The sequence below is a fragment of the Mauremys mutica genome, chromosome 1 (assembly GCF_020497125.1).
Source record: "Mauremys mutica isolate MM-2020 ecotype Southern chromosome 1, ASM2049712v1, whole genome shotgun sequence".
Classification (NCBI taxonomy): Eukaryota; Metazoa; Chordata; order Testudines; family Geoemydidae; genus Mauremys; species Mauremys mutica.
In genome coordinates, this window is record NC_059072.1 from 94,819,155 (window position 1) to 94,881,678 (window position 62,524).

Here is a 62,524-nt window from a genome sequence, read left to right on the forward strand (position 1 = left end):
TCTAATGATCATGAGGCATCAGGGTGTTAATTCTGCTGCATCTCATCCAAAAGATTAGCACCTGTAAAGAGAGGGGCTTGCCTCACCTCGGAGAACTGTGCTGGGCCTGGGGCCTGTTTGATATGTTGTGGGCAGAGGTGTGGTGTCCTGGAGTAGGGATGCCAACCAGACCAGGTTGCATTGCATGCATGAGGGAGTTAAAAGAAGCCCACTAGTGGGGCTTGGTGGTGCAGGTTGAGCAAATTCTGTTTCCCTAAGAGTTGGGAAGGGATGTGGTTGTGACTCTTCTTGGGGCACGCAGGGCTGTTGCCAGCAGTAGCTTCCTATGTGGGGAGTCTTTGCCTGTGCCAGCTAGGTGTTAGTTCCCTAACACAACCAGCTGGGCAGCCACTCAGGCGCTCTCCTCTGGGCAGTATGGGCCCTGCCTTTGCCCTGCAGGTTGACTATAAAGGCACCCCAGCCTCTAGCCTTCAGAGTGTCCTCCTGTGGTGTCCAGCCCCTTATCACTGGATACCCCCAGAAATCCCAGGCTCTCCGTACCCAAGGGAAGAGTGTACCCCAGTTTAGCAGTTTTACCTTAGCTCACTGCTCCCCTATCACACAGCGCTTGTGTTCAATTATAGTAAAACAAGGACATTTATTTAAGAACAAATAGAGATTCAATAGAAACAAGTTTGTGATGGAAACAAGTGGCTCCATACAAAACAAAATCCTTCAGGCATTTGCTGCCCCCAAAGAGCTAGGATCCTGTCTTTCACGAAGCACCCCCGCTCATCAAGGTACCTCCTCAGTGAATGGGTGCAGAGTGTCTCTCTCCACCCTGTGATATCCTCAATCAGTCTTTTGTCCTTATTCACAGACAGGGCGATTCCCTGGCTGTCCTGCCATCCTTTCCACTGCCAATGCCAAGTGGTTTCAGTGTTTATACGTCGCTGGTTTTTCATTGACTTTTCTGGGTTGGTGCAAAGGGAGACAACTGAGCGATACAGGGTGACAACTTCCTCCCACTTGAATGGGCCATCACTGAGACACATTATTTCCTGGTGATTCACTTTCACTCCAAGGCCAAAAGGGCGTGATTTTCAATATAGCTACATTATTCCTTAAACGTCCCTAGTACACACATCTCACAATGATTATGAGTATTGATAAGTTACAAGCTTTCAGTGGAGACCTCACATGCTAATGACCATGAAAGCGGTGTTTTGGGTGTAGTGAGTTTGTAAGGTCTGAGACAGGAGGTGGTTGTAAAGAACAATGAACTCTTTCCCCATTGGCACCAATTGGCATCTGCGTCACAGTGGTGAGGCACGATGAAGATGGCTGGACCAGCACATGATAGTATTGGGTGGGGGGGTGAGCTGTATACCGAAACCTGCAATAAATAAATAAATAAAGGAGAAGGTCACATGACCCTCATGGCTGTCACAGGGTTCCTCTCTCCTTGGTGTCTGGTTACATTCAAGGATCAAGTTCTAGCATACTGACTGGTGAATTATTAAACCTCCTTGTGGCGTTCTCATCCCTTCACACTGGACATGTTTCTTCCTGGTGTCCTGCTGTGCCAGGTAGAGAGTGTCTCAACCCATCTAGGACCTTGCAATTGGATTCTCAGGAGAGTTTTGAGGACAACTCGTCCTCTCCCTGCCAACTTCTTGATCTCTGGGAACCCCTCTCCTCCCCGCAAAAGGCTGGTGAGATGGAGCAGTCCTACAGATCCACAATCTCCATCTACAAGGTGAGCTGTTACCTCCCTGCAGGCTGTGGAGTGAAAGGCCTGTTCCCACTTGGCGAGACGCATGGGGTTGGGGGATCCTTAATAAAGGATTTAAAAGCACAAGAGAAATGGAGTGTTCTAGGGGGGAGATTAAATTAAGATGAATTAATTGATTTAATTTGCTTTGAAAATCTGTGGGCCATATCCTCAGCTGCTGTAAAGTGGTGTAGTTCCAAGGCTGTATGAATCCTGCTCTGGTGTGAGAACAGGCTGATGGCCGAAGGGGTGCGTGGTGTAATTCAACGCAGAACCCAGCAGTGCTGGGGCTAACCTCTGGGGATTCTGGGGCATTAAGGCAGAGCAACTTTCCCAGTGGATCCCTGCTATGGGAGAGCTAGAGAGGCTCATCTAGGGGGGCTGTCCCAGAAAGGACAGAGGGAGTGAGCCAAGAGGGTAAAGCAGGAAAGAAACAGGCTGAAACTGAGCAGCATTTTGACAGATCTTAGGAATCCTTTCAGACAGTGAGGATCTACTGGCCTGTGGAATATTCTCCCAGGGAAATGGTGGAAGCCCCATTGCTTGGAACCTGTAAAACTAGACTGATCAAAGCCCTGGAGAATACACTGTGGGGAGTAATTCTGCCTTGGTAATGGAGGGGTGAAGTATGTGTTACCTAATAGGAAAGGCCCATCTCTTAACACCTATATTCTGGGGATGAAGAGGGAACCTGTATTGAAGATGTCCAGGGGAGGCATGTGAGAGCTCCCCTTTGTGTGCTCTGCATGACTGGTGTGAAAATCTGTGTATGTCTGAAGAGACACCAAGGATTAGTGAGTGCCACTATGTGTCCAGGCCAATTACCGGGTCTCTCCATGAATGCAAGTTGTTACAGGTGTTTTTCTAGTTACAGGTGTACATCTGCCTGTGCACACACAGCATGAGACCTGCTTATAATTAGCATCTTATAGTGAATTTTGGGGGAAGAAAAAAAAAACCCTTTCAACAGCAGACAGTTCCAGTGAATGTAGACAAGTGTTAAAACTCTCAGGCGAATCAAACATGCCCAGACACTAGTTTCTCTCGCAAGTTGAGGGTAGATTAGCGGCTGTGCAGCTCCTTGTCCAAGTGACCAGACCGATCTCTCTGGTCTCTGATGTACAGATCAAATTATACAATGCACCTTTTTGGTAAAGACGCTGCCCGGATTGGAGCTCTTTCTAAAAGAATCCTGCGCACAACCATGCCCAGCTGGGCTGGAGTGTGCAAGTGAGGGCACTTCCTTTCTGTGGTGGGCCCATCTCCTTACTTTGGTGCAGTGCTTAGATCCCACGTCCGAATTTCCAGACTGCTGCCCCTGCGTGGCGTGTAATAAGGGGTGCTGTGCACACTGCCCACCTTCGGTTAATACAGTAAATAGACGTATGAGGCTAAGTTAAGACTGTGCCATAACTTGACTCTATCAACCTATGGGGGCCCTGATGCTCATGACATGGTTGCCAGGAAGTGATGCCGACCCCTGAGGGCGGAAAGACCTACTAGGTTCTGGGTGAGGGTAGTAGCTACTTGGGGAAGTTCAGAGGGAAGGGTGATCTCCTGATCACCTCACCCCAATGTTTGCTTTCTGCTGGAAGAGAAGATGCAAGAACTGGACTTCCCCAATGAGAAGGGTGCCTGAGCCTGAAACCAGAGACTGGTGGGATGGGTAGGCCGCAGCTCTGTCAGATGAATCACATAAGGAGGGCACAGGTCTTATCCCAGGCCCCATGGCATGGAGGAGGATCACATTAACCTGTTATGTTCTTTCACCTCTCTCCCCAACTTGGATGGATGACAGAGCATCTTGGAGCAGTTTAACCCTGCCCTCGAGAACCTGGTCTACCTGGGCAATAACTACTTACGCGCTTTCCATGGTGAGTGCTGTCTCGACTCCGCCTGTGCTTAATGGGGGGACAGCTTGGATTGTGTCCGTGGACATCGCCCTTGACTGGCAGGTGGAGGGCGTCAGTCTGTGCTCCTGGGGCTGTTCTGAGCTTGTGGGTAGGCAGGAGAATAGGTGATGAGGATGGGAGGTGGCAAAGAAGGGAAGAGTTGAAGAAAAAGGGGGCAGAGGACAAGGATGGAGCAGGGTCATTTAGGGAAGCTTTAATCCAGCTGCCCTCTCTCCTTGTATTTCTGCAGCACTGTCTGAGGCGGCTGAAGTCTATTTTAAGGCAATACAGAAGATTGGGGAGCAAGCCCTGCAGAGCTCCACCTCGCAAATGCTGGGTAAGTTTCTCCTACTGACTGTCTCTGGGAGGTGGGTCAATTTGAAATGTTGACCTCCTCTCCAGCCCAGCCCAGCCCTTCCCCGCCCCAGTGCTCCCATCGCACCAAGAGGCATGAGGAACGAAGGACTGCACTGGGAAAGGAGCCTGAGTCTCCTGCATGACAACGCCTGTCGCTAACCCCCAGATGCGCTAGGCCTGGTCTGTGCAGCACTCCCAGCCCCCACTGATCCCAAGGCCTGAAAGCCAGGCTTTGTACTTGGCTTTGCAGCCCACTAACCCCCACAGAGCACTAGGCTCAGCCTCCCCGTGTCCCACCCGCCTCAGAGACAGACGCCCAGGCCTCCTGCTGTACGGGGTAGAGCAGAGCACGGAGCCCAGGGGATCGCATAGCTAGGGGCTTTGCCATGGAATCCAGCCCTGGCTGCAGAATTCTGATCCAAGCGTCCCGGCTTTCATTTCACACAAACAATGTTCCGTGTCGTCACGGCAGTGAGGGAAACTCTGAACATATGAACCAACCGTAACGGATGCTGTGCTGCCTTCGTGAGTCTGCAGCCAGCCTAAATTGAGAACTCAGAGAGACGGGAGGCAGCCCCCATTCACCTACATAGGTTAGCTCTGAAACCTAAAGATGGCAATTTAACTATTTCACTGCTGATCATGTTAGCAAAAAGATCCAGCTAACGTGCTTATCTCCCCAACTGCCTCCCAGGCCTTCCTCAGATCCCCAGTTGCTTCCTACTCAGCAGCCCGTCACTCTAACTACCCCCATCCATCACAACGTATTCATACAAAAATCTGTGGCACATCTCAAACGGAAACATGGGAACAGTGTAAACTAAATGGAATGTAATATCACAATAAGCCACATAGGACGGGCACCTCTAAGTGCGCAGGATGATTTAATTCTGCATTCTTTACAAACAGGATATTTAATGTAGATAAAGCTGTCACCAAATTTTCGGCCTGCTGCCGCAGTGTCATGCAGAATCCAGGGTCCTTGGGGCAGACAGTCAATGTACACAATGGCTTGCCCTGGGGCATACATCCCAGCCTTCCAACCCCTTGCTAACTGCACTATGCAAGAGACTGGAAGACTGGGAGCTGGTACCACAGTTTCCCATGGTGTTCTAAGCTACTACCCCTCAGGTGTGGTTTATAACATGCATATTCAGATGATAATCAGTGAAACTATAGAAAGGGATTGAGCAGCTGTTATAGAACGAAGCAGATTGGCTGAAACCTTCTCCTCACACCTTGGACCCAGCTCCAGCAGACTGCTAATGCATAGCGATAGTAGTTGGACTTTTGCACCAAGATAACGCTGTGCCGGTCATGTAACAGTGGCGATTAGTGCTCATGGCCCCTTTGTTTTAACTCGCTGCAGGAGAATGATAAACGCAAGGAGGAAGGTCTGACTATGATACTTTGATCTCTTTTCTTGAAGGTCAAATTTTGATGCAGATGTCTGACACCCACAGGCATATGAACTCTGACCTGGAAGTAGTGGTGAGTATCTTGCCGTGGCCCATCTCTACTGGGAGCAGCCCGTAGCTGTATGCTGGACCTAATGGAGCTGCAGTGGCTAGATGCCATCTGTTGTCTCCATACCAAGAGTTTGGGGTGGGTGGCTCCCAGTTTGTGGTGAGCAGAACTGGGGGAGGGGTTAAGGTTGCCAACTTTCTACTTGCACAAAACTGAACACTCTTGCCTTGCCCCTCCTTTGAGGCCCTGCCCCTTTTCCGCCCCCTCCCCCCCATCACTCACTCTCCCCACCCTCACTTGCTTATTTTCACCGGGCTGGGGCAGGGGGTTGGGTGCGGGGCGGGGGTGTGAGGGCTCCGGCTGAGGGTGCGAGCTCTGGTGTGGGGTTGGGGTTGAGGGATTTGGGGTGCAGCAGGGTGCTCCAGATTGGGATTGAGGGGTTTGGAGGACGGGAGGGAGCTCCAGGGGGTTGGGGTGTGAGAGGGGGTGCAGGCTGCGGCTGGGAGTGTGGGCTCTGGGGTGGGGCTGTGGATGAGAGGTTTGGGGGGCAGGAGGAGGATCAGGGCTGGGGCAGGGGGTTGGGACACGGGAGGGGAACAGGGTGCAGGCTCTGGGTGGCACTTACCTCAAGCAGCTCCCAGAAGCAGCATCATGTCCCCTCTCCAGCTCCTATGTGGAGGTGCAGCCCAGTCTGCAAGTGCTGCTCCCATTGGCTGTGGTTCGCAGACAATGGGCGCTGCAGAGCCGACGCATAGGAGCTGGAGGGGAGACGTGCCACTGCTTCCAGGAGCCACGTGGAGCCACAGCAGGTAGGGAGCCTGCCTTAGCTCCCCTGCGCTGCCGACCAGACTTTTAACGGCCTGGTCAGCAGTGCTGACCGGAGCTGCCAGAGTCCCTTTTCGACTGGGCGTGCCGGTCGAAAACTGGACACCTGGCAACCCTAGGAGGGGTGTGTGATCTAAGCAGCATCCAGTTATGACGTGCCAATATTTCCATTCCCCACCCCCACGTAGTGCTGTTGGGAGTGGGGTAGAGAAGGGGAGGACTAGTGAAAAACAAGGATGTTAACCCTTTCCTGGCTGTGCGGTTGTTATTGATATGACAGCAGTGTCTAGAGGAGAAACAGCCTTTGCCCCAGAGAGCTTTCCGTCTGATTAGACAAGACAAAGGGTGGGAGGAAAAGCAGTATCGGCTCTGTCTGCAGATGCCTGGCCAAGCATGTCCACCAGGAGTCAGGACGGGGGCGTTTCTCCTGGGCACTCCCTAACTCTCCCTTTTCGGGTCCCCTCATCTCCCAGCTGTCAGCAGTGCCCAGTAATACCAGCTGCTTGGGGCAGTTTCTAACGACTTCTCTGCCTCATCTAGGCTCAGACATTCCACGGAGACCTGCTGCAGCACATGGAGAAAAACACCAAGCTGGACATGCAGTTCATCAGCGTGAGCCCCAGCCCTTCCCTGTCCCTCCTGAGCTCTTTGCAGGCTTCCCTCTCCCCAACCCCTAAGCAGGGTGCTGGACCTCTCTCCCCACACCCTTGCTGTGCCCCTCCCGCCTTTGAGTCTCTTAGCGCAACTCAGGCTTTCACCCTCTCGATGGTTAAAATCATTGTTTCATCCCTGAGGCGTTTCCAAGGATATTCCAGGCTTTCCCTGGGGCAGGGGTTGGGAAGTGTCTCTCACCAACTGGAGAAAGAGAGACTCCTTCTGCCTAGCTGCCATGTCCTCATGGGCTGACTTGGCCAGCTCTCCTTTGTGGTAGCTAGGATTCACTGGGCTCCTAAGTCCCATTTTCAAAAAGGATTTAGGCTCATTAACTTTCAATGAGATTTAGGCTCCTAAGTCCCCTCCGTACTTTAGAAAATGTTCCTCATAGTCTCTGGTCTCCTTCTGTGCTCCCGGCAGGACAGCCATCAGCGCTACGAACTGGAGTACCGGCACAGGGCTGCCAACCTGGAGAAGTGCATGTCGGAGCTGTGGAGGATGGAGAGGACTCGAGACAAAAACGTCTGGGAAATGAAGGTGGGAAATGAAGTGGAGGCAAGGATGGCCCTGAGACGCGGGAGAGTCTGGAATGAGGAGAGTGGTCATCACAAGCTGATGCTGATGATGCCTCCAGAGCCCAAGATAGTTTATAGCTTGTCTCTCCCTTACTTAGAACACAAGGGGATTGCAAAAGGCAGCAAGTTGACACACAGATAGGAGACATACTTTTCCACACAGGGTACTGTTAATCTGTGGAACTCCCTCCTGCAGGATGTTTCTGAGGCAAACTGCGTGGAAAGACTAAAATAAGATTCAGGGCCAGATCCCTATAAATGTTGTGTGCTGCTTCAGCATAGCAACGGGGTTATAAAGGCTGATGATGCAGCCAGCTGAGGGGAACCCCGGGTTTATTCCCCCAAATACTGCTCTGGGCAGACTCAGGGTGCTGCATTTACATCAATCCCTCCTCCTCTTGTCCACCCAGGAGAAGGTGAGGCGCTTGCACACGGAGATGCAGGCGTTTGTCTCTGAGAGCCAGAGGGCTGCTGAGCTGGAGGAGAAGCGCCGCTACCGCTTCCTGGCTGAAAAGCACCAGCTGCTCTCCAGCACTTTCCTCCAGGTCTATAGCAGGGTAAGGAGGGGGTGTGGCCTGAGGTTGGGGGGAGGGACATAGCCATAGTCACTTAGTCCTGCCACGAGTGCAGGGGACTGGACTAGAAGACCTCTCAAGGTCCCTTCCAGTCCTACGATTCAATGATTCTATGTGGGGATGTGTACCTTACAATCCTTGTCTCAGAAAAATTTCTTACCTAAAGCAGCTTTTCCGGGATCCACCGTTCAAAGATACAGAGAGCACTGCCTCTTTATCCACTAAGTGATGGTTCATAAGGGACCCTTTTGCTTCTCTTTATACCCTTCAAAGTTCATTATCTTTTTCTTAAGAGTTAGGACGACCCGCCGGGGTTCAGACTGTGGTATCCTGTGGTGTGCCGACGCCAAGCTATTTCCTCATCCTCCTGATAACTGGTGTTTACCTCAGAGGCAAACTGTCTCTGGCATCATCATGCTCAATTGACACCATAGACCCAGGCAAAGAGGCAAATCAGCATTCCTTTGTCTAGGACAAACTTGTTTATGAGGTCTGCCCCCAAAACATATTTCTGGCGCACGTACATAGCGCTTTACACACCGTCCATCACTCGATGATATTCATGACTGGTGTGTCGCCAGCTTTCCACTGATACTTCACACAACATTCGTCACCAATAAATGCTGTGATGGCAGTGTGTTAGGGGTAGTGAGTGTGTCAGGCCTGCTGGGAGTTACAGAACAGTTGGTCCTCTGCCAATCAGCATTGAGGGGCTCGTAGAGTGGTGAGGGTGTCTCACCTGCCTCACCCTGCTGGTGGCAATGAGGACAGTGCACTTGGGTACAGGTTGTAGCTTTCCCCCTCACAGCTGATCTGCTCCCATTCTCCCCCTGATCTCTCCTCTCTATCTCTCCCCAGGCCTGGGGCATCATCCAGAGCAAGGTGCCAAAGTGGAAGGAGCAATTGGAGGCCATCCGCAATCCAAGCAGCAGACACTCCCCAAGCCTGCTCAATGCCTCCCATGGCCAGGGGTATCCGTCAGGCCGCCTGACCCCCAGCCACCTCGACATGGTGAGAAAAATGCCAACAAATGATCTCTCCAGTAACAGGGGGGTGCCTGGGATGGCCCCTCCCAGGGCAGAGATCCCAGAACAGAGGGTCAGCCCAGCTTTTTCCCAGGTTCTGTTATTTTTTGGGGGTGGGAGGCAATCCTATGTGTACCCCATTAGTCTGTACCTCCAGGGCCTCACCTGATTGTCCTCCCTTGGTGGCATTAGCTATCCAAGACAAGATGTGGGAGGCGGGAGGGGAGAGGTTGTGTGTGTGTAGGAGCGTTGGGGGTGGGGAGGGATACATTTCTTTAGGGACCAGGCTTCTCTTGAAGAGGGATCTCCTCTGTGTGGTGCTCATGCACCTTCGTTTCCTTCCAACAGCCTCAGAGGCCTCTGGGAGATTTTGGCTCAGCCATGACTGGACGTAATTCAAGCCACTTCCCCCAGGAGCCTGCAGAACTTCTTAGACCCTCTCCTCAGCCAGAGCCAACCAGGAGAAGCTTGCCGAAGACTTCATCTGCTGGTAAGTTTGGGTAGATAGGGGCAGTGGTGTGGGACTGGTTGTACTTCATGTGAGCAGGTACAGGCTGGATTTGGGAGGGACAAAGTTGCCCATAATGCATTTGTCCCAGGGTGCACTTGGGCACCTGTTCTTTGCAAGGGCGAGAGGGCAGGGTACATGGAGGGTGGAGGTGAAGCCCACGAGTGAATGAACAGGGAGCCAAACAGGCAGGGTAAGGGCCCCATTAGGGAAACTGTTTGAGTGGGATAGGGAAGCCCAGGTCTGAATGGACAATGGAGGTTTCTCACTCCATCAGTGGTGGGTCGCTAGGGGAGTCTAAGGTTGAAAGAAGCCCTCTGAATCCTCTCACGCCTTGGCTGCTCCTGGCAGGCTCGCTCTCCGCCGGCCAGCTCTCACGCTCCAGCTCCTTCGGGGAGCGGGCAGGAGGAGACACGGGAGGAGGCAGCAGCGTGTTGAGAGTCCAGGCAATCGTGCCCCACTCTGCTGGCACCAACCGCACCTTGCTAGGGTTCAACTTTGGGGACGTCATCACGGTGCTGATCCCAGAGGCGCAGAACGGCTGGCTGTACGGCAAGCTAGAGGGATCATCCACGTAAGTGCGCTCAGCCTGTCTCCGTGGTGCTGGGCTGGAGGGGGGATCTTGGTGAAGGCAGCAAGCCAGCTGTGAAGAGTTGGGTTCCGAGGGTTAATGCCCTGCCCTCAAGCCTTCCTGCTTAAAAGAGCAATGCCAGTCTCAGTCTAGCCGAGGGGTTTCTCACTTACACAGGCAGCAGCTACTGCTATGGCACAGTGCTTGGCACCACAGGGAACCGTTACCGAATGGCACAACTGGTGCCATCCCTGGCCTGGTATCCAACGTGGGGCATGGGTTACTGGCAATGTGGGGCAGGGTGTGGGTTGGAATTTGTGGGGTGCCTGCTTGCCATATAGTTCTTACCCAGATGCTGCCTTTCTATTTGAGGTTCATTAGTCCCAGCTGTGTCTACCTTTGCAGCAGGGGAGTTTCCAGGAGAGAGTCACAGGGGATTCTCCAAAACTGTCTTCGCTTTCTGGGGTCGGCCTTGTCTCTGTCCAAAAAAGTGTCCAATATGAGCCCACTCCCAACGGTGCGGGGGGAGATCTCCCAGGAAAACCCAGGTGCCGGTGGCTTAATAAATGGTGCTCTTTCCTCCAAGTCGTCCCTGAACGAAGGCCCTTGCCTGGTGCTAGGGGGGGGGTCCACGTGCTGCTGGAAGTGCTGTTCTTTCAGCTCAGACACAAGGCAAAGGGCTCGGTGGCTGGTGGCCATTTTAAGATCTCATCACGGCCCTCCATGCAATGAGCGTGTTCGCCCCAGTGGCCTGGCCAGATTCCACGATGGGTAACAGAATGGTAAGAAACGTGTTGCTGCAAAGGCTCATTGTCCTCTCTGTCTCTGGGGCCTTAGGAGTGGCTGGTTCCCCGAAGCTTTCATAAAGCCCCTGGGGGGAGCAAGAGACCCGAAGGAACCACCCACCAGGTAATGGGACCTGCTGAAGTGTATGTTTGTATGTCATTCACGCACTGACCTGTGTGACGCATTGTCCTGTGTGGAGCTGCCCATCAAGGCTATGGCTCTTGGGCATGCTCAAGAACTTGTCTGAGGGCCATTGGCACCCTTGGACATGGCTTTTCTTAATGAAACTGTGACATGTTGCTCCCATTATGGCACAATATTTCCAGGGGCCTTTAAATCTCTAGTTAGGTAAATCCTAGGGGTACATATTCCCTGTGGCCAGTGGTTCTCAAACTTTTGTACTAGTGACTCCTTTCACACAGCAAGCCCCACCCTTATAAATTAAAACCACAATTTTATATATTTAACACCATTATAAATGCTGGAGGCAAAGCGGGGTTTGGGGCGGAGGCTGACAGCTCGCAACCCCCCCCCCCCCATGTAATAACCTAGCGACCTCCTGAGGGGGTCCCTCCCGACCCCCCGTTTGAGAGTCCCTGCCCTATGGCAACCTCTTGGAAGGGATTCCCAGGGGACACATTCCCTCTGGAGAGAGCCTGGGAGGGAGAGGTCCCAGACCACATGTGCTGTATGGAGAGATCCCAGAGCTCTCTTCCCCAGAGCTGGATTCGGGTCTTTTCTTCTTGGAATCTCTCCTTTCCCCTCTTGCTCAGGTCCTTCCCGCTGCGGAGCAGTCACAGCATGGATGGCCTGGATTGCCCCAGTGTCCCGTCAGCAGGAAATTACCGACACAACGCTGCCTCGCCCCCGTCACCAAGCCCTTCTCCAGCCTCACTTGGTGCTGGCAACCGCCGGAACAGCTTGGCTAGCGCTGCCGCTCCTTCAGATTCCAAGGTGAGTGGGCACAGCGCTATTCTAACCTGAGCTAAGGCAGTGAGAGGGGATCTGTGGGCTAGGGTGTGTCCCTCAACCAACACTGACCTTTGCTTTCACATCCTTTCTAATTGAGGATAGTTAACAGGTTGCCAAGGGAGGTTGTGGAATCTCCGTCATTGGAGGTTTAAGAACAGGCTGGACAAACACCTGTCAGGGATGGTCTAGGTTTAGTCGGTGCCTCAGCACAGGGAGCTGGACTTGGTGACCTCTCGAGGTCCCTTCCAGCCCTACATTTCTGTGATGCCATGATACACACCCGCTCCAGCCAGGCTTAGTGGGAAGGGAAGGGTCATCCTGACCTCACTGCATCACAGATTTCATCCATCTCGCCCATGCTGCTGGGCCTCTTTAGTGCTGCTCCTGGCCATCTATGAATCCACCCTAGCTGATCTCAGCTACTCCGCTGGGCATGGGCTACTTTACAGCTGCTCCCCTCCATCCCTTTGAACCTCCCTGCAGGATGAAGTCATTTTCAGCACAGCTCCTGTCCATCCGTCCCTAGCAAACTCTGTGCCCTATCCCGTGGGAGAGTCCTGGTCCCCGTGCTCCTCTCACTTCTTCCCTTTATTACCCAGCAGGGGCCCTTCAGTTTACTCCTCTTCTCCATGACATCCCAGCCTGATTTCTGGTGGCTCCGGGGCAGCAGCTCTTTCTGCTAAAAGTAGGACCACGAGTGATGGAGCTGGGCTGGGGACCAGCTGACAGAGATGCCATCCTTCTCTCCCTGGAAGGGCTAGAGATGCTCTTTTGGGTGCCTCTGCTAAAGGCAGCTGAGGATGGGGAAGGGTGAATAAAAGCCTGGGAGCAGAGGGCCTGCACTCGGGTCTCAGCAAGGTGGGGAATAGAGGCTTTCACTTGAGATCTTAGGTTCCAGTTTGGACCCAGAATGGGGTTTGAAGGCAGGGTGAAGGGTAGAAGTGTGTTTGGATACCAAAGGGGATTGGGGGATGGGATACGGAGTCTGTCCTCTCTAGGTGATTGGTTCCAGTCCCAGGCTGGAGGGCCCTGGATGGTTCAAGGGATTGAGAAATGGAATATGTAGCTTTTCACCTCTGGGTCGGCGGTTCTGGTGAAGCCCCAGTCTGCCTGGCTCAGGGGACTGGGATGCGGACATGGAACCTACCCCCTAAAAGTCACTAGTTCCAATCCAGCCCCAGGCTGGGAAACTGGACACCTCAGGGGATCGAGGAGTGGGAGTGGCTCTGACCCAGCCATAGGTCAGCAGTCAATGAAAGTCATTCCCAGCTGATGGCTGTGGAGAGAGCTGTGTGAAATGAGTTGGGGTCTTAATCCAGTACCTAGTGGGGCAGATATTTGCATCACAAGCCCCACCATCACCAGTTATCACTCCCATCGGAGGTTCGGCAGATACCAGGATGAAATGGGCTGTAGCAACTGAACTCTTCTCTCCTCCCAGGGTTGGTCCCTCCAGGGCAGCCCAGAGGCACAATTTGGGGCAGCGTATGTTGGGATCTTGCTGTAAAGCTGTATTTGTATATTATATGAGTGGGGCCTACCAAATTCATGGTCCATTTTGGTCAATTTCACAGTCATAGGATTTTAAAATTCTTCATGATTTCAGCTATTTAAATCTGAAATTTCAGGTGTTGTAATTGTAGGGGTCCTGATCCAAAAAGGAGTTGTGGGGGGTCACAAGGTTATTGGGTGGGGGTGGGTTGCAGTACTGCTACTCCTACTTCTCTGCTGCTGGTGGCGCTGCCTTCTGAGCTGCGCATCTGGAGAGTGGTGGCTGCTGGTCAGGAACCCAGCTCTGAAAGCAGAGCCGCCACCAGCAGCAGCGCAGAAGTAAGAATGGCCTGGTATAGTATTGCCACCCTTACTTCTGCACTGCTGCCTTCAGAGCTGGGCCCTCAGTCAGCAGCCGCCATTCTCTGAAGGCAGCAGCACAGAAGTAGGGGTGGCATGGTATGGTATTGTCACCCTTACTTCTGTGCTACTGTTGGCAGGGCGCTGCCTTCAGAGCTGGGCACCCAGCCAACAGCCACTGCTCTCTGGCCGCCCAGCTCGGAAGGCAGCGCAGAAGTGAGGGTGGCAATATCATGACCCCCCTGCAACTCTTTTTTGGGTTGGGTCCCCCAATTTGAGAGACGCTGGTCTCCCTTGTGAAATCTGTACAGTACAGGGTAAAAGCACACAAAAGACCAGATTTCACGGGGGGGGGCAGATTTCACAGTCTGTGACGCGTTTTTCACGGCTGTGAATTTAGTAGGCCCCTATATATGAGGCTGTAGGAAGCATGCAGGGGGCGGGAGATGGTATCCCAGGCCCTCCTGTGATCAGAGGGGGCATCTCTGGCCATGCTAGCCTGTGAATTCTAATGCCAGTTTTGTTTGTTTGCTCTTTGCTGTGCTCTGCAGATCCTAAACTCCCATGATCAGAAATGCACCCTCCTCCCTGAGGAAGAGAGGGGGACCTGGGAGCCTGTGGGGGGAGGGACAAAATCCACTCTTCCCCCTGCACAGAAAGGGGGATATTTGTTCTCTGCAATTCTGCTTTAGAGGGATTTTGCAAAAGCACCTAAGTTATTTAGGAGCCCAAGTCCAATTAATGGGGATTGGAGAATGGGATATGGGGTCTATCATCCCGCTAGTGGGACTTGGGCTTTTTAATTGTTTAGGAGCTTTTGAAAGTGTGTGTGTGTGTGCGTGCGCGCGCGCGCCCGTCCGTCCGTCCATCTGTCCGTGTCCCTCCTCCACTCTTTGTGCCTCTCTCTCTAACCTGCACAATGTGCCTGCTCTCAGCTTTTGACCCCTTGTCTTGTTTCGTTGCAGAAGTCAGCTGTGCAGGAGCAGCCCCCAGAACTCTTCCCCCGGTAAGTGAAGTCTGGGATCACTGGTGGTTTTATCTTATTGTTTGGAAAGTCCTGGGGAACAGAACAATGAATGAGAGGAGGGAAAAAACACTCAGTCTCTAGCAAGGCCCCCAGGTCCCTCTCTGGCCTCTCCTGGAGGAACTGGAGTAAGAGCTCCCAGGTTGAGGAGATGATGAATTGGGTCCCTCAGAACTGCCCATTTGGAAGGGTCCAAAGGGAGGGTGTAACTAAGAGCAAATTAGGACAGGAAAGTCAGGCCAGTGAGAGCTGCTGGACTGTCAATTAGTTTCCCAAGGAAGCCTCATCATGAGGGGGACACAAACTATTCTGGACAGGTTCTAGCAAATGTATCCTAGCGAGCAAGCTGCACCAGCCCCAGGGAGATGACAAGGCGGATCTGACAGGCTTTCGCCATCTCCTCTCCATCTTTGAACCTTTCAGAGAATACAAAGTGGGGCGAGCTCTCTAGTGGGGGATGGGATGGGCGACTGGTAGGGCAGGAGGCGACTCTTGGAAACGCTGCCCAATGGTCAAGGCGGATTGAAAGAGCGGGGGGTGGGGGGGGGCTCTTGCAGCCCCAGCCAAAGGGCAGGGGGAGAGGAGGAGCCGCATGCCCAAGCCACCTCCCTGTTCTCTCTTATTCGAACCCTTGCCACCACCCTCCCTCCCACAACTCCTCCTCCATCACTGGCTAATTGCTCATCTTGTGAACTGTGCCAAGGCTAGGGGGGAATGGCCATGCTAGAGTGGAGGAGGGGCTCCTGTCCAGGGAGAGGGTGGGGAGTGGCTCTGCCAGGATGGGATGAAGAGGAGGGTCCCTCCCGGGGGGAAATCCCATGCAGGGAGGAAAGGGGAGTGGCCCTGTCAGGGAGCAGGAGGAGGGTTACCAGGAGAGAGTATGGGGATGTATTATAATTAACTGCATTGATAACTTGCATCTGGTGGCCCCCATCCGAATGAGAACGTTTCCCGCTGTCAGCAGGGAAGTTTTCTACTGTCCCTTTGGCGCGTCCCCTCAACATTCACTGTGACGGGGCCTCTGCCAGGGCCCTAAGGCCAGGCGGTACTGAAACAGCCTTTTCTGAGCCTTTCTTTCTCCTCTTGCCTTTCTCCTTCCAGCGGCACCAACCCGTTTGCCACGGTAAAGCTGCGCCCCACCGTCACCAACGACCGGTCAGCACCCATCATCCGGTGAAAGGGGGCCGTGGAGAGCAGCGGATTCTGCGGGGTTGACAGCAGCAGAGGTGGTAGAAACGCACAGTCCCTTCCCATTCCTGGGCCACTGTGACCTCGGTTGGCACTAACCTAGTGCAGTTTCTCAGGGCGCGCCTCAGTCTTACTCCCTGTGTCTGGCACACTCCAGCAGTAAATAGATTCCCTCGTTTTCTTTGGCGTTCTCTTTGGATTGGCGTGTGTGATGCTGGTCACGCTGAGTGGAAGGCGTCTCCAGGATACTGGTGCTGGTAGCATGGGCAGGGGGTTGCTTATGCCTAAGCACTGGGAGCTGGAGGAAGGCACGTCCCTCATTGGTCTGTGCACCTGCGCCGCATGGGGTGATATTGGCAGGGGAAAAGGAGAACCCTACCCAGCCCCTACTCTCTGTTGTAAAGTACTGACGGTTATTTGGCCACTGAGCAGATTCCTGACCTACGTTTGGGGTTAGGTCCCTGCATGATGGGTCAGCAGGTAACTGCACAGCAGGGGTCTTCTCCTTTCAGCTCCTCGCCCCAGAGCCTTTGGCAACTGGCCACTGAGTTTCAAAGCGCTTTGTGGGGAGGATGCCTGCCCGTTCGCAGTGCCCTCTCCTCCACCCCCTTGTTTGGTAGCCCCAGGGTTGGATTAAGATGGGAGGGGAAACCCAGCTGTGCAGCCTTGTGTTTGGTTCTGTACATAACAACAATAATATATATTTAAAATAAAATGGAAAACACAATTTCCTTGTGTGTCCTGGTTCCTCTGACCATCCTTCCTGTCTGCCTCCCTGGGGGGATGCCAGGGGCAGGTGTCCACCAGGGAAACTAAGACCTGGGAAACTTAGCCTGGGGTAGGTCTACACAGTAAGTGGCAGCCTGCGGCAGTCTCAGAACCTGCATCTACAGACTTGGGCTTGTGGGGCTTGCAGTACGGCTCTAGAAATAGCTGTCGGCTTCAGAGCCCGAGGCGCAATAGCAACCCAGCTACTTTTAGCGCCGTGGCAAGAGCCCAAGGCTGTTGACCTGGGCTCTGAGACTCACTGCTGCAGGCTGTGTAGACATACCTTATGGTGCCTGAGCCTGGCTAATACGTGTGACTCTAGTGGCTGAACCACCTAGACAAATCTCTGAGTCTGCTGCCTCCACCCACCTAAGGGACCGGGAGTTTGCTCCTCAGCCTTGCTCTGGCCCTTGGTGCTGGGTAAAATGGTGGAAAAGGTCTCCAAAGCTCTTGCTACCTGGAGCCACTTGACTGTTTCGCTTGGCCTCACCAACTCTCCATCTCATTTAAAATCTCTCTTCTCCTGTGCTGCAACCTCACTCAAGTCTCCTTTCCTTCATTTGAATTCAGCTTCACAGCAGCACCGAACGCTGTGGCGTGTTTTGAGCCGGAGTTCTTGTGAAAGCCACTGCCCAGAGGAAAGCATGTGTGTGTGTGTGTGTGTGAGAGAGAGAGAGAGAGACAGGCCTGCAGCTGCTAGAGCTGTGTTTTTAACTTGTACATCCTCCTTGCCCATTCACCTTGGCTATTCTGCTCCTTCTGTGCAGGCAGGCCCTCAAGAGCAGAGTAAGAGGTGGGTGAGCTCCTAACCTCACACTGAGCACCTTTAATTTCCTGCCACTAGGGGGCAGCAAAGTTCTGTGCTCCCTTCCCCTAGCTGAGCGCAGGGCGCCGCCCTGCTGAGAGAAGGCCTGGGGGTCTCTGGGAGGCAGGGTGGTGGGGGTTCCTAGGGAAGCCAGTCACAGTACTACTGAGGAGGGTGATGTGGCTGGAGAGTAGAGTGAGTGGTGCCCAGAGAATGGCGGGGAGGGGGATGGGGGTGAGCTCTCCCAGTACAGACCATTGGCACCGGGGGATATCTAGATCTGAAGGAATGGGGGTACCACTAACCCTCTCCCCATCCACCTCTCTGCACTGGAATGTGGCACCCCCCTCGCTTCCCCCCATTACCCCTGCACAGAGTTTGGTTCCCTTGGGAGAATCAGTGGCGCCAGCCCCTTGCTCAGGTGTTGAGTTTGAGAGTCACCTTTTAAACCTGCTTTAATGAAAATATGCCTGGCCTCCCTGTCTCCGGCTGGGTCACTGTAGTGTGTAGGGGGCGGGGGGGGGGTATCCTTCCTCGCGCTCGGTGCTTCACGAGGCCTGCACACAAACACAGCATTGTTGTTTTGAGCTCTCCCGGGGTGGTGGAGAGACCTGCTGTGGCTGCTTTAGCCAATTAGTCTTATTAATAGACATTAACCCCCCCCACAGCTCCCCAAAGCCCCTCCTGCTCTCCTCCCTCCTACTCTGTTACCCCAACCCCCCCTGCAGGAATTTAGAGATGGAGGAGGGGGAAGGAAGCTAAGAAGCTTAGTGGATTAAACCGTAGGCCTTTCACTTCTGGGGACCAGGGTGTGCATGTCTTCAGTCCCTTGGCCACACCTGGAATGAGTCTTGCCGGTCTCAGTGGTGATTTCAGGTAGAAAGCAGACATCTGATTTTATTATGGTGGCTTAACCCTCCCTCACTCCCACCCCAGCAGCCCCACGCCCCCTCCAATCAGCTGCAGAGGCTGCCTGAATTCTGCCCTCCTGGGGGCTTTGCTTTTTTTAATGGTTGGTGACTGTAGCATTCCTCCTGGCGCGCTATGCGCACCGATCTCCCCAGCGTGGCCCCAGCATCCTAACGCCAATGGCTCTGCCTGCTCTGGGTGAGTGCTGTTTGGAGTGTGCTAGACGGCCAGCCCTGCCCTGCATTCACTTGGCTTTTTTCTGGAGTCTGCAACGGAAGGGAGCCCTGGCCAAACCAGCCCTCCAGTCATATGCCACGAGGAGACGGGAATAACTCATGAGATTTTCCACACTCCTTAAAGGCAGAATTTACCCCAGGCAGGTGGTAAGGAGGCTGTTCAGGAAGGCCTCCATGTTCCTCCCCTGTCTGTCTATCAGTATATGTGGCTCTCATCAGCATTGAATCCAAGCACCTGCTTGCTACTTCAGAGCATTCCCTGCATGGCCCACTCTCTGCTCTGCTTCCTTTGCTCCATCGTTGCACCCTGTCTCCACCGCAGCACCTCCATACTCCAGCACGGCACCCTTGTCCTGTCACTGCACCCCACCCCGACCCCCGCACAATGCCCTGCTCTGTCCCTGCATCCTCTGCACTGTTCACTGCAAACACCCACTCCTCCTGCATCCTATCACTGCATCCCCTGCTCTGTCACCACACCCGATCCCCCTCCTTAACCACTGCACCCCCTGCCCCATCCTTCTGCTCCCCCTGCTCCAGGACTGCACCTTCCCTGCCCCGCCGCCTCAGTGCATCCCACTGATTGCACTGCGCATTCACGCTCTGACTTTGTAAAGCTCCTTGACGTTGTTGCCTAGGCTGCTCCATCCTGATGAGCCAAGAGACAAATGTTAAGAGCCTCCCTGCAAAGGAAAGTGAGTGCAGAGGGGAAGCCATAAGGAATCTTTGGGCAGGCTCCCAGCCGTCTCTCTATGCTGAGCCGTGGGATTACCAGGGCATTCTGGCCCAGGCATGCAGGCTGCTCCTTCCCATTGGCTGGGAAAGCTTCTTAAAAATGGAGAGGTGGTTTCTGCTAGATCAGCACCTCTGATGCTTTGCCGACTTTAAAACATAAGCAGCTGCTGACCCACATCCACAGTGTAAACACGTTGGGGCTCACGCTGCAAACTGCGCTGCACCCAGGGACTCCCAGCGGAGAGGACTTGAGCGGGGGGGTCTCTGCAGCAGCTGGGGATCACTGCATGACCCCACCAGCAGCAGGTGGTTCAGGAGAGGACAGGAAGCTGTGCAGGATTTTCTGCAATCCAGATTGGAGGGGAGACTTTGCTGTCCAGGAAAAGAAAGCAGGCTGCTGCCAGGCATCTGTCATGGAGCTAACCCCGAAAAACACCATCTAAGCTAACGTGCCCCTCCAGGAGCCAAACAGCACCACACAGATCAGCCCCCTGGAACTCGGAGGGTGAACAGGTAGCCGCCATCCTGCGAGGTTTGTATCCAGATGCACTTTGACGAGCGTTGATTCATTTGGTAGGTTAGTGGTGTGTGCAGGATGTTCTCCTGGTTGCTGCTCAGGCTAATGCCGGTCTCGGGGCATAGCCTATTAATAGGTCAGCCTGTGCCAGGGAAAGCTTATCTAATTCTCTTCTGGATGCTCTCCCCATGCACCCTCTCTCCCTCTGTGAGGTGGATCCGCTGCTCTTGGAGGCTGGAAGGGTGAACCCTGGCACCACCACCCGGAGCAGGGACCCCACTGAGCTGGGACACTAGAGGAGAATGCTGGCACTAGTGTGTGGATCCCATTGACTCCCAGTGCCAGCGTGCTCGAGTTGTGGATCCCACTTTGTTCAGAGGTTGGGTCTGGGACAGCTCCCTAGTGGTGGGATCCTGCTGTGCGTGGAGGGCAATTCTCAGTGCTAGCCCTGGGGGGGGGAGCCCACCCCGCACACAAAGACTGAGGGTGTGACTCTCACCATTAGTGCACTGTCCTTGCACGTGGTTTTTCTAGCACTGGTGGTGAATCTCACCCTAGCATAACTGAGACATCAGCACTGAGCTACAAAGGTGACGGGTGCTATGGGGACACCTGAGAATGCAGGTGTGATGCGTTGGGCGTTAGCGTTTGGGGCGGAGCCTCTGCCTGCCAATGATCCATCTACTGTAGTGTGTGTTTGAACTGGAAATTGAGTATTTAAAATATCCAAACAAACCTCCCCGGCACTGGAGAAAATAGTAGTGAGCAGCGGTGTGCAAGGCCCAGACACAGTGTACATCAGTGCATACAACCCCCGTAGCAATGATCAGAACAGCCAGTGTATTCGTTGTGAACTTCCGAGCGGGAAACCTACACGCCCCACACCAGTCTCAGAGCCTGGAGTAAATGGCACATCAGACCATGTTTTGCAAATGAGCTGTTGTGTGCCAGAGGGCCAAATCGATGCCCTTGCCTAGAAGCTATTGAACATTTAGAGCGAGGAGACGTGTTGTTTATGAACACTGCCTGCCTGCTTCCCAATAAACCCCAGATCATGGTGCTGGAGCACAGAGGTTTCAACAAGATTGAGAAACGTAAGGGTGAGCAGAGGAAATTAACAGCAACAATCTGGGGCAGATGTCCATGTGGGTGCGTGCGTTTGGCAGCAGACACTCTTCCAACACAGCTGCATGCATCAGATGATGCCAGTGGTCCAGGTCCAAGACTGATCTGGGAATCTTAGTTCCATTAGAGCACATGCCCTGTAATACAATAGTAACTTGCTTGCTAGTAAATTGGAGACAGGTTGTGGGCGGAGCAGAGACTGGAGTGTCACTAAATCAACCTGCCGTGGTGCCACTGTTTGACGTGATCATTTGGAGCAGTAAAAGGTTAGAACTGTTGGTGGTTGACAGTAGAACCGTCACCCCGGGCGGTGAATACTTAGCGTGGAAATGCCTTTCCAACAGCCCGTTCCTACTGCTGTCTGTCACTCATTTGCACTGAGTCAGGGAGACTTGGTTGTAAGGCTCAGATTCTTTTTGGCAGTACGGTCTAGATAAATAAACACAGCACTGGGGGAGTCACAGCTCCTGAGTTCTAATCCTGACTCTGCCGCTGGCTCACTGGGTGGCCTTGGGCGAGTAATTTATCATCTCTGTGCCTGAGTTTTCCCATCTGTAACACATGTGTGTGTGTATGGGGATGAATATTAATGGGCTAACGTACATGCAGCACTTTGAACACTTAAGGTGCTGTATGAGCGCCAAGTCTTATGTCTGGAATGAGTTTCTCAGTGCTGCTTGGCTGCAGGTAGAGAATGCTAGAGCTGGTGTGGGTGAGCTGGAGCCTTCTATAAATGGGTTAAAACACCAGGCAGAGCTCGCTGGCCCCTTGCCTGCGTTTTCGGAAGCTCACAGCACACGCTGATTCTGCGCACGAGGAGCATTTGGCTAGAACCGTCCAAAAAAGATGCTGCTTAAAACCACCCTCACAGCAAGATCCCACTGTCCATTAATTTCCTGTGCGACAGGTTCCCAACAACTGTTGACTAGGGAGCACTGGGCTAGACCTTGTGGGAGAGGTGCCAGAAATAGCCTTTCCAGCTTTTCTTCAACAGAGCCTGGCTCAAGGCACTTGCCAACAGCAGTGTGTTGTGGTAGGACAACTGACCACACTTTCCCAGAACAAGGGTCCTCCTGGTGGGGGAAGGGAAACTCTGCTGAGGGCAGCTGGGGTCACCAGCCCTGAGCCTACCTGTATGTGCTGAGCCTGGCTCAGAAACCTGATTAGTGACAATTGGCCCAAAGCCAATGGTGCCTTCTCATGCAAATCAGGCTTACAGTGCATTGTGGGTATAGCAGTGTCCCTTACTATAGGCCCACAGGCAATCTCGCCATTTTGGCTGGTGCGATGCTACTTAGTCCTTACTCAAGTGGTGATTGCAGACACCCAGCCCTATTTTTATTTTTAGTTGTGCCATATTGACCTGCTGACAGCCTACACCATAACCTATTTAGTTGTGTAACACCAGCTCCTCACCCCCTGTGGGGAATTAGTAACCTCGCAAAACTACTGAGGGTGGTTGGAGCTGGGGAAGAAGGGGCTGCTCTCCAAATTGGACTCTTATCCAGTGAAGGTGGTTTACCCTGAATAACATCATTCTGTACTTCCACCGGAGGCTCTTGAAGCACCTTACAAATATGATCGTTCATAACACCCTTGTGATAAAGGGGCTGAAAGAGACTCTCTGTTATGCACGGAGAGGGGAGATGACTAGCTCAAGGTCACCCACATACAGTCTGCACCAGAGCTGGGGATAGAGCTTAGATCTCCTACTTCCCCGTCCTGTGCCTTGTCAGTGAGAACCTCCTTGGCTCATATGGCACTCCCAGATCACAATGAAGGCTGGGACTTCCCAGGACTGGCTGAGGCAGGGAATGGAGACATCATCACAGAGTGAACTGTCCATCTAATGTACTGCAGCCAGTGGCACTGGAGTGGGGAGAGGAAACCTGCATTGCCAGGAGAGGAAGGCAGCATGGCAAGCTGTGAGCTAAGCCTGGGGAAATCCACCTGTTCCCTGGAACCTGTCATACCATGTGCTGTCCACGCCCTGGCCAGGAGTGAGAGAGTGCTGTGTTAGCAGTTATAGCCAAAGCATAGAGTGTGTTCCTGAAGAGACATGGGGTGACCAGGAGAGAGGCTGTGGCCTCCCTGTGCTGATGTTACGTGCTCCCGGGGTCCACCATGCTCAGCATTGAGAAGGGCCCGATGGGCACCCTGGCACAGACTGCAGAAGTGAGAAAAACAAACCCAGACTGGCCAGTGGGAGCAAAATTCTTGGCCAGCTTAAGGCTTTTGAGAGAAACTCACAAGACAGCCCCCGCCCCCTCCCTAACTCCCCCTGCCTTTGTTCTGGCCACACCATATAGGTACAGAGCCCTAATCTCTCTGGCGTGCAAATACCCTACAGCTCTAGCTTGCACACACCCCTTCAAAAAATCTGTCTCCTCGACAGCTCAAAAAGAGGGTGTGTGGCTGGGGGGGACGGGGGACTGTCTGCAGTGTGCTTGCAGGGAGCATGCATGGTGTTATATAGCATGTCTAGGCCCCAACCCAAACCAGAGCCCTGTTGTGCTAGGCACTGTGGAAACACAGCTTGAGAGACAGACCCTGAAAAGCTTCAGCCTAACTAGACAAGGCAGCCAACGAATGGGAGGGGAACCAGGCACAGAGGAGAGGTGAAGGGACAGGCTCCAAGGTCACCCAGCAGGTCAGTGGCAAAGAGCTTGGAATAGCTCCAGGTCTCCTGCCTCCCACTCCAGTGCCTTAGCCATTAGCCCATGCTGCAGCTCCATGTGACGAGGGGGCAGAGGTCAGAGACGGTGGGAGTAAATACTGGCACAAGTGAACTTCAACAGGCAATAGTGGAGCGCTGGGCGGAAGGCTGGAGCTGCCATTGTAACCATGTGTCCTGTATGCTCTTCTCCTCCTGCAGCTCTTGGAGATCTGTGTCTACTGCACGCTCTCCCCCGCCCCCAACTCCCGCTTGGCATTGGGTCCCCTCCCCCAAATTAGGAAATGGGGAGGTCTGACCCAGAGGCGGGCCAGTCGCCGGCTTCGGTGAAGCCCCCAGATGGTGGCTGGGGCTGGATAGTGCTGCTGGGCTGCTTTGTGATCACTGGCTTCTCCTACGCCTTTCCGAAGGCAGTGAGCGTCTACTTCAAGGAGCTCATGCACGACTTCCACGTGGGCTACAGCGACACAGCTTGGATCTCGTCCATCATGCTGGCCATGCTGTATGGCACGGGTGAGAATGCTAGTGTGAGCCCGGCCCCCTTCCAACAGTTCCCCCAACTTAGCCCTCCCCCGCTCAAACACGTACCCGGCACAGAGTGGACGCCTCCTTTGGTCTTTAACTGTCTCTTTATGCTTCCCAACCCTCCTCTGCACTAAAACCAAATGGGAAGTTGGGGCAGAGTGACAGAGAGACCTCTGTCCCCAGCACCCCTCCCAGAAGGGTGATGCGCATGTACTGTTGCTGATTTATGCCCCCATGTCCTCCATGCCTCGGACACCCCCTATGTCTCCGCTGGCACCCTGAAGAGCTCTTTGCCTGCTCATCAGCTCCATTCCTTGGTCAGCCAGAGGGGGTCCCTCTCTGCCCTTTTGCTGCCCTCACTGAAACTGAGTGTAGCTGTCGCCATGTTACACTGAGTCTCTTCTTGCCCCTTGGAAAGAAGAAATCAAAACCAGGTCTCCCTTGTGGCAGTGTGGAGCCAGGGCTACTCTGCTGGACCCTAGAGCTGACGCTTGACCTCCAGAGCAGAGCTGATGATGAGGGAGGGAACTTTCCTTTGGCCTCAGCATTCTGCATTCACGTGCTGCAGGCGTGTGGAGAAGTCTCTCGGTTGTAGCTGCCCTAACGCCTTGTTTTCTCTGCTTTCTCACTCTGGCTGCTCGGCTTCCATTCAGGGCCTGTGAGCAGCATCATGGTGAACCAGTTTGGGTGCCGGCCTGTGATGCTTGTCGGTGGGCTCCTGGCATCTTCCGGTATGATCCTAGCCTCCTTCACCACCAACATTATTGAGCTGTACCTGACGGCTGGCATGCTGACAGGTGAGAGCCCTATGGAGAGGAAAGCGCTGCAGCTGTGGGAGTGCGCCTGTCGGATCCCAGCAGCTTGAGGCCGGGGGTGGATGACATAGGCAGAGACAGAAGGGACATAGATGATGTCTAACTACCACGGTGACTGGAGATGTGTATATATGAAGACAGATAGGGAAGGGAGAGATTGGTGGCGGGGGTATAGAGAGGCCTTGTCTGTGCTTCCACTGGATCTGTGTGAGCAAGACACATGCTTAAATGCAGTTCAGGCTTGCAAGCTGCTACCTGAGGGAAACAAGGCAGAGCCAGGAGTTTTGAGGAACACTGGTAGGGATGATGGAGAAATAAAGGGGTCTAAATCCATGGAAGGATTACATGGCCATAGGGGAGAGAAGTGGAGACTGAGTGAGAAACACACAGCTTCATGACATGGTTTCCCCCCCCACCCTCCTTTGCTCTGGAGAAACAGAGTTTGGTTGCTAAGGGAAGAGGATTTTTTCTTTACTGTGGATGTGCTCAGGGAGCTGACGTGGCTGTTGGGAGGACAGCCTGCCATGGCAGCACCTTTATGGCACTGGCTCTTGAGGCTGGAGGAGGCAAGAGGAGGGGTCTGGGCGGTGACTGAGACTTCTGCCTGCCTCCATCTGGAGCTGCATAGATGGAATCAGAGCTGGCCAGGGACCTCAGTGTCCAGGACCCTTGTTCTCTGGCTGGCAAAGGCTGAGAGCACTGTGAGGACGATCTGCTCAGAACTCAGTGGCTGGCAGGAGAAACAGCTTAAGGTCTGGCTCATCAATTGATTTAGCAAGATTGGATGGGCTAGAGAGGGAACTCCACCCAGCCGTCTTCATACAGAGGCAGAGGCAGTGGGGCATGGGGTGGGGGGAAACCACTGAGCTCTGAGGGGGCACGTGGGAAGAGACACATGCACTAGGAGAAAGAAGAACCCATAGTAACAGGAAAAAAACCCTGGTCCAGTTAATATTTTCTCTTTGGGATGCAATCTGACAATGGAACAGCCTGAGGTGGGTGTCACAGTGGGACTGATCAAGAGTTTAAAGGGTAATAGCACAAGGAAGGTGATAGTGGAGCAGTCCTGATACAGGCTCTCAGGAGAGGCCTGCCAGTTAGAACGGGGTAGCCAAAGGCAGGTGGCAGTGGGCGGGTCTCAATGCAATGTAAGCTCTTTGGGACTTGTCCCTGCCTCTGCCTATGAGTTTCATACAGTAACTCGTGTGGGAGAGTCTAAGACTCAGGAAGAGAATTGAACTACATGATGGGGTCTTTGGGCTAGGTGTGTGCGTGCAGAATCTCTGAGAGGTTTGCATTTGTTGTGGTCCTCTTGTCTCTGTTGTCTCACACCCATTACTGTCTCCATCTCCTCCTTCCCCTACCCCTGCCCACAGGTCTAGGTATGGCTCTGAACTTCCAGCCCTCCCTGATCATGCTGGGCACCTACTTTGACAAACGAAGACCTCTGGCCAATGGGCTTGCTGCAGCTGGGAGCCCTGTTTTCCTCTCTGCCCTCTCTCCGCTGGGTCAGGTCTTGCTCGAGAAGTTTGGCTGGCGAGGGGGATTCCTCATCATGGGGGGTTTGCTGCTCAATTGCTGCACCTGTGGAGCAGTCATGAGACCTCTCGAGGCAGGCATGAAGCGGAAGATGGAGAGAGTTCAGGACAAATATGAAGCCAAGGAGATGCTGCCCATTGGGGAAGGGGCAGAGGAGGCCATAAGCACCACTGATGGAGCCAAAAAGTCAAAGAAAACCAAGAAGCAGCAGCAGCCCAGGAAAGGGAAGAAGCTATTGGATTTTTCTATCTTCTCCAACCGGGGATTTGTCATTTACTCCATTGCTAAGTTCATCATGGTCTTGGGTCTCTTTGTGCCCCCCATATTGCTGGTCAACTATGCCAAAGACATAGGAGTGCCAGACACAGAAGCTGCCTTCCTGCTGTCCATCATTGGCTTCATAGACATCTTTTCCCGCCCTTCCTGTGGGATGCTAGCCGGGCTGAAGTGGATGCGTCCCCATGTTGCCTACTTATTAAGCTTTGCTATGCTCTTCAATGGCCTGACAGACATCTGCAGTGCCAGGGCTAACACCTACACGGCACTGGTCATCTTCTGTGTCTTCTTTGGCGTCTCCTATGGCATGGTGGGTGCACTGCAGTTTGAGGTGCTCATGGCCATTGTTGGATCCCAGAAGTTCTCCAGTGCCATTGGGCTGGTCCTGCTCATTGAAGCCATTGCTGTGCTCATTGGGCCACCCTCAGCAGGTATGTTTGTGCTTGAGAGAGCTGTCGGTCACCCAGCTGCCCTTCCGGCCTGACATTGGGACTCTTGACCAACAGGGTAACACTAATGGTTAAGTCCTCTCAAGAATTTGGAGGCATCCAGACATTTTAACTGCATATTTCTAGCTCTAACCTTTGATTGGTGGAATGGTATCCATAGTCATCTAATGGCATCCTAGATATCAGGGCGGGGCGAGGTGGCATCAGTACCTGGCATCTGAAGGGTTCATGAGGCTGCACCTCTTTAATTCCTTGAGGGAGAGGACATCTAAGCAGATTACTGAAGAACTGAAGGGAGTTGAACAGTTCAACTCCTATTTTTAGAGAGGACTGAATGAGGGACTATTTCATTGCTTCTGTTTGCACAAGTGCGGGGAAAAGGTACCCCTGCTTTATTATGTGTGTGCGGGTATATACACTTCACTCTCTCTCTCTTTTTTTTTAATCAGTTTTTCACAAAATATACAAAACACTGAGCTGGTTTTTCATTTCAATTGTCCCTGTAAAAAAATCTGAGTCCAACCCAATGCACAACAAAACTGATATAACCGGTGTGCTGAGAGATTCTTTTTGTGAATTCTAGTAGTTTTGCTCATAAAAAATTAGCAGCTACGAGCATTTAGTTAGTGCTACCTATAGTGGGATCTGCCCCCAGCGACCCTTTATCCTGACCAACAGCACCCCCTGCTATTGCTTTGCGTGGGTAAGAAGAGAAGGTTATGTTGTTGTTAAAGCCTGGCAAAAACTGCAAAAAGCATTTGTGAACATTAATGTGACTAAAACCAGCAGCTTCTCATTAGTATTCACAGCCCGTCTGCTGTGTTGCTGTGCATATTCATGAGCGTGACTATTTTTGCTTGCAGAAAGCACAAGTCTCATGAACGTTTGGAGCAATACATCCCTGCCAGAACTGTGCACAGGGCTATCTCCAAATCTTTTTTAGAGAGCAGATTCAAAGTCTTTCATTCAATAAGGCAGTGGAGAAGGGGTGTTGGAACAATTTGTACAGTGGGGGTGCGGAGAGCCATTGAACCAAACAGTAAACCCTGGTTATGGTGGAAACCACTTCAAGCCAGCAGGTAGGGCAGCACCCCTAGTTCCAGCATCTATGGAGTGGCAATAATATGTAACTAATAGTGAATAGTTTGTTCCCTTGGGAGGGAGTAGCTTGCATAAAGTGTCTGAAGAACATGACCAGTTCTTGTCAAAGTCTATTAGTGGATAACATGCAAACAGGAAAACAAGGGCAAATTTACTAAATAATTTATTCGCTGAAGTGTCTCTGGTGTATTGTAGGTAAATGCCTACCAGGGCCCAGACTGACACCCCCTTTGCTCCTTTCCTTAAGCCAAAATTTGAACCCATATCTCCAGCCATGACATGGCAGTGCATGAAACACAGCGTGAATGAGCTCCTCTCCATGCTGTGCCAACCATCCCATTTCCATGCTGAATCATAGAATATCAGGGTTGGAAGAGACCTCAGGAGGTCATCTAGTCCAATCCCCTGCTCAAACCAGGACCAACACCAACTAAAGCATCCCAGCCAGGGCTTTGTCAAGCCGGGCCTTAAAAACCTGAAAGGATGGAGATTCCACCACCTCCCTAGGTAACCCATTCCAGTGCTTCACCGCCCGTCTCATGAAATAGTGTTTCCTTATATCCAACCTAGACCTCCCACACTGCAACTTGAAACCATTGCTCCGTCATCTGCCACCACTGAAAACAGCCGAGCTCCATCCTCTTTAGAATCCCCATTCAGGTAGTTGAAGGCTGCTTTTCCCTCCTCACTCTTCTCTTCTGCGGACTAAATAAGCCCAGTTCCCTCAGCCTCTCCTCACAAGTCATGTGCCCCAGCCCCCTAATCATTTCCACTGGCCTCCGCTGGCCTCTCTCCAATTTGTCTACATCCCTTCTGTAGTGGGGGACCAAAACTGGATGCAATACTCGCGGTGTGGCCTCACCAGTAACGAATAGAGGGGAATAGTAACTTCCCTCAATCTGCTGGCAATGATCCTACTAATGCAGCCCAATATGCCATTGGCTTTCTTGGCAACAAGGGCACACTGCTGACTCATATCCAGCTTCTTGTCCATAGTAAACCCTCCACTAGCACAGAGGCTCCCAAAATGGGGTCCCCAGGCCTTGGGGATCCATCCCTTGAGCCAGGGTCAGAATATGCCAGAACAGCATTCCCGCATTTTTGCTGCATGGAGGACATCATTTTGTTCTCCAGATGGCATCCTCCGCACAGCGTGACCTCTCACACACCATGCATGAGAGCTCAAACTGGCTGGGGTGTTCCAGTCACACCAGACTGATTGGGGTCAGGGACACTTAGTAAGATGCCAAAGGGGTTGTTTGCCTCTGAAGGCAAAAGCAAGGGAGATTTAGGTTAGACATTAGGAAAATCTTTCTGTCAGGAAGGTTAAACACTGGATCAAATTACCTAGGGCGGCTGTGGAATCTGTCACTGGAGGTTTTTAAGAGCAGGTTGGACAAACACCTGTCAGGGATGGTCTAGATAATACTTAGTCCTGCCTCTGAGCAGGGGACTGGACTAGATAACCTCTTGCTGTTCCCTCCAGTCCTACAGTATGATTGTGGGGAGGAGAGGACCAGACCTATGGCTTAAGTTGGCTCACTGTGAGAACCCTCACTAACAACAACAGTACCTGGCTCCTCATCTCTGATCCAAACAGGAACATGCTTAGTTCCCTTCCCAGGGGGAGCAGGGCCACCCAGAGGATTCCGGGGGCCTGGGGTCTTCGGCAACGGGGGGGCCCTTCTGTTCCAGGACCCGCCGCCGAAGTGCCCCGAAGACCCGCGGCGGGGGGCACCCCCCCGCCTCCGAATTACCGCCGAAGTGGTACCCGCCGCTGAAGTGCAGCCCGGTCTTCGGCGGTAATTCGGCGGCGGGGGGCCCCCACCGCGGGTCTTCGGGGCACTTCGGCGGCGGGTCCCGGAATGGAAGGGCCCCCTCGCCACCGAATTACCACCGAAGACCGAGCTGAACTTCGGCGGCGGGTCTCGCTTCGGCGGTAATTTGCCAGTGGGGGGGGGTCCTTCCACCCTGGAGCGGAAGGACCCCCCGCTGGTGAAGACCAGGAGCGGAAGAAGCTCCTGGGCCCGGCCCCGCAAGAGTTTTCCGGGCCCCCTAGAGCGAGTGAAGGACCCCGCTCCAGGGCCCCCGAAAAACTCTCATGGGGTCCCCTGTGGGGCCCGGGGCAAATTGCCCCTCTTGCCCCCCCCCCCCGGGCGGCCCTGAGGGGGAGTAGCAGGCCCAAGCAGGCGGACACTGGCCCACTTCAGGGACAGTTCTGAAATAGATTGTGAGACAGAGGTAATAATTCATGGGGCTTAATGAAGCAGCTGTGGTGGCAGGGGAAGGGGACATTAGCTCAGCATTGCTGGTGGGTCTGTCAGCATCCAGAGCATGGTGCCATGACAGCCAAAAATGCAAAGGGGGGAGAAATAGGCCTTTATTGAATATTGTGTGCAGCACTGGAGCAGCTCCTTTCAAGGAAGGAACATGGGAGAAATGGCAACAGAAAGAAAAGGGACGAAGGAGACCATGAGGTGATCTGAACAGCCTGGAGAGAGAGAGATGCTTTGTCTACTCTCCATTTATGCACAGAGTTTGAGGCCAGAAGGGACAGGTCTAATCTGACCTGTATAACACTGGCCTGAGATCCTCACCCAGTTACCCCTGCACTGAGACCAATAACATATGCTTTAGTCAAACACATCTTCCAGAAAGACATCCAGTTGTGAATCGAAGAGGGTTACGGTTATTTGGGTAAGTCAATACAGAATGGTGGAGAGGGACAAGGATAATAGAGGCATGAGAGAGGGACCTGGGATACTGCAATAATGAAGCTGGGACCATCTTTATACGTTGAGAGCAGTTTGTTTGCAAAATAGGATAACCAGGGAATAGCTGTCACCGTAACCTTGGCAGAATGGAACTGGGGCTAAGCTTATGTGTTCACCCTATGCCAAGCAGAACAGAATCTAGCCCATGGTGCCTGGCAGCTGTAGGGGCCTGAGGGTGGGGGAAGTTTGAGTCTGTTGGTAAACGTAGTTGATCTGACTCAAAGGAGCAGAAGCTGAGTGGGAAGAAAGTAACAGTGTCACTTTGCTTGGCATAACCCTACTTAGCCGCTGCTTGGTCTGCAGGTTCGAGAGGATGACAGGGCTTGCTGTGTGTTAAGATTTGCCCCCTACTATTCCCTACTCTTTACCCAGCCTGCAGTCACATATAGGGTCCAACCACGCACAAAGGACAATCCTGACTTTTGCAGAGTTATCCCATTAGCCCTAACTTGTGGGACAATTCAAAGCCCCCCCCAATATTGGTTTCAAGCATTATGCCACAGCGTTGCATGTGATTCTATTGCCTCTTCTGAGTTGTCATACTGTGATGTTGGGAAGATGGACGGGAGCATGCTGTCACGATTACTTAACACTTACAGAACAAAGGCAAATTAGTAGCTACAAGCAGTGTCACAGACTCACCTCTTGGATCACATCCCATTTGTTTTTCTCAGCCAACACAGAATGGCTTTCTGTTGTATATTGTCCAGGGTTTTGTCCAGTGTAATTTTGAATATCCCAATAAGGCTGGTTCAGTCTCTTTCCTTAGGAAATTATTCCCTAGCCACAGAGAGCTCATTGAGGTGCTGATCTCAGCAACTTCCATGTCATTGGAAAAGACTTGCTGATAGTCTAACTCTAATTATTTCTCATTTGACTATCAGGACGCTTGGTGGATGCATTCAAGAACTATGCAATCATCTTCTACCTGGCTGGCTCAGAGGTTGTACTCTCCTCTCTCTTCCTGGCCATGGCCACCTACTGCTGCCTGAATCAGGAGAAGAAGACACCCCAGCCAGAGAAGACCCCTTCGGCAGGGGGTGGCAGTGATACCGAAGAGGCAGAGTCAGATGCGCAGGAAGTGGAGGATCACGCTGCTGACAACCATCACCTGTCCCACAGCACCAACACTGCTGTTGTCATGACCAGTGATGCGGTGAACCACGTAGCAGAGGACCATAGTGCAGATGGGGTTGAGCAGCCTGCGGATGAGGGGGCAGTGCCAGTCCCAGGTGAATGCAAGACTGGCCAGACAGTGGAGAGAGAGAGATTTTAGCAAGTGAAAAGCCAGGACTAAGAGCCAATGCTAAAGTGTGTGACTGGCCTGGTTTGGAGACAAGTATATGGAAGAGGGAATATGGGTTGAAGGGGGAGAGTGTGCTGGGGAAGAAGCTGGTGGGAGCTGCAAGGAATTTTTCTATATATAATGTCTGTGTAACGGTATACTGCAAGTACACTGATGTATTCAACACAGGCCCAAACTGAAAACCAGCCTCCCCTACAAACTGTCCCTGGGAAATATTTTTAAACAGCAGCAGAGGCAGCCAGAGAACTTTACTTTTACCTCTGCACTATCACCCTAAGAGAGAGTTAGGGGCTCTCTATGATCATATCTGCTACTATTTACTCAGTCTTCAATGCCTCTCCTAATCTGCCACGGCTGTCAGGACAGACCCCGCTTCATAAACTGCAGAAGAGGCCACACTATGAACCTGGCTGGAGGGAGGTTGGTTTAGGCTGTCATGGAAGCAGCTGATGATGTAGGGAAAAACAGCTAGAGGGCAGCTACAGGAATTGCCATACTTCATATCAATCTCTCTGACCTGGCCTCCAACCACAACCAATGCCTTAGAGAAAGGTAGGGCCTTCCCCTTCCTAGGCAATACTAAAAGTGAGGGGAAGGGACTTCATTCTGACCCCAATTTGAGATTATCTGAGGGGGTGGCAGGCCAAAAGCAAGGTGGTTGTGATGCTTCATGGGCAAGAAGGAGGAACGGGGGGAAAGCTCTAGTTAAGGGCACAAAGCAAGGAAACAGTCCAACTAAATGCCATTAGCTAACAACTGCCCTGACACTAAGTCTTACAGATAGGAATACTAGCAAGGCCCCTTCCCCGCAGGCTGAATCTGCAAGGCGAGAATAGATGACATGTGAGGGGAACAACGCTGAGCAGGAAGAGTTTCTCTTTAGGGCCCAGGTAAAAAACATGCCATGTCCCGAGGGATTATCCATGTGGCAGCAATGGTACAAGCAATGGGGGGGTGGGGGGGGTGCGTGTGCGTGTGCATGCGTACGCACTAAAAGAAAACCCCTTATATAAAGGAATCAATGTTCAGGCAGAAGAACAAGCAGCAGCCAGAGGATGCAATGAATGAGGGGGTTTGAGCAAGTAGTAAATCAGGCTTAAGAGATGGATTTCTGGATTCTAAGAGAACAACCTTCCGTCGCATGCTTAAACCACACTTAATCTGCTTTAGAATTGGTCTACTATGACACTCCTAGCCAAAGCCCTTCCTTCCAGTTTCCTGAATTACTTCACCTCGAACACCCCGTACCAACACTTCAAGGGACCTATTACAACACCAAGGGATCAGAAGCCAGAGGGCTGTACGGCAGGGAGCACAAGGGCTGCAGAACAGGCATTTCACTTCAGGTCACTGGCTTGAATATGAACTAGGGAGTAGTCATAAGAGACATTACTGATAGCCCAGCTAAACCGAATTTGGTGGGGGGAGAGAGAGAGAAGGTCACACTCCAGTTGCTACTACACAAGTGGTATTGATTTGCTGCAATAAGGATAGTTTTCAAAGCGAGACAAGACCTCAATGAGCCAGGGGGCTTGCAACCAAGATGTGGCCCCCTCCATCCAGGACTCAGCTGAGACAGAGGGGGCGGAGGTGGGGGAGCAAAGAGCACTGTAGCTACCCCCCCTCTGTCTGTGTAGGAGGCTCCGCTTGTAACTTGCAACCAGCACTGTATTCACATTAAAATTTATCTGAACTCCCAAATAAATCTGACCATTTTTGGAGCATCAAGATTAGTTAGTTCCTTGAGTATAGTCTCTGTGGCTTTGTTCAATCTTGTACTTTTAAGTGACTCAAGAGAAGGAGCCTCCACCACATCTTCTGGGAAACTAATCCAGTCTACATGGACCTCACTGGTAGCAAAGGATTCCAACTATCCAGGCAACATTTTCCTTTATTCAGTTTCATCTCATGAAGTCTAGTTATACAAGGCTGTGGTCAGAGTCTGTCTCCCAACATAGGCAGCACAAAGCTGTAGCTGGGCAGGCCTCTTTTGTAATGGGAACTCAGCAGGAGGGAGAGCTACTCCACACTGGCCTCAGCATAGGGGCCGGGCCAGGGAAAAAGGTTGCCACTAGAGCACCTCCAGGGGGATATGGGCAGCTTGTTGTAACTTACAACAGCCTTCAGGCTACTCTAAGTCCCAGGAGCAGAGCAGTTTCCCCGACCCCCCAGGGGCCATGAAGATGGTATAAAGCTACCTCTGCCACGTTCCCTTCCAAGATGCACTGAATATGGCTTATCATAGCTCAGGACCTGGACTGCACTCAATACTCCTTCTCCAACAGCGTTTTCCTATATACATTTGGTCCCTCAAGATCCTTGATTACTGTGGTTGCTCTTGTCCAACTCCCATTCAAACAGTGTCACCCTGGCCGCTAGAACCCCTCAGAGGACAAAGCATGAGGAGTGCTTTTTAAAAGAAAAGTTGGTGCCATCATATTGCACTGTAACACTCCAAATGGGATGCTAAGAAGCCTGCCCTGTGATCTCTGCCAGTCAGAATTCAGAGCTTAGGGAGAGAGTGTGTGGCCAGAGCTGGTGAAATGTGGTTTGCTGGAGCTCCATCAGTGACATTTTCCATTCCTATAAGCTACCTCTGACACAGCTGGCAGCCTCTGCTCACAAGGTCAGGACTTACTGCCAGCTCAGGCTTGAGGTGTGGCAGCTGAGTCTGTGGTTAGAACCTACCACTGGAATAGCAAGGGATGCTGCAGGACACGATTGAGGTGGACTACTGTGTTCTGCAAGGATATGTTCGCCCTCTAAGCCAAGCCATAGCACACCTAGAAACATAGGACACCCTGTGTATATAGCCTTATGTAGCATGTACATCACAAAGCAAGGTGCAGTGATGTCCACCATAATTCTGTTCAAGGAGTTAATATCCCCCTTAAGACAAAAGGAACATAGCCTTATGCACAACCTTCATGTCCCACCTCAGGTCCCAGAGGGATGAGGAGAAGCGAACAGATCACGAAAAAGCCAGTGAAAAGGGGAAGGAAAATAGAAATGTTATGTTTTTCTTTATTAGGAGGCATCCATCAGCATATTAAAGCCCATTCAAGTCTTCCGGAGGAGCCTAGTCCTAGCTGACCTTCTTGAACCACCCACAGAGAAGATGACAACAGAGTCCAGAAACAAAACAAGTAAAAAACATATAAATCATAAATTAATGCCCTTAATACCCTTGCTCACTGCCAGCTGGTACATGTCATCCTTAGGGAGTGGGGAGAAGTCAAAACCTTCACCCCCAACAGATCACTGCCACCAACAGAAAGCCACTCTATGGAACTGGGACTCCAAAAAGGAGAGAGAAAGGGAAGGGGGGTTGGGAGGAATCCTTTCTTCCCCTGATTTTTCTTTTTCCCCTTGCCTTGTGTTGGGAGTGAGAAGCCTTAGCTATGAGTTCCAGCTGGGCTTTCCAGCCCGAAGGCAGCACAAAATGGGGAACTGAATGGTCATGTAGCAACAGGGCGAGCTGTAGGGTGGGGGTGGGTGATTTAATACTCCATGCTCCTTACATCACATGTCTAAAATAATCTCCATCTGCAGGCACTGTTTTCCCCTCCCCATAAGACTGTGTGCTGTTCAACACGTTCTCTGATAGAAGGCTGTAGCACCTCCTCCCAAGTTTTATAATGATCACACATCTTGGCACCTATGCACAGGGAGGGGTGCACGTGATAAGCTGTGCATCCTCAAGGAGCAAATCTGGTTAAGGCCAACCAGGAGCAAAATGTGAGAGGGGGAAATGACCAAAGAAACACATGGACCAGAGTCCCCTGAGCCAGTGTGAATTTCACAAACCTCCTCCTTTTGACTATAGAAGGTTCACTTTTGCCCATGTACTGCTGAAGATGGTTCCTCTCTGATAAAGGCCAGTTCCCTTCTCTTTCTTTGGGGAGGGTGATGCTACACATGGAAAGGGCTCCAGGCAGCCCTTTCCTTGCAGGATTTCATCAGTCCCTTGTTGGTTGATGACCTGTTTACATCTACCACTAGTTCTATACCTCAGCTTGCCTGGGTTCTCTTTCTCTTCCATAGGAAACAGCAGCCAAAGCAGGTGGAGAGGGGGCAGATTCCTCTAGCATCCTCACACCTACCTAGAGCCAGCAGGGGCAGTAGAATTGTAAACAACATTTGAAGTGGGAGAGTAGAGAGGCAAAACCCTCTGGTCCCAGGGTAGTCAGCAGTGGAGCGAGTGATCCTGCTGACTTCCATCTAGTGAGGGCAGATCAGGAGGAGCTGTTCTTGCTGTCCATAGTCATCCCTCTTCAGGTGCTATTTTTAGCAGACACAGGCAGCAGAAGAGGAGGGATGTACCCTTCACACTCAGAAGGGTCCCCTCCGCAGGTGGAATCATATGGTGCAGGGAGGGAATTCCTCAAAGGGTTTCCCACAGTAACCCCCTACCTCAGCCTCTGAGTTGGGCAATGGAACGCTGGGGAAAGTCATCCAGGCAAAGAGAGAGGGAAGGAAAAAGTGGAGGCTGGAAAGAGTGTATACTTTGCGCCCAAGTCATCCCAACTGCCCCCATCTGAAGCAGAGGAGGAATCCCTTGCTGAGCTTATACAGAAAATCACTGAGGACAAATCACCATGTGAAACAGATTTTATCAGTCTCTAATGTCTTTCCTGCCCACTGTGTCAGCATATTCAGGCATCATCAATAAGCTTTTCACCATTTGCTTCCTCCTTCCTCCTGGCCTCTCGCTCTCCTGCTTCCTCTTCCTCCTCTGCCCCATCTGAGAAGACGTCCTTCTGACCATAGCTCAGGGTGGTGCGTGCTAGATCCACTTCGATGGGAAAGACATCTGCGTCCCGGAGCACGGCGTAGCAGTCGTCATTGTACTTGGACATGGTGGAGACAAAGCGCTGGAGCTGGAACACGATGTCCTGCACTGCAGAGGGGATGGGTTGGAAGTGTGTCAGTGGGGAATATTGCAGATAGTGTTCTCCCTCTCACATGCACTCTTGCTTTTTCAGTGACCAACCACCATGTCCACACCCCGTTATCCTGGATTTGAGGGGTGTGTGTACCCCAGAATGTGATTAAGCTAATTGCAACTAATCTGTTCCCCAGGGTTTTCAGAACCCACAGGAGTATCTCTCCCCTCACCCTCAAGCCTGTGTCCAAGTCTCCCTCCCTGAGATTAGCCAAATATTCCTATGCAGCAGTCACATCCATGCTCTGTGCACAGCTGTCTCCCAAGCACTGTAACAGAAGGGTCTGTGAGGACCAGAGACCCAGACTGGATGAGGTCAGTGAGATGCTGGCAGCAAGGGTTTCTGGGCTAAGATGAGGAGGGACCACAAGGGCAAAGAACCCCTGTCTGGATGAAGCCCATAGGGGCCATGAAGAAGGGCAGTGACACTCACCATGTTTCTGGTCCAGCAGTTCAATCTTCTCCAGCACATCCTTCCTCATCCTGGCAAAGCGCGTGCGTGCCTCCTGGCGGCAGCGTAGGACTAAGCGATACTCATAGTTCCCAGTGCTGACCCTGTAGAGGGGCTCACCCAGTGCCTGCCAAGAACACCACACCATTTTAGAGACTCCCAAAAAGTTCACAGTGCCAGAGGCTTACTGATGTGATCCCATGAACCTCAGGTCACCATGGGATCCTGCTGCAGCCCTCTTGGGACCATTGAAACACAGCACAGGAACCACTGATGACTAGGAACATGGAGCTAGTCCTAGGCAAGCTACGAGCTGGAGCCCAGAGCTCTGGGCATCCAAATCTACTGTTAAAACGGCCACTTCAAAGGCCAAACACATAATAGCAGGGATGAAGAAATGAGCATTACCGTGACACAAGGGAATGGGACTTATATCCCTTTCAACCTGGAAAGGTGAGAACAGATGGCCAGCCGGTACTGGAGTTCTTAGCTGAGTTATTGAGAGAGGCACCAGCACCCAACAAGACTGGTGCCAGAGGCCTAACTATTGTACATAGAATATCAGGGTTGGAAGGGACGTCAGGAGGTCATCTAGTCCAATCCCCTGCTCAAAGCAGGACCAATGCCCAGATCCGTAAATAGCCCCCCTCAAGGATCAAACTCACAACCCTGGGTTTAGCAGGCCAATGCTCAAACCACTGAGCTATCCCTCCCAGAGCAGTGGAGCTGCAAGTTTTTGCCTGGAGTTGAGCAGAGCCGGAGCACAGCTCCAAAGCCCTGTTGAATATATAGGGCAAGTCTATCCAGGCATCCGTGTGTTGCCAACCTCTAGTCATGGCACTGGAAGTCAGTAAGGGTGGAACTACTGATTGTCCAACAGCACATATTTGAGAGAAAAGCGATGGGGTCTGTCAGCACAGGGCACAGCAGATAGTGCTTCTTCCCTACACACATATTTGCTTCTGCCTGTGGGTCTGGAATGTACCCGTAATTCATGTGTGCCAAAGCCCAACAATGGCACCCTGCTGGGCCAGAGGGAGAGATTTTCTTCTCCCATTTAGCAGGATGTATATCATCATCAGGCGTTGGGTTACTCAAGTTTTACTAGTTACTAAGAAGGCACCACTGTCTGGTCCTCTGAGCAAAGAACTGGGCACCAAGGAATGCAGAGTTCTAATCTCAGCTCTGATACTGAGTCCATCTCTGACCTTGGACAAGTCCACATCCCCCTTTTATAGTTGGGGAAACGGGGCATCCACAGGGCATCTTTATTTACCTTACAAGTTGTTGGTAAGGATTAAGATTTGTACAGCACTTTGAAGATTCATAAGGCTATATTCAATGCTAGGAATTATTTTCCATGCCAATTTGAGGATTTTACTGGATTTTTGGAAGTCTTCCAATTATAATTATGAATATTTGTTTAAGTACATTGTCACTAGGAGAGATTCTCCTGAAATCAATTTTCCTTAAACAACTACAAATGCAATTTACAAACAAATTTGCATTAGTGTGGGATGCAGAGTATCTAATACAGGACTTTAGATAAACTGCACATTATACTCAAGTGAAATCCATTAGGATAACACTGTATAGTAATCCTTAACACATACTAGTATTACTAGAAGAGTAGGAGAGACAATTCAGTGAGCATGCAATAGAGATGATGACTGGTCCCAATGGTTTGTGATGATGGGATGTGTTTCATAAACGGTATCAGTTATATTTTCTGCGTAGCACTCAAAGACCTTCATGTTTGAACACTAACAATTTTAATGTATTATTAGCAGGGCTAATGTATCGCTGTATGCAGGCACATGTGTGTTTCTGTGGGTTGCATGTGAGGGAGGACAAAATGCTATAGAAATACAACCTGCAATCTGTACTCACAATGCAGCTGTATTCCTCATCATCCATCTCCTTCACTTTCAGGCAGTAAGACTACAAAGGAAGGATTAAAGAACAGAAAACACCAAGGGTTAAAAAAAAAACCCATCACCTGCACACAAAGTACGGTGTGACTGAGTTTCCAGGCAATCAGACATGTAGGGGGTTGTCCCTGCTTCTCAAAACCTTCTCAAATGGTGTGACCATGGACACTGGGAAAAGCCCAGCTGAACCAGATGCAATATCTCAGAAGGAGAATGAACCCCGTTTCGAGAAAGGGGGAGGGTAAGCATGCCTCTCCTAGGAAGAGGAAGGGGCTTGTTATTTATACTACAGTAGCACCCAAAACGTCCTGGACCCTGGATAGACATACAGGAAGATTCTGTCCCTCCCTAAAGAACTTACAAGCTACTAAAAAGCTCTGTGCTGTGTATGGTTTGGGGCACTACCATAGCAAAAAGTCGCCAGGAATAAAGACGAAAGCAATGAAACGATTAAAGGGCTGAAAGGATTGATTTAAGAGGAAAGATTTTCAATTGTCTAGCTTGGCTAAATAATGGCCAACTATAAGTATCTAAAGGGTATTAATGCTGGGGAGAGAGAGGAAGTGTTTAGGAGATTCCAAGACGGTAAATCGTGTAGGAGCTCCCTTACAAATAAGGATGTTAAATTTAACTAAGCAATATGTCATGTAGATATCAGGAAATGTATCTTAATTGTGAGGTCTATTAGGCTGCAGAATAGTATCTCAAGGGAAGTAGCTGAAGCATGTTTCTTGGGTCCTGGAGACTGGAGAAAGTGCTAGAGAAGATAAGGTATGGAATACTCTTGACCGGGAAATGGAGTACATGTGAATGAATACGTCTTCTCTGTGCTCATGTGCTATGATTCTATGAAACCGAATCTCTCCCAGATGTTAAAAGAGAGAGAACAGCTCACCAAGTACTCAAACTTGACATCCAGGTATTTTTTGATGGTCAGTCTTGTGTCAGGAATGGCTTTGTTGAGGTACGTGTTCAGGTCAGTCAGCATCTGCAGAGAAATCATGTTAGTAAAGTTACAGCGCTAAGGAGGAAAAGGAGCATTACAAGGGAGCTAAAAGGACTTGATGGCCTGCTGCAATGAGCTAGGGCACCCTCAGTCTCGTTCACAGCTGGGCAGGTGTCCATGTTACAGCATGATTGGTACTAATTGTTCCCTTTTGTTGACAGTCTTAGCAGAGAGCTCAAGGACGAAAGGGACTATGTAGATGTAAGTACATTATCAACAGATGTGGAGCCTCCAAGAGGAGGACAGGCATACTGGAGAGTGTGCGTGCAAGTGTGACGGTCTAGTTGGCAGATGGCCAAAGGGGGAAGTTTGAACAACCATGTTCAAATAACTCTGCAAACCACAGATACATTTACAACGTCTACTCTGTCTTAACTTAAAGAAAGTTTCTACAGTGTTATTTCTAATTCTTCCCATCACAATTTTTAAGACTATACCCTCAAAGACAGACTCCTCCATTTCTGGTCTCCTCTCTCACCATTCCCCCCTTTCTCCTGTATGCTGATGCCAATCCCCTCTCCTGTGCTTTGATTCTTTACCGGTTTGATAGTTTTCAGTAGGCGGATCCCAAATTTCTCGATGCTGCGATGGGCATCTGCAAATTTCACAAAGGCTTCACTGGCAGCTGGCTGTGGTTCCCGTACACCAATGACCGAGAAAACATCTCCAAATGCTGAGCAAATTAAAAAAATACATACAAAAGAAGAAGGGGCTTATCTGGAGAGAAGCCTCCATGTCTGATATTAAAAACCATTCCCACAAGCTAGAATTTGGCCAGGAGCAGTGTAACAATCCTATTTTCGCAGAATGCCAGAGGTTCCTTAAAGACCACAAATAGTCAGCGACTCACTTTTATGTCTCATGCGAAAGATGGTACCTATGGCAGCACAGTGCCCATTAACACCATGCTAGGGAATTGTTTCTGAACTGACTCAGAAGGAAGTACACTACTTCCTCACTCATTTCTACAGTATCTAGTTTTCATTGGGGGTCATGTTTCAAGTACTGATTAGGCCTGATGCTTCTGAGATCTGATAATATCATAGACATCCACTCCCCCATCCTAGGGTGGTCAGCCTGCTACAAGTTTGAGGACTGAATTCCTTCCAGTGTATTTACCTCTGTGTGTCTGGGAGAGTTCAAAGAAAGCTCTAAGGAGACTCTTGGTGTGCTCTGTCATGCCTGTGGTGGGAGAAGAGAGAGAGAGAACATACAAATCATCCCACTGACACAGTATCCTCCCTCCTCCAATCCCAATCGAGATGTCTGACAGAAGAGGGCAATTTACCTTTATACAGCTCTGCGGTTCTCTCCAGCTCCTCCAGCCTCTTCACCAATCCATCTAGAGGGGAGCAAAGAACCAGAGAACAGGTGGTTATGATGCTGAAGTCCAGGGGAACATAGGGATGTGAGTGGCTGAAAGGAGAAGGCATTTATTTTATATGAATGGTTGAAAACACCCTCTTCCCACCTCCTCAAAAGTATGGCTCCTTACCCAACAGGTAAAACTTAAAAAATTAATCCAAACAGGATTCAGAGTTGTATAATTCAGCTCACCACCTATTTGAAATTCACTGGACGGGTCCCTGATTTTCACTGTTCTGTTGTGTCCTGTCAATCCAGCTACCAGTTAAAGAGCCCCAGCAACATTATGTCAAGGGCTGTGGATGCAATCACGATATACAGTGACACAGCGTATTTCCCACAAAGGGTGGGCAGCCCTATTTACAACAGTAATAAATGACAAGAAGGCACAATCCTGAGGGAAGAAAGCAGAGCTTGTGTTTAAATATGACAAATTAGAAGGAGGGACAGGGTAACTGCTAGATAATTACTGCACCCCTCAGAGGAGAAAGCTGAATGAATATCACAAGAAATGCCCAGGTTCATGCATAACCTACCACTAAGACAGAAGAGGTTGTACATGAAGAAATGCCTGACAACCATTAATACAACATCTTTTATCCAGACATCCCACAGTGCCTGACATATTCATTTATTATTTGGGGCTTGAACATATGGACAGTCATGAACTCCTTGACTATTAGAAGTTGAAGTCTGGACCACAAGTAATTGGCAAAGTTGTTTTCCCTACACTTGGAACCAGGTTTAAAATTTGACCTATAGCCCCAATTTCACAATAATTTAGGCATTCTTAACACACTTGAAAAGGTTAACGGAGAATCACTTCATTCACCACTGAAATGCAGCTACATACAGACTGGAAGGTGGCAGCTGTATAACAGCACAGAAGTACAGAACTTCCATATCCATTTGGGACTGCAGAGGGAATTTCAGGTTTGCATTTCTTAGGTGTAACTGACACCATTATGAGGGACATATCCATTTGGCCAGGGAGACTTTTTTGAACCCAGGTTTATTATGCACATGGGACACTTGCAGGCAGCATATTTCACACAGGGTTACTATAAGGTGTGACGTGACACAACAAAACTGAAACAAATGCCTGTAGTCGGAATACAGTTAAAGAAATGATAGACAAGACACTAGCAGACATGAGGGCTGTTGCTTGTTGGTATAATTATTTTGATCTTGCAAAATGACTGTTGTGCCACAGAATCAAAACGCTGCGAGGTTGCATTACCATGCAGTCATAACACTGCAATGCTGCACAACAAAAAACATGCAGGAATCTCTCACTGTCCTGCAATCTAAGTACATGAGACTGTGTCTCATGCAAGTATCAGGAGAGGTGCCTGCCTTAGTCAGACCCCTTGCCCCATAGTACTACTGGGCACCAGCTTAACAAACACTACCCACCATGGCATTATTGGATACCAGCTTAACTGACATTGCCAGTAGCCAAACAGGAAGGTGCCTTTCTGTATGCTTACCGTTGCAGAGGATGGCTCGGCTTAGTCCCAAGGCATCTGCTGTACCCGAGCTCATGTTCTCCACCAATCGATGCTTCACTTTCTTCAACACTACACCCAGCAAAAAAGTGTCAAAACTCAGGATCAGGGTAATTTCCAGAGTGACAAAGAACACAGTTAACAAAACTCAGGTTTTAGGTACCATACTGGCTAGATTGAGCCTATCTTAGCAGAGCTCAGAGGAAACTGAACAGAAAGAGAATGCCACAGAAATTAGATGCAGGGAAGATCTGAACCTGGGCCAATGCAGGCATGTTCCCTACAATAATGTTCTCTATTCAAGTCCTATATACCCCAGGCAATGGGGCTTCCACAACTTCTGTTGGAAGACACAGCCTAATAGATCTCACCATAGGAAATATGTCTTGACATTCAGGACCACATCTTGCTTACTTTACTCAGCTGATTAATTCCAATTAAGTTAACAGAATAGTGTGACAGTAAGGCAAGTAGGATTTAGTACTCAGCCAAAATTTTCCCTTTGCTTAATTTTATCTCATGACTCTTAGGCCTGGTCTACACTGGTCTGTTATTTTGGAATTAGCCGAGTTAATTAAAAAAAAAAAAAAAAAGATTCCGTCCACATGACCAAACCGGTTTTTTCAATTTAAAGGGCTCTTTAATCCGATTTCTGTACTCCACCTCGGCAAGTGGAGTAGCGCTTAAATCGAGATCGCAATCCCGGGTTAAAGGCATTGTTGACACAATTTGACGTTATTGGCCTCCGGGAGCTATCCCAGAATTCTCCTGTGACTGCTCTGGACAACACTCAACTCCAATGCACTAACCAGGTGAGCAGGAAAAGCCCTGGGAACTTTTGAATTTCATTTCCTGTTTAGTCACCATCAGCACAGGTGACCATCCGCACAGTCCACCATCCCAGGCGACCATGCAGAGTCTACCATCACAGGAGATCACACAGTCCCAGATTTGCAGACGAGCTCCAGCATGGTCCGAATGGGAGGTACTGGATCTCATTGCATGTTGAGAAGACGAGTCTGTTATGGCAGAACTATGTTCCAAAAAAAAGGAACGCAAATACGTATGCTAAAGTCTCCAGGGCCATAACGGAAAGAGGCTACTCCAAGGACACAGAGCAGTGTCGTACAAAAATCAAGGAGCTCAGGCAAGCGTACCAAAAAGCCAGGGAGGCGAATGAGCGGTCTGAGTCACAGCCGCATACGTTCCACTTCTACTGTGAGGTGCATGGAGTCGGGAAGCTCACTAGAGCTGCAAGTGCGGGAGAGCAGAGTTTGCGGTGAAAGCGTGAGCAGAGTTTGCGGTGGAAGCTGTGCGGCTCGGTTCACAATGGCCGAAAAACAGCGGGGAATTGTTGCCTTCTGTAGTTTGCACGCGAGCCCAGGATAGACAACATGGAAAAATTAGCTAGCGATGCAAGAGTGGAAGAGCAGAGTTTGTGGCAGAAGCTGTGTTGCTCAGTTCACGGTAGCCGAAAAAAGGCGGGAAATGGTTAGATAAAAGAGTAGATAGAAAGACAAAAGGATATGAGAGGTGGATTTCATAGTACCAGGAGAGAGGTGGTGCACCGTACTGCACCACCTGCTGGCAGTATGGCATCTGCCATAGCTTTCACGGAGGGAGGATCAAGTGACGGCACACACCCAGAAACACCTGCGAGAATGTTTTTGCCCCATCATGCACTGGGAGCTTAACCCACAATTGCAATGGGTGGCGGGGACTGCCTCGGTACTATGGACACACTCCGCCGAATTCACGCGCTTTAGCAGGGATACACAACACCGAATGTATAAAATCGCTTCCAAAAATTTGAATAGAATAAGTTCGAATTAATTTCATACTGTAGACGTACCCTTAGTTAAAAGTCTTTGTACTATCCTTAACATTTCCTCCCCTTGTTTGGTGATCATTCCTTTCAGATTCCTGAAGATATTTATGCCCTTTTTGTAATCCTATGACTACTATAAATGTATTTAGGGCATGATTTTTCAGAAGTGCTGAGTGCCTGCAGCTCCCAGTGATGCCAGCTGAAGTTGTGGATACTTGGCACCTCTGATAAATCAGGCCCTTTGCTCTTATTTTTTCTCAGAAATCCATTTCCCAGCCCCTGTGCATTTTTGGCTGCTCTTGTCTGAGTTTCCTTTAGTTTGTCAGCATCTTCACTGACAGGGGAGAATGAAAACAAAAGAAAATCCAAAGAAATAAATAAGAGGGGCTGCCCTTTACTATATGCCCTGTTCAGCTTTTCCAGAGTGCCAGGAACGTGGTCACGTTTAAAGAGGACACTCAGGTAGGTTAAACTCAAAATGTAGCTTTTGTTTAAAAAAATGTTTACAAAACCCAATATGGAGAGAAATGTCCTAATGATTATCTAAAATAAGATTAACTGAAGACAGGAGTTTTGGACTGGAATCTTTCCATGCACTGTCAGAAATCCGAAAACACCAGCAAGGGCAGACTGAATGAAAGACAGCATGTGAAACTGACTTCTCGAGTTTCACTGTCCAAACTGAACACAATGCAGAAAGCAATAATAGCAAAACTGATAAAATTAAATTAATTTTAAATAGTCAGGTATTATTAGTAACACAGAGAAGGACTTTAAAAAAAACAACAACTCAAGTTTTAGCTTGTGTCCATTTAAAGGAGATAAAATAACAGCAAATACTGAAACAAAATCTGATTTTGATTTTGCCTGGGGTCTCCTCACCACCCTCCTCCTACCCGGCATATAAAGGGAGAGAGAGAAACCAGCACGTCTTACCGATATCTAAGGACTTGCCCTGCTTTGGGTCGGCTTGGAGTTTGTTGTAGTGAATCGTCACTTCTCCCTGGATGGAATAGCAAAGCCAGAGCTGTTGTTCTGGAATTGAGCAGCAGGGGCCTCCTCTACTGAAGGACAAGAGTTTATAAACTGTGACCCAGCATGTTCCATTGGACTGTTCCTACTCCTTACCTTTACCACCTGTATCATTTTGGCTACCTCGACTTTGGTTTTCCCTTTTACTGACTTCCCATTCACTCCTGTGATTTCATCGCCAGCTGCCACAGTTCCATCTAGGGCTGCCGGAGTGTTATCAAATACCTAGGAGACAAGAGGAACAGTAGAGGAAATATGGAGCCAAAAAGGAGTGCAATTAGTCTTACTTATGGGCCAGCCTCTATTTCGCTTCCCTTCCCAACCCATAACATTTAGACACCCCTAACTCTCCGAGGAGAGTTCAGCACACAGTTCCTTCTGGGGCTTGTCATCTCTACTTTGTGCATCATCTACAGCAGGATTTCTTGAAGTCTAATACATTGGTTCTCAACTTTCCAGACTACTGTGCCCCTTTCAAGAGTCTGATTTGCCTAGTGTACCCCCAAGTTTCACCTCATTTAAAAACTACTTGCTTACAAAAATCAGACATAATACAAAAGTGTCACAGCCACTATTACTGAAAAATTGCTTACGTTCTCATTTTCACCATATAATTATAAAATAAATCAATTGGAATATAAATGTTGTACTTACATTTCAGTGTATAGCATATAAAGCAATATAAACAAGTCATTGTCTGTGTGAAATTTTAGTTTGTATTGACTTCACTAGTGCTTTGTATGTAGCCTGTTGTAAAAGTAGGCAAATATCTAGATGAGTTGATGTACCCCCTGGAAGGCCTCTAAGTACCCCCAGAAGTACATGTACCCCTGGTTGAGAACCACTGATCTAGTACATCACATATGGCATTCCCTGCTCAGATCCCTTTGAATTTTAATATGCTTCCCGCACTCTGCTGATTCTCAGGTGGATGTGTGAATTCAGGAGTCTTAACCCTATCCTTCCAGAACTATTCCCAGCTATGGTGAGAAACTTCCGTTTGCTGGCAAAGAAAGAGGATGCTTCGCACTCTGACAAAAGCAGAAAATATAAGGTTCTCCATGTCCCCCCTCAGCTTCCATCTGTCAAGTTTAACATTGCTTCACAAGGACAATCATAATACTCTCCTCTTCCATGAGTGCCCACCTGAACAATATAGAGACAGGGACAGTACTGTGCTCCTCCCCCAATGCTGATGCCAATCAGATTCTGAGCATCCTTCTTCAAGGTTACTGTCCCAGGAACGGTGGGGATCCCACTAGAACAATATATAGAGAGAGAAATAATCACTGACACAGATTGGTATAGCAGTATCTGCGTGCAAGAGCTAAAATGTGTAATCTGAAAATATACCAGATGCTTCTCATCTGAACTAATCATCTTACCGCTGCTGTTTAGCCTTCCAGCACAGATTGGAAGGACCTTGCCCAAAACATGACTTAGATATGTTTATTTGAAATCACTAAGTTGAACAAGAGGCTAATGATTACATATGTGATAATGGAAGCAGTCTAGTGAGCAAATCCAGTGCTGCAGTCAAAACCAGGCCCCTGTCTTCTGTCACTGGGAATGGAGCGAGAGAACTCCCAATATATCTTTTTCAGAGTGTATGTGAGGAATAGAGATAGAAAACACACTCCATGATACACTGTGAAGCATACTTAAGACACTCAAATATTTTGGTGGCTATTTTTTTCAAATCTCTGTGCAAGACTTAGGTGAATAAATGCACAACACAAATATGCGGGAATGAAATAGGACTGACAGTGAGGACTACTCTCAAAACAGAGTCCCTCTATTTACTCCGCAAAAACCCTTTTATTTCCAAATAAAATTCTAGTGCTGTCATGCTGTGGGAGGTCCACATGACTGTCATAGATCTATGGATTATTAATATTATTACATTTTAGTCACAGGTATATTTAGTAAAAGTCACGGACAGGTCACAGGCAGTAAACAAAAATTCATGGCCCATGACCTGTCCATGACTTTTACTAAAAATACCAGTGAATCAAACTTGGGTGTGGGAGGGGTAGGGAGGTTGGGGCATTGGACAGGGTGAGGTGGGCTTTGGGCGGCTCTTAGCTGGGAGGCTCCCCAGAAGCGGGGACATCCCCCTCACTCAGCTGCTAGGCGGAGGCATGGTCAGGCAGCTCTGCTTGCTACCTCTGCTTGCAGGCACTACCCCCCCAGCTCCCACTGACCACAGTTCCTGGCCAATGGGAGCTGCGAAGCCAGCGCTCTGGGCGGAGGCAGCCCACAGAGCTACCTGGCCACACCTCTGCCTATCAACTGAGCAAGGGGGATGTCCCCGCTTCCAAGGAGCCCCCCAGGTAAGCACTGCCCAGAGCCCACCTCACCCTGTCCAGTGCCCCAACCCCCTACCCCTCCCATACCCAAACTCTGCTGCCGGGGGTGCACGGGGGCCTGTGATTATCCCAGCAGCAACCGATGCGCCTGGCACAGGGGCACCCAGGCACACCGAATGCTGCAAAAGTCATGGAATCTGTGACTTCCCTGATCTCCGTAACAAACTCGAAGCCTTAAGGATAATACATTCTCCTGCCATTTCTTCCTACTTCATACTTCCTTCCCTACCATTCCAGCAGAGTGCGCCACTTCAGAACGTATTAACACTGCTGTGCAATCAGCAAATTAGGAAGAGTTATTGTAGAGCAATAGAAAGCTTTTCCCTCTGCTCACCACCACTGCAAGGCTCCATTCCCCCTAGCCATGGGGAGTAAGAGATCAAGACTGAACAATTAACCTAAATCTCCAACACACATCACCAGGAGTGAACAACTCTGCCTGCTTTGAGCAGGTCCTGGTTGCAGCTCTTTAGGTATCGTCTACACTTAAAACTTAGGTTGACCTAGCTTTATTGCTCAGGGCTATGAAAAATTTCAAGTCCTATGCAATACAGTCAGGTCAACCTAATCCCCACTGTAGACAGAGTTAGGTTGACAGAAGAATTCTTCCATCAACCTTATCTATTGCCTCTTAAAGGAGATGATTTACTACAGTGATGAAAAAACCCTGCCATAGCTGTAATATGTGTCTACACTACCACAGCATAGCAGCAGCACTGCAGCTGTCCCATTGTAGTGTAGACATATTCTTAGTTGTTGGGAAAGGGAAGTGAAGCACTCACAGTTTATCCTCCTCAATGTCATAGTCCAAGTCTCCAAACATTGCTCTGGCTGGCTGGAGTCTTTTGACCTGAGATTCCGTTTACACCAAAGTGCCTGGGAAGAGAAAAAAAGAACAAAACCCAGTTATCTGAATTCATCTGCGCTCAGCAGCTAAAACTGAAGACTCAAACTGTGCCCTCTGTCAGCCCCTTTCTCTCTCTCTTCCAGTGGGGGATGGAGCTGTCTGTCCCTCTCTTGCCTTGGGGAAGAAAGATATTTCTGATTCTTCACTCTGGGTTGGGGATGGGGATAATAGTGCTGATTTTTATTGTTTCACAAGCTATACAAGTACTGGCAATGCTTAGGACAGAACACAGTCCATTTTGGAAGATGATTCTTTGTGTGTTGTATCTGCTTGCACAATACTTTTAAGTGGTATCTGGAGTCTTATCCCCTTCATCCACTTACTATTTCAGTTTCCTCTGGATTCTGAGGCAAGTCAATACGTATCACACTCTTCTCTGCCTCCCTCCTGCGGGGGCTACACACAGTTTCCCCTCACTGCTTTTTCACAGGAATTCTTCTAATTCCTGACAGTTTGGGGAAGTATCTTTCTCCAGCTCCCTCAGATTTCAGACAGGAGTGTAGCAAACGTCTCTCTGCTTCGCCCTCTCCTCTGTCACAGTAACCGCGCAGCGGTTCTTCTCGGGGTTCGCACCATGTTCGGAGTCTCCCAGTTTCCGTCCCGCCGTTGGGGTGGCTGGCACTGGATACGGGGAGCCTGCCTGCGCGCCGGGGCGGGTCTGTGAGAAGGTGCCCGTGCTGTGCGGCGACCGGCCAGGTTCTGCGCTGCCGAGGGGCCAAGCGGGGTCGGTGGCGGCTCGACATGGGGGTGGGAGGGCTGCCAACCACTGGGGGACCCCTCTCTGCTGCTCGGGGTGAGGTGACACAGCAGGCGAGGCGCAGGGGCCAGGCTGGCACGGGGGGGGGGGCCTCTGGAGGGAACAGCTCCGGGGGAGGGGGGAGAGCGGACACAGGCTATACCCGGGAATCGGGGGGGGCGGGGGCTAATGGGGACCCCTCAGGCGCCCCCCCCCGCCCTTGGGAGCTGGCAAAGCTGGTATGGGGGAGGGGTTAGTCACTCACCGGAAACGGCTGGCTCGAGCTGGGTACCTGCATCCACCTGCCGCCTCTACCTGTCAGAACACCGCTCCTTCACGTCACTTCCGGGCCGGAAGCCTCCTACCTAACCTCCCCTCACCCCCGCTTCGCCTGCCGGGGGGAGCAGGTGTCTAGAGACCCGCCCGCTGCCCCCACGCTCTCCTCTCGCGATAAGACGGGCCGGATCCCGGAGACAGAGGGGGAAAAGGAGAGCGGGTTGCCATGGAGACGGAGAGCGCTCGGCGGCTCTCGAGCCAACCGATGGAGGAAGGGGCGGGGCCTAGCTCTGGCTCGCCCCCTGCCGCGCCATGTTCGGGGGAGCAGCGGTCTCTGGTCCGGGGAAGGGACAGGAGGGTCGCGGCTGCGGCGCCTTGTCCCGCCCCGCAGCGGGGCCGCTTGGGAGCCGCTGCCGAAACCCCGCATCCCCTGGCAGCGAGAAGCGCCCAGGGGCGCCCGCCCGCCCGCGTCACATGCTCTGCCTGCGCCCTGCAGCGGGGCGGGGGTGCGCGGCCGGGGCAGCAGCAGCCTCGGGGGTTCGGCTCCCAGCCCGTCTAGAGCGGCCGGGGCCGCAGCGCGCCCCTCTCCCCTCTGCCGTGGAGAGAGGAAGGGCGGGATGGCGGCGCCTTGGAAGGCCTGGGCTCGTTTCCCAGCTCTGCCACCGGCCGTGCAACCAGCGAGCAACCCTGGGCGGCCTGCGCTGCCCTGTGCCCCGGTTCTCCAGCTGTGACGGGGCGGGGGGTTCCCCACCTCTCCATGCCTGGTTGTGAAGCTAGGTTGCAAGGCTCTCGGCTCCCACACTGATGACAACCATAGAAGTGCCTACAATTAAATAGCAAAGATTGAGGTTGGCCGAGCCATCCAACAGCATCTTAAATTAAGCATGGGATTGGTAGTGGTGACAACAGAAAACATAGCCCCTCCCTGAAGCAGGATCCACACTCAGCCTCATCAGAAATGTCTAAAATAGACAATCTCCCTAATGCGGTAGCTTGGCTTATGTAAAATAAAGAACCTTTGGCCTGAATCTCAGTCCTGGACTATGGGGTGGGGGGCCGTGCACAGTAGACTGTGTTGCTGTTCATGGTTTGGTTTGATTTTCCTCCCAGTCTACTGCTTTTGCTGAAATCATTGGTATTTTCTTGTTGACATAGTTTCCTATTGGATTGCCAAAGACTTCATGGCCATGTGGGTTTGCTGGTCCTTGGTAAACTTTCAGGTGGAGTGCTTTACTCATGTTGATGACATAAACGACTCTTCAACAAAACTCAGGAAAAGAGGAGCTATTTCCAAAACTGTCCCCTCTGGCAGAAGGCAAAACCTCCTCTTTCTATACTTTGGTGAACCCCATTCTACACTGAAGGTAGACTACAGCATTCCCCAATTGGATGCATTTTATGGTGCTATATGAGTTTTGATCAATTGCCAAAGTGGACCTGCTCAGGCTAATGAGACCCAGAACATTCGCTTGAGGTTATGTTGAAAGTTAGATGGACATTTAGGCCTAAATCCTCAAAGGTATTTAGGATCCTAACTGCCATTGAAATCAATGGAAGTTGGTCACCTAAATACCATTGGCAGTCTGGGCCTTACTGTCTTGTTCTAGGAACATTTTGTGCTTTTAGTCTAATGCAGTGTTTTCCCAAAATGTGCAGTGTGCAAAGGACTATCTGCTATGGCAGAGGGTACAGACAGGTTTCTAGAATCTCAGCTTTCAGGTTTTTTTTTTAAAAGTAAGTCTCTAGCTCAATGGTTTTCAAACTTTTTTTGTGGACCACTTGAAATTTGCTGAGGGTCTCAGCAGACCACTTAATGATCATTCCAAATGTGTCAAGTATTGGGGGGGTAGCCGTGTTAGTCTGTATCCACAAAAACAACAAGGAGTCCGGTGGCACCTTAAAGACTAACAGATTTATTTACAAAAGCAGCTTTGCCTCCCCTGGAATTGACACCTCCTCATCTATTATTGGGAGTGGACCACATCCACCCTGATCGAATTGGCCCTGTCAACACTGGTTCTCCACTTGTGAGATAACTCCCTTCTCTTCATGTGTCATTATATAATGCCTGCAGCTGTAACTTTCACTCCATCTGAAGAAGTGGTTTTTTTACCTACGAAAGCTTATGCCCAAATAAATCTGTTAGTCTTTAAGGTGCCATTGGACTCCTTGTTTTTTCCAAATGTGGTTTGTACTGTTAGCTAACTATTGTAAAGCACTTTGGATAAAAGCGCTATATTAAAAAAAACCTTAATAATAATAATCTTTTTTTGTTCTACAAATAAAAGCACACAACTCATTTTAATGTTAGTAGTTTTACCTTTCTAATGTGATGGATATGCCCCCTCTCCCCCACCATGGCAGCCCCCGAGCTGGGGCTGGGAAGGAGGGGGGTCTCTCCCCTGCTTCAGCAGTCCCCAAGCTTGGGCTGGGAAGGAGGACCATCTCTCCCCAGCAGCTGCAGCCCTGGAGCTGTCGGAAGTCGCCTCTTTCTCTGGCTGCCACAGCCCTGCATGTCCCAAATTCCCCCCACCCCCTCTTCTCATCCCACTGCCCCCTCCCACCTATTCTCCCAAAGCCACCACCTCACCTTAAATGTGCACCTTCTCCAGGGTCCAGGCACCTAATTAGTGGAGCCACACCTGTGCAACTCTACTGATTAGGTGGGTGGCCCTTCATTGTCTCGTGTGCAGCTACCCAGGCACGCACCTTAGAGGGAACTGTCTGCGGACCACCTGAATAGAGCTCACGGACCACAGGGGGTCCACGGACCACAGTTTGAGAACTTCCGCTCTAGCTGTTATATTTGCAAAGAAAACCATCAAAGTGTGATGCAGTTTTCAGAGATCATGAAACAATAGCTTTGAAGTGTGAACCATTTCAATGTTGCTAACTCAGATGCCAGTGATTATACTGTTAATTTCAACATTGTTGATTATTTCACTGCAGGGTGGATAAAAACTGATGATTTAAAAAAAATGTTTTTAATCAGTTTTTTTATTTTTTTGTTTAAATTATATTTTTTCTTTTGAAAAATAAACCTGTTTAAAATGAAATCCAAATTTATACAAAACCTATCTCAAAACTTTTCAATAAAAATATGCTGAATCCATGAGCCTCTACTAAAAAAAGTTGAGTTAAAGGCTGCTTTTCTATGTAAAGAAAGATGTTTTCCCCCGATTCCAACTTTTGAGGTCAAGCTTTATAAATATGGCACATGTACTATATTAAGGGCTTGATTCTGTGGGTTACCCAGAGCCTGTGCTACTGAGTGCAAGAAACTGGCAAAGTGATCACAAGCATTGGGACCCAGCCTCGGACTCCAGCAGACACCACCATGTATCTCAGTGGTTTCCAATGTGGGGTCCCCAGACCTTTGTGCCGGGGTCCATCCCTTAAGGCAGGACCGGAACATGCTGGAACAGCTTTCCTGCATTTTTGCTGTATGATGGACACCCATTTGTGGATATTCACTCACAAAAGCTTATGCCTCAATACATCTGTTAGTCTATAAGGTGCCACAGGACTCTTTGTTGCTGTTCTCAAAATGATGTCCTCTATACAGCATGACCTCATGCACCAATGAGAGGTCATGCTGATGGGGGTGTTCCCACACTGGTGGGAGTGTTCTCTTAGTACCAGTGCTTGCCCATTCAGGACTACACCCTCCCTGTGAAGGTTTAGAAGTACTTTTTCTGCCACATATGTCAAGACTTACAACACTTCTACAAGGTAGGAAAGTAGTACCTTCATTTAGGGGGGAAAGAACTACAGATAAAGTAAAGTGTATAGGCCCTATAACAACAACAACAGGAAATTTATGTACAGAAAAGGAAAGTGCTCTGGGACACTTAGGTGGCAATGGGGTCCTTGGTGGAAAAAAGTTTGGGAACAACTGATATATCTCATCAGGATCATCCACTGAGCCTCCTGGGTGGTCTCATACTCCTGTTTTATAGCTTCTCTGTGCCTGAGCTCTCTTTGGCTCAGTTCTCCAATTATGAATATTTATGACCCCACCACCATGGAAATTTACTCTGTAGTTCATGGAAAAAACACTGATCTACCCAGTATCTACCAGTCCTTGCTTCTCAATGGTTGTGAGCACTTCAAGTAAATGGCCTCACTCTGTTTCCTTGCATGTGTACACAGACAAGATACAAAAAGAGAAATCCATTAATTTCTCAACTGCCTCCTTCCTTCTCTCTCTCTCTAAACAAATAACACAGTGCAGTGCAAATGGCTCTTGTTTTTCTAGGTGTATGGGGTGGGGAGTTATGGAACAAGGGAGAAGGAGCGGCATGTGCAACCAGAAAGCAATGCTGGAATCAACACAGGACACTGTGTGAAGAAGGGATCAGTATTCTTCAGAGTGAAGCCTCTCATGTTGATTTCAACACCTGGGCTCTGGAAAAAAAACCTGCCATGGCTGCAGGTCATAAAAAAGACCCTACCTGGGAATATTTTCAAGAAATTCCTGTACCTCTGGGTAAAAAAGGAATTTGTGCCAAATCCTGTATCTCTTTGTTGCATGGTTTACAAGGGCTGGCTGTTGAAATGAAACAACATTATGAAAAATACTCCTCAGAAGGTAAATGACTTTGAAGATGATGATGTGGACATGTCTGAACAATCTGGATCAGCTGGTTAGTACATTTATTTTTGCACTATTCTTATAGACTGCCTGCCATATTTTACTGTGCTAATAAATGATAAAGTAGTCAACACTGGACTAAAGAGAACTGTAGAAGATATGCTGGATATACTGAAACCTAGCTCCATAGCCTTGGACAAACTGCAGAAAAATTGCTGCTATTTTGTTAGCGCTGTTGAAATTTGGAAAGAATGTCGAGACATCGAAGAAAGAAATACCCAGCAACAAAGTTAAACTGCAGGCAGTGAATAATCAGATGGGTCAAGCATTTACCTCATTTTCTTGTCAGTGTTCTCAACCCAAAGTACCAAGGTAGATGTCCAACTGCTGAAGAAGATGCTGCTATGACTAATAATCACGCATCAGTCAAGACAAACATAATAAATGTCAGGGCTGGAAGTGAACCATTCAATCAGTACTTGTTTGCTGATGATATTTTAAAGAAAGTCCCACCACTGAATTGGTGGAAGGCACTAGCTAAGCACCTGGAACCAGAGGGTGTTGAAGTGCTAAACCAGCTTTTGACATCAGTAGCCTCTTCTGCCGGCACAAAGAGAATATTTTTTACATTTGTAATAAATCATTCAAATTTGAGAAGTCAATTGGGAGTTGAAAAAGCAGGAAAACTTGTCTTTCTCGTATGTATAAAAATGAGGAGGGAAGGGGTGGGATCTATTAGTTGTTAGAGTCTGAAGGACAGCCTCAGTATCTTAGGAGAGAACCTTGTCTCGTTTTCAAGAGACTAAGGTTATGTCTACACTGCAGTTTATATCGGCATAACTTATGTCACTCAGGGGTGTGAATAAGCCGCCCCCCAAGTGACATAAATTACATTTACATAAGTGCTGGTGTGGACAGCACTGTGTCAGCAGGATATCTTCTCCTGCTGACATAGCTACTGCCGCTTGTGAGAGCTGGAGTAGTTAAGCCGACGGGAGAACCCTCTCATCGTCTTAGAGTGGCTACTTTAGAGAGCTTACAGCAACACAGCTGCATCGATGCAGCTGCGCTGTTGTAAACTCTAGTGCAGCCATTGCCTCAGGCGAGTAGGAACGTAAGCTCCAGTCACTTTCACTTAGGGATTTTTGAAATTTTTCCCAGGCTGACCTGAAATGATCAGTTTAATTCACAGTCTACAGCTAATACCTCTGTTGCTTTAATAAATCATTTAGCTGTAAATGTGACTCTGCTTTGATCAGAGAAGTTTATGTATCCAAAACATATAAGGGTGTTTTATTTAATAAAAATACATTTTATATGCTGTTGTGTGTTTAATTACATTCCAGTTACACTCATAATGCAGCTTGACACAAATCATGAGCAAAAAGTTAAGTATCTAGTAAATAAGCAATGTATCATTCACCATTTTCTAGCATACTAAAAATGTACAATTATTAAGAATCTGAAAATATTAGGCCATAAAATTGCTTAAATAAATGTATATAGTTATAGTGCACCCTCCTAAATAGCAAAAAGATGTACCAACTCTAGTGTAAAGGGTCTATTTAGTTGTAAATCAACATGTTTTGATGGTTATATCAACCAATGAGAATGCACCTTTCTTTAGAAAGTAATTGAAGTACAAATGGAAAAGTTGATTGAAATCCATGATTTAAATCAAGATTTTCCACTTTGTGATTTAAATCACATTCCACCCTGTTCCACTGCTCAGCAAAGCATGTATGAAAGATGAAGTAATATCATAAAGCTCTACATTAGCATTTTCCAAAGCATGTGTATGGAGTGGGAGAACAAAAGATTAGCTGCAGTGGGACAGAAAATGTATAAATTAAGATATGTGGGCTTTTTAACAATAGAGGTCAGGATTGCAGAGTGGAGCGGGGTTTTCTCTTTCCTGAAGGAGGGTCAACTTTCAGAAGTTTGGGAAGTACTGGTCTAATAAGTGAAACAAGTTCAGCTACACAACACAAGTCCTCCCTATGACTGTCTTAGCTATGCCAGTTAGTTGAAGGAACGACGTCCTTGTATTTTATACAGACTAGAGTTACCAACCATTGCACATTTTGCAGGATTGTCATTGTCTCAGATTCTAGGGCAATGTCCCTTGTCCCTGACTGATCTTGGTGGGATGTCAAAATATCCCTTGTGCGTGAGAAGTTACTTCTGTCACTTCCTGCTCCTTTAAAATCTAACAAAATTAACATCAAGTATGTTATGTTTCTGCATGCAGTAAAATATACTTCCAAGTATGTCAGTGACAGATTGATCTGGGTGGATTTGGCCAGTCGGCCCTATTCTGCCACCTTTTCTCACACAGCACAGGTAACACTCAAGGGCTTAACCTCAATGCAACTGCAGAGCCTGCAAGCATGGCTGCTGAGAGCTCAAGGAAGCTAGCTCCCACCTCTAACCTCCTTGCTGCTCCCCATTGGAAGAAGGGAAGAGGTGGTGATTAAGCCCATCCTTAAACTGGTTCCACCCTTGCCCTTCTCCTTCCACTAAGGAGTGACTATGGCAGAACTGGGACTGGCCTCTTTCTGCTCAACACAGTTATTTATCAATGGACTGCACTTTCACCAAAGTGTCTGTGGAATCCAAAATCAATAAGGAAATTCATTGGGGCTACGCAGTGTGTGAGAACATTGTGGCAAAGGATTTCCCATACTTCTGATGTGGTCTTTAATAGCTAGAGAACAAGCCATTTTCACTTGCAAGGCATGTCAGATAAAGGTAATTTTAAATGGTTCTCTTTAACAGGGAGGTACTTTTCAGAAGATGATCGTGATTGTGAAAAAAATCTGGATTGATGCTGCAGATGAAAGTGCAGATGCCATCTCCCTACAGAGTCAGTCAAAACTGGGAGAGACGTCTTTGAAACTGGTTAATACAATGGTGTCTGCTGCTGACAGTGCAGCAGTGACCTATGGAGAGAAACGTTTTGAAAGCCAGTCAGCACAGCTGTATGCAAAATTATTGCAACTGTCATGTGTAGAATGGCAATTGTCAAACTTTCATACAAGGTTCTTCTCTAGGATGCAAAAGGAGTTAACCGTCAAATGTTTCAATGAGTTATCTATCTCTGCAGAGAGGATTCAGTAATTGAAAGAATTCTTTGATTTTGTAGAATACAGTGGCTTGTTGCATCATATGTCATTTCTTCCAGCCATTGATCAACTTCTGAAGAACTAAATGACTCTGACACCAAGCCTGACTTTGTGACACACAGCAAAGAAGAAACAGTCTTTGATCTGAAAATTCCTCTCTGACCAGGAACAAGGACTTGATAACAATTACCTCTCTCTCCCTGAGTGTATAATGTCTTTCTTGCAGTTACTTGAGCCTGGTAACCATACTGATCAAAACACCTGAAGGTGAAGCCATTCACACTGCTGCAGTAAATTTGTGACAATAGCTGAAGGTTAAGAATGAGTTTGCTGTCCTGGGTGTAAGAGAAGTGATTTGGTTTCCAAGTTAACCAGAATGAGCAGATGCTCAACACTTCTGACCAGAACATCCTCTCCTCTCAGAAATAACTAGAGTGAAATCCTGATCCTACTGAAATCAATGGGTATTTTACCATTGACTTAAATGAGTCCAAGATTTCACCCCTAGAGTCTAAAGGTGAAATGCTCAACTGATAATAAGCTGCATAGCTCCATGGATTTCAATGCTCTCCAGCTGAAACTATGGCCCTATGAGAGGAATCTATTCTACTTAGGAAAGCGTTTTCTTATTAAAATCTCACCACTCAAATTCCTTTCAGTTCTTAGGTTAAAATAACTGATCACGTTTAATGAAGTTTAACAATGTACTTGATTTTTTTTTAACTTGAAAGTAACCCCAGTAATAGAGTGACCAGAAAGCAAGTGTAAAAAATTGGGATGGGGGTGGGGGTAATAGGTGCCTATATAAGAAAAAGCCCCCAAAATCAGGACTGTCCCTATAAAACCAGGACATCTGGTCACCCTACCCAGTAAAAACCAGTGGAGCTAATTGTGTTATTGTAGTTATTTATATTACAGTAACAAAGAAAGACCCCATTTGCAAGTTTCACTGGCTGGGCACTGCAGCAATAAATGAGAAGGGACACCACCTAATGACCCCCAAAGAGTTTACAGTCAAATAGACAGGAGAATGGGAAAAAGAGGGGCAAAATGACAGGTGCAAGGTCACATAGCAAGCCATTGGCAGAGACAGGAACAGAATCCAGATCTCCTGAGTCCCAATCCAGTGCCCAATCCATTGGACCCTGCTTTATTTCATGATACTGTTGGTGTCATTAGGCATGACTCTAGGTAACTCAGGAGGGTGGAAAACCATAAGTGTCAATAAAGCCTTCCTGTAGTAGGCCTGAATGAACTAAAGTCACTCCATGTCTGACCAAAGCGCTTCCATGTTTATGTTTGAACTTTAATCGACCTAACAGGCCGGCAACAGAGAATGGTTATCAGTTACAACACCTGCACCAGAAGGTAATAATGAGGCCTGCTATAATGAGGACTGCTTGCTCCTGGTTAAGGGGCAAAATAACAGATCAAAGAAATAAAACAAGATAACTGTTCACAGAAGAGTTACTAACGAGCTAAAGTGGTTGTTGCCACGTATGACTTAATTGCTTAATGTGATTACTAACTGTATAGTGTGCCTGCTACATGGGAACATAAGGGGGAGGGGGGGGTAAGGGGGAGGAGTGTGGGGGTAATGGGAATGCTTAGCTGAAGTTATGTATAAAGAGAGAAAAACCGCTTGTATCTGTGTGCAGGATTTGAGAATGCTTTTTCTCCCTGGCACCTTTTTGAGCTCAAATAAACTTGGTTTGCTTCTCCACCCTGGTGTGTTAATTAGTGTGACGCACACCGGGCAACGAACCCCCACTGTTGCTGTCCTCGAGCATTCTGTGCTGGCAACAATACCATTAGAATCACGTAGTTTCCAGTCCCCCTCGGAAGCACTGAATCATTCTCTTCCCAGGGCAGTGACTGCCTAGTAGTAGGTATGATCACACCTGTTACAACAGTCAAGAGAGCCGGATACTATTAGCAGCTCTGTCACCGAATTGCTGTTCAATCTTAGATCAATGACCAAGCAAGTCACTTCACCTCCTTGTCTGTTTCTTTTCACTTCTGTACAATGGGGCAAACAGTACTTCCTTACCTCATGGGGGCATTGGCAGAGTTAATTCAATCATGTTTGTAAAGTGCTTTGAGATGGAACGAGCTATAGAAATGCAAAGTTGAATTTTTCTTAATAATAAAATAATAGAGAACTCAGCTTGCAAGGGTGTGGGGTAAGCTTCTAGTAATGCAAACCCATTTTCTAAAGGCCATTTTCTTTAGTCAATAAGCCCACTGCGGGGAACTTTTTTGGCATCTGAAGGCTAGAGGTAAATTTAGGGCTACAAGGAAGGCTGGAGGGGACCTGAATTGCACCCTTTGCAAAAAGAAAAAAAGTATGCATTCAGAGAGATGGTTCAGAACTTTTCTTGACACTTCCTGGTTTACAGAGAAGTGAACTGGGAAGTTATATTACATACACAAGATCCCTGTTGCTTCTTGCTCCATGAAACGTAGCCAAATAACAGAGAGAAAAAGGTGACTGACGGGGTTGGTGTTTCATTTCTATGGGAACAGTTCCATCTTGTGGACACTGCTGAGAACTCCCAGTGCCATGAAGACAAATGAGCGTGCAATATCAAAGAAATACGGTTTGCTGATTGTGGGTATGTGACTGTTATTATATTGCAAGAGGAATAATATCTCTTGCACAATGCATTGGTGAAAATCATTTTGTGAGGCATTTCTGGATGTTTAGCACAGCAGGCCTTATGACTGGCAGGGCACTAAACTGACAGAAGGGGAGATCAGAACACAAATTCCCTCCCACCCTGGTTTCGCTGCTAGACTAGGGGGTCAGAAAGGTAGCAGTGTGGGGTTCCCTCCTCACTACTTGCTACTAAGAGAGAAGACAAGTTGCAGAATTTGCATGGGATAATGAGTCCCAACAAGTGACCATTTGCTTTGTTTGTGCTTAAGGCTGGGCCTGATTATTAACTGTAGGGACAGAGACTTAAAATGCAGCTCTGCTCCATTTTTATTGTCTCTCAATAGCTTCCAGACCAAACGGGCTCACGTTAGGTTACAAGTAAAGCAGTTTCCACACACTCCCATGCTGTCAGCTCTGCAAACTCACACTGGGTTCTGAGAGGCAAGCTGGCTTCTTTTCTGCTTACACTTAATCACCAGTAATAAAGGTTCTGCAAGCAAATCACGTCCTTAGACTAGTTAGCCTGATGCCCCCCAAATCTCTCTCTCTCTGCAGTGAACCCATCCCTCTCTGTTGGGTCTCACATTTCTTTTTGCCTTTCTAATATCTCAGTCTTTTAGTCTGTTAGCTCAAAGTCAGCCTGGCCAAATGTGAGCTCACTTATGCACCTAAATTCTCAACTCTGAGGCTGTATTATCCTCTTGGGGGATTTTCTCTGGGGCTGGAGAGGGGACGATGAGCATCCTCTCTGGCCCTAACCCACCCATTCCTCCAGCCCAGTATCTGCATCTCCCCACCAGTGTGCCCCAGATGCATGGAGAAGCCTCGATAGGGTGTAGAAAAGAATCAGCCAGTGACAAGGTGACATTGACCTGTTCAGTGCAGAATGTGGCACATGGAGGGGAGCCCTCATGGGTGTATAATGTAGGCTTACGAGTCCACCTCAGAAAGCAGAAAAACAAATAAAATAAATACATTTAAACCACCTCTAAAAATAATCTAAACAATCTTCCCTAAACATATACATCTTATGACTTCAAAGACTATCTCAAGACCTCCCCAAGTTAGAAGCAAGTTCTGTGTGTCCCATTTGCAAGCTAGGAATTCCTCCTTTCCAACCATGTGATGCTCCCATTTCTAGCCCTCTGTAGTCACAAGATCAATCAGAACTTAATATTGCTGTCCTGGGCTTCAGACCAGTGTAATTTTTGGGGT

The 62,524-nt window shown here is 49.4% G+C and overlaps 3 protein-coding genes across 7 annotated transcripts; 2 read left to right on the top strand and 1 right to left on the bottom strand.

Annotated features, from left to right (window-relative positions):
* The first annotated feature begins 1,528 nt into the window (after positions 1-1,528).
* Positions 1,529-16,723, top strand: BAIAP2L2 (BAR/IMD domain containing adaptor protein 2 like 2). 3 transcript variants are annotated; one of them, XM_045009968.1, is made up of 14 exons: positions 1,529-1,738; positions 3,552-3,627; positions 3,896-3,982; positions 5,432-5,493; positions 6,835-6,906; positions 7,369-7,485; positions 7,934-8,080; positions 8,957-9,109; positions 9,472-9,613; positions 9,983-10,205; positions 11,040-11,111; positions 11,762-11,942; positions 14,777-14,817; positions 15,937-16,723. In XM_045009968.1, the coding sequence occupies exons 1-14, from the start codon at positions 1,700-1,702 to the stop codon at positions 16,010-16,012; spliced, it is 1,488 nt and encodes a 495-aa protein (XP_044865903.1). In that variant the 5' UTR covers positions 1,529-1,699; the 3' UTR covers positions 16,013-16,723. The 3 variants fall into 3 exon arrangements, with proteins under 3 accessions (XP_044865903.1, XP_044865906.1, XP_044865915.1); XM_045009971.1 differs by lacking the exons at positions 1,529-1,738; positions 3,552-3,627; positions 3,896-3,982 and adding an exon at positions 4,447-4,595 and having other exon boundaries at positions 15,937-16,722; XM_045009980.1 differs by lacking the exons at positions 1,529-1,738; positions 3,552-3,627; positions 3,896-3,982; positions 5,432-5,493 and adding an exon at positions 5,514-5,607 and having other exon boundaries at positions 15,937-16,722.
* Positions 16,724-24,076: 7,353 nt separating this feature from the next.
* On the top strand, positions 24,077-33,506 carry SLC16A8 (solute carrier family 16 member 8). Its single transcript, XM_044985618.1, has 4 exons — positions 24,077-24,305; positions 24,971-25,114; positions 26,509-27,378; positions 32,156-33,506. The coding sequence occupies exons 1-4, from the start codon at positions 24,077-24,079 to the stop codon at positions 32,545-32,547; spliced, it is 1,635 nt and encodes a 544-aa protein (XP_044841553.1). The 3' UTR covers positions 32,548-33,506.
* A 2,075-nt stretch (positions 33,507-35,581) lies between these two features.
* Positions 35,582-51,120, bottom strand: PICK1 (protein interacting with PRKCA 1). Of its 3 annotated transcripts, none has more exons than XM_044985629.1 (13): positions 50,921-51,119; positions 49,795-49,888; positions 47,790-47,901; positions 46,740-46,868; positions 46,548-46,614; positions 43,766-43,855; positions 42,199-42,252; positions 42,030-42,092; positions 41,450-41,583; positions 40,800-40,892; positions 39,864-39,914; positions 37,956-38,100; positions 35,582-37,477 (listed from the first exon to the last, which is right to left on the bottom strand). In XM_044985629.1, exons 2-13 carry the CDS (start codon positions 49,833-49,835, stop codon positions 37,233-37,235), a joined length of 1,224 nt encoding a protein of 407 aa, XP_044841564.1. In that variant the 5' UTR covers positions 49,836-49,888; positions 50,921-51,119; the 3' UTR covers positions 35,582-37,232. The 3 variants fall into 3 exon arrangements, with proteins under 3 accessions (XP_044841564.1, XP_044841574.1, XP_044841582.1); XM_044985639.1 differs by lacking the exon at positions 50,921-51,119 and adding an exon at positions 50,243-50,690; XM_044985647.1 differs by having other exon boundaries at positions 37,278-37,472; positions 50,921-51,120.
* Between the last annotated feature and the right edge of the window lie 11,404 nt (positions 51,121-62,524).

Coding starts and splice junctions, on each gene's coding strand:
- PICK1 (XM_044985629.1), bottom strand. CDS start 49,835: ATGTTTGGAGACTTGGACTATGACATTGAGGAGGATAAACT. Junction 46,869..47,789: donor CCTGTCTCTATATTGTTCAG/GTGGGCACTCAT, acceptor CTTGTCTCCTAG/GTATTTGATAACACTCCGGC. Junction 43,856..46,547: donor GGGCAAGTCCTTAGATATCG/GTAAGACGTGCT, acceptor TGCTGGGTGTAG/TGTTGAAGAAAGTGAAGCAT.
- SLC16A8 (XM_044985618.1), top strand. CDS start 24,077: ATGGGGAGGTCTGACCCAGAGGCGGGCCAGTCGCCGGCTTCGGTGAAG. Junction 24,306..24,970: donor GGCCATGCTGTATGGCACGG/GTGAGAATGCTA, acceptor GCTTCCATTCAG/GGCCTGTGAGCAGCATCATG. Junction 25,115..26,508: donor GACGGCTGGCATGCTGACAG/GTGAGAGCCCTA, acceptor CCCTGCCCACAG/GTCTAGGTATGGCTCTGAAC.
- BAIAP2L2 (XM_045009968.1), top strand. CDS start 1,700: ATGGAGCAGTCCTACAGATCCACAATCTCCATCTACAAG. Junction 1,739..3,551: donor CCACAATCTCCATCTACAAG/GTGAGCTGTTAC, acceptor GATGGATGACAG/AGCATCTTGGAGCAGTTTAA. Junction 6,907..7,368: donor TGGACATGCAGTTCATCAGC/GTGAGCCCCAGC, acceptor TGCTCCCGGCAG/GACAGCCATCAGCGCTACGA.